This window comes from Quercus lobata, chromosome 2 (assembly GCF_001633185.2).
Source record: "Quercus lobata isolate SW786 chromosome 2, ValleyOak3.0 Primary Assembly, whole genome shotgun sequence".
NCBI classification, from domain to species: domain Eukaryota; kingdom Viridiplantae; phylum Streptophyta; class Magnoliopsida; order Fagales; family Fagaceae; genus Quercus; species Quercus lobata.
In genome coordinates this window covers 54780959-54853047 of record NC_044905.1, presented here as the reverse complement: position 1 = coordinate 54853047, position 72089 = coordinate 54780959, and the positions used below count along the sequence as shown (strand labels likewise).

Here is a 72089-nt window from a genome sequence, read left to right as displayed (position 1 = left end):
TTTAGTAAACTATCTTAATTATATTTTTTTAAAATTAAAATAAGACTATCCTAACCATTAATAAATCTTTAGCAATATAGTTTAATCTTAAAAAACTATCTTAATAATTAACTAGCCCCATACCATAAATATAGAAATTATAAAACATAAGACCAAGCAAATTAACGCAGAAACATAATAAAAAAAAAAAACTATCTAAAAAATATTTCAAATAAATCGACTAAATTATCCACAAGCAAGAAACTTAATGACATTTGTCTATCTAAGAAAATAAAAGATGTACTGCAGAGTGCAGATTTCCTAATGAAATGGAGAGAGAAATTAATACTGCTAGCTAGCTAATGATCTACTAATCTACACTAGTTGGTGCTACCAATCATCGAAATGAATGGTCATCATTTGAAAGCTTTTGACGCTTATTTGGGTCATTATTGAAAAAAGGCATCGATGGTGACACTTGATGAGAAGGCATCGATGGTGACACTTGATTATTCAGAATCAGAGGCATATTTGGGTCATAACTGGGAGAAGGAATCAATGTTGACACTTGATTATTCAGCGATGCCTGCTGATAAACACAGTAATTGTGGTAATCAGATTGCATTGCTGAGATGTTCTTGAAAGGATTTGTAGTGTATGACCAATCTTGGTATCTACTTGGCAAAGTTAGGGTCTCTACAGAATTCACTAAAGGAGGAAAACAGAAACTTTGTTGATTGCTCTGGACAGGAGTCTCAAAAATATTACCGCCCATTGCTTGAAATGGATCATGGAACCCAAGCATGTCAATGAGAGTAGTAGCGTTACTGTTTTGAGGAACTTCCAATAATGCACTAGGTACATTTTGATCAGATTAAAGCAGGTAGTCATGGTCATATATCATTTGTGCCATAGGATCCTTGAATTCGAAATACTCCATCAGCTCATTTTGAGGCAAAGATGTGGAATTTGGAACCTCCTCATCTTGGGTATGGGCTTGGGTTGATTTCTCATTCGATTTTGATTCCTTTTCAGTTTTCTTATAAATTCTGCACATTTTTTTTTTTTTTTTTGAGAAAGAAAATGATGGATTTTATTAATGAAATTCAACCACGTCCAATTGTAAAATCAAAATAATATGTGATGAGACATTTTCCATCCATACTTGAAAATCTAGTATGCATAACGCATTTTTAGCCAGACTATAAGCAACCCCATTGTCGTTTCTTTTAATGTGAGAATACAACAATCTTACAAAACTGTTAGCAAACATTTTTGCATCTTTAGTCAGCAAATCCGTTGGTGATAAGCTACGCTCTTCTGACTTCAAAGCTTAAGTCAGTCCAAGAGAATCACCTTTAAGGATAGTACTACGAAATCCCAACTCAAACGCAAATGACAATGCATTGAGGGCTGCCAGTGTCTCAATCTCTTCAGCCTTGTATGCTGGAGGGATTTTTTGTGAGAAAGAAGCCAAAACAGCTCCATTACTCTCCCGTATTCCCACTCCAATATCGGACATCTTTGCTTTATCTATGAGGTGTCCAATGTCTGCCAGGGATACGTCCTCGCATAACAGAGAATCAATAGTGCACTTTGAGTCACCTTCGAGAACAATGGCTGATAGACCATGCTCTTAAGCGAACTTAAGTGCTTCCTTGGCTGCAAAAGCCTCCACTGCATCAACAGAAAAGGGCAGAGAAATACTATCTGCCATGGATGCAATAACCCTGCCATGCTCATCCCTTATAATTACCCCAACACCTGCCTTCTGCTCCTCTCTAAAAATAGCTCTATTGAAGTTTACCTTGAACATATGATTTACTGGAGGAGTCCACCTCATGTGTTGATGAGTAAAGCTGCCAAGGTCTGGTGGTTTTGGAGGAATTGAACGTACATAAGATGCTTGTGCAGACCGAGCATCTTGCAGAACCCATAGGATAGGTTTCAATGTAGCTGCTGCTAGGAATTGATTGGACCTTACTAACTGATCTGAGGCATTAATTGGAATCAACTCGCCTGTATCCGTTAAAGGAAAAACGCAGCAAGCTCCAGGGTTCTCGGGCATAATTGTGTCATCAACTGCTGCATTAATTGGCTCCGGATTGCATGGATTAGGTGGCAAAAAAATCTTTACCTTAGCTGGACTATTGATTGCATTACACTTCAGATTCTGTGCTAGCTGGTTGTTAGACTTCATATCAGGTACAATAGTCCGAGCCAATAATAACTCATCATTATTATTTATTTCTGCCACAAACGTGGACTTATGCAGCACTAATTCCTCAATAATTGTAGGCGTTGAAACCGTAACCAACTGCATGGCTGTGGGCAGCAGTAAAGAGGACGTCGTTACTTCATGAGTTGTAACTGAAGAAACTTTCCTGTGCACCACGTCAGCACTGCCCTTCTCCATCAAGCTTGCTGCGTTCCTTCCTCTTTTCCCAGTCTCCGCCGTACTCCTCCCTGTTGGGCAAGACTAATTTCGCTCATAATGCCCAAGCACATACATTTCACCTTTCCCGGCTGAGAGTAGGTCCAAATTGTTGCTCTGACACTTTTCGCCAAGTATCAGTGATTTCCTCCATATTTGTCAACATAGAATGAGTAGTAGAGTCATCACAAAAAGAAAAGTGTTTCCCCAACCCCACAACAAAAAAACCCCACAAGCTTCACGAATATTCTTGATATCCCTAGAGAGACAAAAGAACAATCCCAAAACAAAACACTCCTTCGTGTAGAAGGGATAGACAACTTCTATTGCTGAAGATAAGGAGGAAAATCCCCCTTTGCTTAACAACAGAGAGACAAGGAGGAACAATTCCTCCAATATCTACGCTCACTTAGACAAAATTTTGGTGAGCGGAGCAGTTATTGAAAAGCAAATCTAAATTCTAAACAAAACTGAGTCATCCAACTGGATAACATATGATGATGCCGAAAAACCACCAGTAAGCTACACGGTCCTCACGTACTCGAAACAACACCTGCACAACACAAAAAGAGAAGACCTCATAGAGAGCACTGGTGTGGTGCCGGCCAAATACCCTCCGAAGGTCAAGTTAGAATTTCTCACAACTTTAGAGTGCCAAAACGGGTGAATTATGCGTACCTTGGTTAGTGAGAGTATTGGGACTTTTATAGTAGAAAAAGGTTGACCTCTCTTTTCTTGACTTAGAAGTCTTTTCCATATAGGAATTCTCATGAATATATTTTTCGGAATCCTTTCCTTGTAGGAATCTATATTATTCATCATTAGGCATGAGGCACAAGAAATTTCCTTATACATATATGTGGAGACCAAGTTTGGGTTACGTTAGAATTGTCAGCCTAGCTCCTCCTTTCATCATGGTGGTGTCAGCTTTCAACCCCCATCAAAAGTTAATCTTGTCAACTTTGTAGACCTCTAGTTCGTCAGGTGTTGATAGAGACAAGGCCGACAGGCTTATTCAGGGTGTTACTCTACGCCTTGCCATGCGTAAGCCCCAATATTACAAAATTACCCTTATCAGTTACCCCCTACTCCATAACCTCGTCAGCTAAAGTTGACGGGTTGTGGAGCTTAGTTTTTGACCTTTATTTATTTAATTGTATTTATTCAAGGATAAGAAAGAGGCATTTATGGATGTTCCCTCGAGCACCGTGCATTAATTGCTTGAACACGTGTCGCATTCCAATTGGATTCGCTTCTGGACGAGGGTGTCACTTCGTCTTCCATGCACCCTTTGATTCTATATACCTCAGTTTTTTCATTCTCCCCATTTTATTACTGATCCAGAGAGAGAGAGAGCTTACTGTTCAGAGAACCTTGTTCCCATCATCTTCTTCCGTTTGTTGAGTCGCCACCTTTTCCAGAAACCATTTACTTGGTAAGTCTTCTCTTCTCTTCTCCTATCTATCATTTTATTATTGCGCTTTAGTTGGTAGTGTAGCTTTTTAGCAAGGCCGTCAACTTAGGTGCATAGAATAACTCCGTCGCTTGTAGGTAAAAAATGTCCAGGGAAGCGATTAGTGAGCAGTCGTCAGTCTGTGAAGGAATGGGCTATGACGAAGTCTTCCAAACAGGATAGGAGCCCGAGGAGGGCCACTCCTAGTCATCAGAAAGAGAGACATCAGCCCGTTCTCCTAACAAGGACGGGGATTATATAGGAAAGGAAGATAAGGAAGAGATAGACGAGGGAGAAGTTGATGGTGAGGGAGAAGTTGACGGTGAGTAAGAGATCGAAGATGACGGGGTAATGAAGGGTGACGGGGACGAAGATGATGTGGATGCTAGGACCTCAGATGTTGGAAGTTCGGTAAACCCTGAAAGTGAGCACGTTCGTCCATTCATACTTCCTCAAATGTAGACCGTCAATGATTTCCTTCCGAAGATGACGTCCAAGATTTTCAAGAATTTAAGGGACCGTTTCCAAATCCAAGATCACATACCAATCCGTCTTCCTGGGAAGTTTGAGAAGTGTTATTCTGGGGAGATGGAGGATACTGGTATGTATGATGCCACGCTGGCAACGGGGTTGAGGCTACCACTAACGGCATTACATCGTCGGCCGGCTAACTTTCTTGGTCTAGTTGTCAGCCAGATCGCCCTTAATGCCTGAAGGATCTTCATAGGATCGGAGATCTTGTGGAGTCGTCTAAGCGGAGGGAACCGTCAACTTACGCTAGACGAGTTTTTCTGGTGCTACTATCCCCAACATATCATCTCTTCTCAAGGGATTTATCAATTTTCTGCTCGAAAAAAAGTACTAAGACTTGTATCAGACATGCCCACCTCCAACAGGAATTGGAAGGGCAGATACTTTTTTGTTAAAGGGATGGATTGGGTATGCCGTCTAGAGGAGTGGGACACAATGCCCTATGGCTTTGATAGCACTTGGGGCATAGTTAAGGAGTCAGGTTTTATGCCGTCATATTTTCTTGCTAAATTTTCAATTTTCTTGCAAGTTTTCTAATGTCGTTGTCTTTTCTTGTTTCAGCTAGTGTCCGCCCATCCATTACCGATGAGCAAAAGGCCTTCATCCAACGGGTTCTTGAAATTCCTTTTGAAAAGCACAAGTGCAGGGATTTGGTTACCCTTGATACACTACACGCGTATTGTGGTGGTCCGGTGCCAACCCTGGCAGCTCGTAAACTTAACTCTAATTCTCATCGTGGTGAATATCTCTTATTTACCCCCGTCGCTTTATTCCTTTTTCTTTTTTTCACTTTTTAGGCATCTCCTAACTTATATCCATCACTTAATTTATGTAGAAATAGAGGCCGCTAGGTTAAGGGCACAGGTGCGCACATCCGTTGCCCAGCAGAAGAAAAAAGAAGAAAATAAGGTAAAGGGGGATGGAGCATCTTCGTCAGCTCCAAAAGCCGTCGGGAAGGGCATGCTCAAGAGAAAACCCGACGGAAAGGATGATCGTCCACCTAAGAAACTTGTTGTTACCGTTGGGGACAAATCCTCAAAAAAGCTTCGCCCCCCACGACTGGCCATGGTGTGGGTAAGGGTCTGATGACATCATTGGGCCCTGTTGCTTAGGGACCAGACCGTCGTCTTCTTATGCACAAAGACTATGCCATCGAGATGGTGGGATCCATCATTAGAGATAAGGATGTAGACCCTTGTGCTAAGGAGGGGACTGACGAGTTAGGGGCGTCAGGCCTCTTTGATCTTACTCGGGTACGTTTTCCTTTGAGTTTATCTATCTTACACACTTGTCTAGTAGCTGATGGCTATTGTGCCTTGTAGGCGTTGGTGTGTATAAAAGCTTTGCAAGTCCAAGATAGAGGCGTTGCTAAAGAAGGAGTGATTGCCTGCTTGTATAAGCGCATACAGCTCCTGACAGAAGAGGAGGAACAATACAAGGATGCCATTCACTCTCTTAACGAAGAGGTAAAAAATCTGAAGGGTAAGCTGCAGGAGGAGGGTCGTCAGAGAAAGAGTGAGCAAGAAGCAAAGGAGAAAGTAGAGAAAGAGCTGACGACCTTCCTTGAATAGGTGGAGACGGCCAAAGTTGACGCTGTAAATGAATACAAGGCCTCTTAGCCATTCATAGATTTCTGTGGTCGTTACTATGGTGAAGGGTTTGAGGACTGGATTTTTCTAGGGTTACTATAGACAAGCCTCTGCCGTCTACTCCTATTGACGACACTGTCCACGAGGAAACTGACGACTCCACTCAAAAGATGGTAATGTCGTCCTCGCCCAGCCAGCCACAGATGCCCCCGTCTCCCGTCCACTGAGCTCGTGAACGTCGAGGACAATGTTGCCAGGGAGAAGGTTGAAATTGCTGGGGAGAAGGTTGACAGAAACTCCCCAATCCCTCCAGCCTCTTAGCTTTATGTAAATATTTTTTATCTATTCTATTTTTAAGTCACTGTAAAACGCCCTGTTGTTTTTTGGGCTTGATTTTGTAAAGACTAACTTATGTTGATTTATATCCGTTCCTTTCAGTACGTTTCATTGTTGTATGTTCGTCTTCTTTCTTTTGTCCATACGTGAGACAATCTGTGTTCTATGGGCTTAAACCCGTCAACTTTGTGGACTCATCCACTTAGTGGACGACCCATCCATTTTTTGGACTCGTCCACTCTTTGGTAATAGGCTCATCTACTTTATGGACATAGAAATAGGCTCGTCCATCTGGTGGACTTGTTGATAAATCCGTCCACTTTTTGTGGACTTAGTAATAAACTTTGTCCATTTTGTGGACTTAATAATAAGCCCGTCCACTTTGTGGACTTGATGATAGATACGTCCACTTTTTTATGGACTCAGTAATAAACTCGTCCACTTTGTGGACTTAATAATAAGCTTATCCACTTTGTGGACTTGATGATAAATACGTGCACTTTGGAGACTTGGTAGCGAACTCGTCCACTTATGGACTTCGTAGCAAACTCATCCACTTATGGACTAGGTAGCAAGCTCGTCCACTTTATGGACTCGTCCTCTTTTTGGACTTAGTTGCAAATTCGTCCACTTTATGGACTTGGTAATATATTGTAGAAAAAACACATTAAGTCATATCTGAATATAACTCCTCATATTATGTTGAACCATGCATTCGTAGAAAAAGTAGTTCTTAAAAAGAAAAAAAAAGCCTGCCCTTTGGGCTTAAAAAAGAGTTATTGTAGCAAAATCTAAAGTAAAATAGAAAAACTAAGGAGTGTAGCTAAATTTAACTAAGATATACTAAAAATAAGGGGGTGCTACTCTTCACGCTATCCTCTTTACTGGTAGTACCTCCGCAGGTGCTCGGCATTCCATGGGTGGTGTAGCTTCTGTCCGTCCATTATCTTCAGGTGGTAGGTGCATTTCCTCTACCATGACGTAACTTGGTAGGGTCCTTCTTAATTAGGGCCAAGCTTTCCTTGGGTAGGATCTCTAGCAGCGCCCATGACGTTTCTTAAAACGAGATCTCCAACCTAAAAGTCTCTGTGTCGGACCCAACAGTTATAGTGCTTAGCCATGCAGTCCTGGTACCGTGCGAGCCTTTGTTCTGCTGTCGCCCTGACTTCGTCAACTAGATCAAGCTGTAGACGCATAGGCTCTTCGTTTTTTCTTTCATCATGGTTGTCTACCTTGTAGCTTGTGAGTTTGACCTCATCTAGAATGACTGCTTCGCTTCCATACGTTAGCCGAAATGGTGTTTCTCCTATGGGTGTCCTCGCCATTGTCCTATACGCATATAGTATGCTTGGTAACTCTTTAGGCCATATTCCCTTTGCCCCCTCGAGTCGAGCCTTGATAATTTTGAACAAGGATCGATTCGTGACTTCAACCTGTCCGTTAACTTGAGGGTGGGTGGGGGAGGAATTGTGATTTCTGATCCCTAACTGCGAGCAAAAATCCCTAAAAGAGTCGTTGTCAAATTGTTTCCCGTTTTCTGAGATTAAGACTCTAGGGATCCCAAACCTGCATATGATGGACCTCTAGACGAAGTTTCGCACGTTCTTTTCTGTAATGGTGGCTAAGGCATCAGCTTCCACCCATTTTGTGAAGTAGTCGATGCCTACTATCAGGAACTTCAGCTATCGCACCGCTATTGGGAATGGCCCCATGATGTCTAACCCCTACTGAGCGAACGACCATGGGGCTGTCATAGGGGTCAACTCTTCGGACGGCTGTCGGATGATGTTGCTGAATCTTTAGCATTTGTTGTAGGCTTTGACATAAGTCTGAGCATCTTTTTGCATGGTGGGCCAGTAGTACCCAACTCGAATTAGCTTATGTACCAACGATTGTGACCCTGAGTGGTTTTCGCAGATCCCTTCGTGGACTTCTCTCATGACGTAGTCTGCTTCTTCGGGACCCAAACACCTTAGGTATGGGCAGGAGAAGCCTCTCTTATATAAGACGTTCTTCATCAAGATGAACCGTGCTGCTTGGACCTTCAGCTTTCATATGGCCTCCCTTCCGTCTGGTAAGACGCCATCTTTCAAGTAAGAGATCAATGACGTTGTCCAATTGCTTTCGGAACCTATGTCTTGCATATCGATGGTATCTATTAGTGGAGAAAGCTGAACAAAAGAGAGTACGTTATCAAGGGTAGTCATATGTTCGGCTGAAGCTACTTTGGCAAGGTGGTCGGCTTGCTCGTTCTCTCCTCTGGGGATCTGGATAATTTTGGCATTCAGCTCATCTACCCTTCTCCTTACTTGATCCAGATATTTCTTCATTCTTTCGTCTCTACACTCGTAATCCCTGTTTACTCGGTTAGTGACAACCTGAGAGTCGTAGTAAAGAACCACTCTTGCAGCTCCTGCTACTTTGGTGAGATTTAACCCTGTCACTAAAGCTTTGTACTTCGCTTTGTTATTGGTAGTAGGGAAGTCGAGGCGAACCATGAATTTGATAAGGTCTCCTTCAGGAGAGAGAAGTATGATACCTACACCTCTAGCTTGCCTGTTGGACGACTCGTCTGTATGTATACTCCACTACGGATATTCATCTGCCCCCTTTTCTTCCTCGTTGGTAAACTCTGCTATGAAGTTAGCGTCAACCTGCCCTTTAATGGCGGTGCGTGGACGGTACTGAATGTCAAACTCACTCAACTCTATCGCCCATAGCGCCAACTGACCAGCAGCTTCGGGATTGATCATGGCCCGTCGTAAGGGTTTGTTGATTAGGACGATTACCGTGTGGGCTTGGAAGTACGGCTTGAGTTTGCAAGCTGTTGTAACTAAGGCAAAGGCAAGCTTTTCCATGGGTGGATACCTCTCCTCTGCACCACGAAATGCCCGGCTGGCGTAGTATATGGGCTTCTGAACCTTGTCTTCCTCTCTGACCAAGGCCGCGCTGACAGCTGCCGACTGCCGAGGAGACTGCCAAATACAGGAAGAGCTCTTCCCCCAGTTGTGAAGGACTTAATAGCAGTGGGGAAGAAAGGTAGGCCTTTAACTCCTCGAATGCTCGCTAACACTCGGCAATCCATTCAAAAGATTTCTTCAGCGTGTGAAAAAAGGGTAAACATTTATCCGTCACTCTTGATACGAACCTGTTCAGGGCGGCTACTTTACTATTTAAACTCTGCATTTCTTTTATGTTCTTCGGGGGGGCCATCTCTACTATGGCTCTGATCTTGTCTGGGTTAGCCTCGATGCCTCTTTGAGACACCATAAAGCCTAAGAATTTCCCTACTGTTACTCCGAATGCACACTTGCTCAGATTAAGCTTCATGTTGTAGGAGCGAAGGGTGTTGAAGGTTTCCTCGAGATCCTTCAAATGGTCTTCTTCTCTTCGGCTTTTTACCAACATATCATCGACATAAACCTAAACATTCGTCCCAATTTGGTTCGCAAGCATCTTGTTCATGAGCCTTTAATACGTTGCGCCTGCGTTCTTAAGGCCAAATGACATTACCTTGTAACAAAAAGACCTTGGCTGGTAAAAAATGAAGTCTTCTCCTGATTCGTTTCATCCATCTGGATCTGGTTGTACCTGAGAAGGCGTTCATGAAGCTCAGTAGTTGGTGCTGAGCTGTAGAGTCTACCAGTATGTCAACTCATGGAAGGGGGTAGCTATCCTTGGGGCATGCTTTGTTCAGATCTGTAAAGTCTACGCACATCCTCTATTTCCCATTGGTCTTCCTAACCATCACCACGTTCGCTAGCTAGTCGGGATAGTAAACTTCCTTGATAAAGCCCGCCTCTTGTAACTTGCCGACTTCTTCTGCTATTGCTTGGTCTCGCTCTTGGGTGAATACTCGCTTCTTCTGTCAGACGGGTGGAAAGGAAGGTGACACATTCAGCCTGTGTACTATGACTGACGGGTCAATTCCTAGCATGTCTTCATGACTCTAGGCAAACACATCATGATTCTCCTTAAGGAAGGCTACGAGCTCTTGGCGAACCGTTGGGCTGGCGAGAGTGCCAATCCTTGTGGTTTTGTTCGATCTGGAGCTATCGAGAGGTATCTCCTCGAGCCTCTCTACGAGTTCTGCCCCCATCCGCTGTTCTTCTATTCTCAAGGTCTGCAGATGGTTGTCCATCTCTAGCATCGCAATGTAGCATTCGCATGCATCTACCTGTTCTCCTCGTAATTTCCCTACTCTGTACTCCGTGGGAGAATTTAATCATCAAGTGGTAGGTTGAAGTTATGGCCTTCCATGAGTTAAGGGTTAGTCGTCCTATAATGGCATTGTAGGTGGAGGAGCAATCGACAACAAGGAATGTAACATCCCTAGTGATTTGCTGAGGATAGTCCCCAATTGTTATAGACAATGTGACCACGCCAAGGGGGTATACCTTTGTTCCTCCAAACCCAACAAATGGAGCATTGGTTGGAACTAGACGTGCTCTATCGATCCGCATCTGTTGGAATGTTGGATAGTAGAGAATATTTATGAAACTACCATTGTCGACCAAGACCCAATACGTGTTATAATCTCCTACTCGGATGTTAACGACGAGCGTGTCATCATGTGGGTGGTGAAGACGTCGAGCATCTTCTTCTGTGAAACCAATAATTGGGTTATCGACTTGTGGCATTTTCAAGACGACGCCCGTCATCTGAACATTCTGAACCATTTAAAGTAAGTCTTTCAGGCCTTCTTGGACGAGTCGGTGGTCGCCGTGCCTCCCACAATCGTCCTCATATCTCCTAGAGGTGGTTTGGGATGCTCGTTGTCTAGTTGGGGGGCTTGCTCTTGAGGAGGCAAATCTGTTCTCTCCCTGCTGACGAATCTTTGTAACTTCCCTTGCCTGATAAGGGCTTTGATCTGCTGCTTTAAGTCATAGCAGTCGGCCGTGTCATGACCGTGATCACGATGGAAGCGGTAGTACCTGTCTTTAGGCCGTTTGTTAGGATCTCCCTTCAGTTTTTCGGGGAAGGTTAAGGCTCCTTCGTCCTTGATTTGCATTAGGACTTGGTCAATCGGGTCGGTCAACGAGGTGAAGCTTGTGAACCTCCCTGCCAGGGGTTTAGAGCGTCTGTCATCCCTTCAGTCTCCGGTTCTTGCCATCTTTCGCCCTTTGTCTTATTGCGTGTCTTCCTGCCTTTCTCTCTTCCTAGGCTTTTCGTCTCAAGCTAATAGTGCATCTTCGGCCTTGTAAAGTACATCCGACATGGTTTTCGGGTCATTCTTGTATAAAGAAAACAAAAACTTACCCTTCCGCAACCCATTTGTGAAGGCTGTTACAAGTATCTTGTCGTCAGCTTCGTCAATCGAGAGTGCTTCCTTATTAAAGTGGGCTATGTAGGATCTCAGCGTCTTATCCTCTCGTTGCTTGATATTCATCAAGTACGCAGTAGACTTCTTATACCTATGCCCCCCCAATAAAGTGTTAAGTGAATTGGGTGCTTAGCTCCTTGAAAGTACTGATGGAGTTAGGCGTCAGTCAGCTGAACCAAATTATCGCAGGACCGTTCAGCCTCGTAGGGAGGGCCCTACACATGATCTCGTCTGCTACTCCTTGAAGGTGCATCAAGGTCTTGAAAGTCTCTTGGTGATCGAAAGGGTCCTTGACTCCGTTGTAACTTTCTATCTAGGGTATACGAAACTTCTACGATTAGGGAAAGGAGTTGACGGATGTGGTGAAAGGCAAGTCAGTTCGGTGGACCAAATCATCGAGGTCGCTAGACACTCGTCCTTTGAAGGCGTTCATTATAAGGTCCATCTATTCCTTCATCATCTACATCTCTGCGACAATGTAAGGAGGAGTCGTATCTGTAGTGGAAGGACGACTCAGGTCTTGTCACTCTGGTCTGCTCGGGGCGTTACTACCTTCCGACCCCTTTTGATCTCTCCTCTTAGCACTGGTACCTTCTTAGTCTTCCTCTTGGGTACCCATAGCGACGTTCTTCTACCGTAGCTGTTCTTCAAGGTCCTGATTCTGTTTAGTGAGATGTTCCACTACTGCCATGAGGGTTTGGACCTGCCTCTCTAGGGAAGTGGGTCGCGGCTCGTCTCCTTGAACGTTGTTGGTAGTTGCCATCGAGCGAGTAATTACCATGCAACTCTTTGTTCGGGAAGCGATAGGCTAAAGTGCGCGTTTCCCACAGATGGCCCCAACTGAAGATGCCAAAAAACCACCAATAAGCTACACAGTCCTCACGTACTCAAAACAACACCTGCACAACACAAAAAGAGAAGACATCACAGAAAGCACCAGTGTGGTGCCGGCCAAATACCCTTCGAATGTCAAGTTAGAATTTCTCACAACTCGAGAGTGCTAGAGTAAGTGAATTATGTGTACCTTGGTTAGTGAGGGTATTGGGGCTTTTATAGTAGAAAGAGATTGACATCTCTTTTCTTGGTTTAGAAGTCTTTTCCATATAGGAATCCTCATGAACATATTTTTCGGAATCCTTTCCATGTAGGAATCTTTATTATTCATCATTGGGCGTGGGACACAAGAAATTTCCTTATACGTATACGTGGAGACCAAGTTTGAGTTACGTCAAAACTGTTAGCCTAGCTCCTCCCTCCATCATGGTGGCGTCAGCTTTCAAACCCCGTCAGAAGTTAATCTCGTCAGCTTTTTAGACCTCTGGTTCGTTAGGTGTTGATAGACACAAGGCCGACGGGCTTATTCGGGGTGTCACTCTACGCCTTGCCATGCGTAAGTTCCAATATTACAAAATTACCCTTATCAACATAAAATTTAATGATAGTCAGTTTGAGAATGAGAGAATTTAAGAATAAATAAATTACAACAATTATAGTTGAAATGTATGCACAAAAACTCTAAAGAAGATTCAAATAACATTTCAATGAGTCATATAAAAGTTAAAATGAAAGGATATATAAAATTTTCATACCTTCATGTCACCTGGACTCCTTTTATCTCGAGGAGTGTCAACTCTAAATTCGTGCATAATCCAATAAGTCTTCGTACCATTTGGAGCTTTTCCTCGGTAGAAAACTAGTGCCTTCCTATACCCAATTAGGGCTTCGTCGAATATAACATGCTTGTCAGCTCCAGTAGCTTTCCAATATCCATCACCAGCTGCTCTGTTTGGACGGTTTCCATTTAAATACTTTCGATCTCTCGGAGTAAAAAAGTACCATTCATTTTCTCCACATTTCTTGTTGTTCGCTATTGATCATTGGATACATTAAAATATATATAAAATAATATGAAATGAAAGTATTTGATGTCATATTTGTTTCATTAGGATACAGTTCGAACATGTAGGTGTGATTGTGTTATTAGTGCTCAGTGCTCAGTGCTCAGACGTCATGTTGACTCATTTATCTATATAATAATTTGAAGTCTATAAACTGTTTGGTCACGTTAATTACATATTCTAACTTTGGAAAGGAGTTAAAGAATTAACTTAATAGATAGGCTATATATATACCGGCCCTTTCAAAGTTATAAATATCAATACGTAGTGATACAAAGATTACACTATATAATTAAAGGCTTAAAGCAAATATCAAAGAAATTAAATTTGATAACGATGTGATGAAACTTGAGTTTTACACTCTTCAATCTCAACATGTCAAATCATTGCATTACATATTAAAGATAGGCACAACCACACTCAATTAATTGTAATACCCATTTGAAAATCCAACTCAATTAGGTGTTTATTGGGATATTATTAGATGTGGCAAGATGTATAGAACCATAAGTATAAAGCTGATGATGGCAATCTCTTATTGGATGGTGTAAAACATGAGTTTTACACCCTATTCTTACCAATTTCAAACTCAATATCAAAACCATGAAAATCACTCACCCTTAATATACTGCCAATTACAGCTAAAAATTACCAACCAAAAAAAAAAAAAAAAGTTGTAGACTTTCATATTAAACATTGTTTAGCATATTAGTTCCATGCAAAATTATGAATATGGCCTTCAATGCATTGGAAAACAACAAGTTCCATTCAACTCAAAACCCGAACAATTAATTTTTTATAATAAAAAAAAAGAAAAAAAAAGGGGGATATTTAAAGATTAACCTGCAAGAAACTCGGGATTGTGGTGGTATAAGTTAGTCTCCACAATCTGGTTGGGAGGGAGAGGCTCGTTGGAAACCTTTTTATTCAAGTAAAACCTGACAAGCTCATCGTCAATGGGACAGAACCTATATCCAGGTGGGAATGTATCAAAAGGTAATGTATCAAAAAATAAATCAAGAAGAGCATCTTCCAGTTCCATCCCCTTCCTAATGTTTATCCAGGTTGATTTTCTATTAGATTTTGTTTTGGGATCAGTTTTCTTATAAATCCTACATAAGACGGAGTCATCCAACTGGATAACATAAATGCAATAGTCAGTTTGAGAATGAGAGAATTTGTGAACAAACAATTACTACAATGATATTTGAAAAGTAAGCACAAAAACTTAAAAGAAGATTCAAATAGCATTTTTAATGAGTCATATAAAAGCTAAAATGAAAGGATAAAAATATGCGTACCCTCATGTCACTTGGATTCCTTTTATCTCAAGGAGGAGTGTCAACTCTAAATTCATGCATAATCCAATTAGTCTTCGTACCATTTGGAGGAGTGTCAGTAGGTGGTACACACTAGCAGCTTCACATCACCTTTTGAATCCAAAACTATACCAACAATCTCAATCCCACCACGTTGCTATTGCCCAACTCCTTCTTTCCAGACTTTCAAAGCAAAAGCTGGGGCAATATATTTCACTCTGCTATGCCTAATATTACAAACTGGCTAAGTTAGGGCAATATATTTCACTTTTTTTTTCCTTCTAGGGAATATTGAAACAAATTCAAATATGAATTATAATTTTATATTTTCTCTTCCCAGATTTCTCAGCAACCAAACACAGGGTAAGGAAGATTTTTAACTTTCATTCATTTGGGTAACATAAGTATTAACTATCAAAAGGAAAGCAAGTATAGTCATACCCACAAACCTGGTTTCCCTTGTATGTTCTCCAACCACTGAGAGAACCCCAAATCACTAGATTCACCAGCTCCACCATCACCATTTTCCAATTCTAAATGAAATGACAACACAATAAATTAAATTAAATTAAAAAGCTTTACATGGAAAGACAATATCTTTACATTGAAAAACCCAGAAAAAGTAGCAAATAAGTGAATCCCATTATTAAGCAATAGTGTGTATTTAAATAGAAGTAAACCTGAGACAAGTGGGTTAGTTTGAGATCCAGCCAAGCCAGCCTTCAAGAGGGCATAGAAGATGCAAAGCCTTCCAGCCCACAAAACAGGAGCTTCAAGCAGAGCAGCATGAGTAGTGGTGGTAGTGAAAGCTCTCTTACTGTGTGATCTTCTTTTACTACTCAAACAAAGTAACCTTTTAAGGGCATTTGTGGGTACTTGAGTTTGAAAGTCTGGAAAGAAGGAGTTGGGCAACAGCAAAGTGGTGGGATTGAGATTGCTGGTATAGTTTTTGGATTCAAAAGGTGATGTGAAGCTACTGGTGTGTACCACCTGCTACTGCCCATCATCCCACCCATCTCTGCCCACCATGGCCCATCTCTGCCATGGTCTTGGGGCATCATGTGGAGTAAGGTGCCTCCACATGCTGCCCCTCATCACTACTCATCAATCCAACTTGAGTAGGGAGATTGGGCTGGTACCCCTCAAAAAGCCCTTAGGAGCATCACTAGTCAGGCATAAGGAGCTATGAGTGTGTTGAGAAAACATAAATCCAAGTGATTGACTCAATGCTGCCCAAGCACCCTCATTCCTCATGCCATCATCAACAACACATAATGCTCCTAACACACGGCATGGTTGTGGGTTTGCAAAATCGGATTTTCTAGGTGAGATTGACGTGGTCAAGAGAAAAAAGTCACATGACTGAATTTTAAGTGGGGAACTTAAGGAATAGCGCACCTAAGTACTGTACTTAAGTTTTGTCATTTTGTGTTATACCCGACTATCATGTTGGTTTCGGTTATGGTCTAAGCTCGCTAGGATTTGATATCCCGTACCATCCTTACGGCTTGATGGGTCAATACAATTATATGATTAAATTTATTAGAAAATCTAAGATACATTCCTAAAGAATTTTCCTTAACGTTTACCATTGAATAAAAGTTACTTTCGAAAGGCCTCTACCTCAAAGGAAAAATACTAGTACTAGAAATTACATATGGTAAAAAGAAATACATCATTGAATGCGTGATGGGAGAGCCTAAAAATAAAATAAAAAGTCACAGAATGATGGGTGTTTTTCTCCAAGGCCTTAATTAGCTCCAACTTTAGTCAAACTTCAAAGTTGTTCTTTCATCAGATTTTATGTTGTTTCTGTGAGGTAAAATTCATTTGTTTTAGGATAAAAAATTTTATGACCCTTCTGTTATACACATTTTTTGAATTAGAATCATGATTTGAATTTTGAAACGTGTCTTCAACTAATGATTTCAATTCAAAAAATAGATGTGTAACAATGTGTGTAATATACTAATAGGGTACGGGTGTGATTAACAAATACTACTCCTTGTTTTATAGTATCTACAAGGTCAGTCAAGGTAGTTTCATTCTTCTTCTTTTTTTTTTTTTTTTGGCAAGTAGTCAAGTTACTAAGAAGTAAAATAAATGACAATGTTTATTATATACACACTGCCCTATTACACTCAAATTACACACATTTAAGCTTTTGAACTGTCCTTCCAAAAAAAGCTTTTGAACTGAAATTTGTGACTTCAAGTCAAGATTTTAGTTCAGAAAATAATTTATGTATACTGTGTGCAACAAGGTGTGGGTAAGAAAAATTTCCTAAAAATAAAATAGCATATTAGATTTGAAAAAACAAAAAAGGCATAAGAGAAAGAGGGCAAAATTTGCTTAATAGTACTTTTTTAGAAAAAAATTGGGTGAATAGCATATGTTTGAAATTTTTTAGTTAGTTAGATTGTTTTTTAAAGTCGAGTTTGACAAAGTCGACTTTGGGCTGGAAGTCGAGTTTGACAAACTCGACTTCCAAGCAATATTGATGCATCCTGCTTGGTCCTACTTGGAAGTCGAGTGATAAACTCGACTTCCAGCCCAAAGTCGAGTTTGCCGAACTCGATTTCCAAAAATACAGAGATGTGTGCAGAGATAAGACATACATCATGACCAACGCTCGAAGACGAGCGAGCTCGACTTTATTGCATACTTCGATATACATGAATGGTACATGTTAAGGTATTACTATAAATTAAGTTCTTTTACACTTATTTCAATTTTCATCTTTAACTACATAATTTATTTTATCTTTTTATTTTCCACTTTCAACAGCCAATCGAATGGTTTAAGACGTGGATTGTGATCCAGAATTACATTGATGCATGTTAGATTTCTACAATAAATTCGGTGTTGCAAATTACTGGTCATTGGAAAATTTCATTTTTTTCTGACCGGTTATCAAAAAAAAAAGAAAAAGAAAAGAAAACTACATTTTTAGAGAAAAGGATATGCTGACTACTGAGATTTAAACATTCCTCGAGGAATATTGAGATATTCTGAAAATGTGGAAATAAATTAAGATTTATGCCATTAATAAAACCCTCTCCTTTTCGTGAATTAATATGCTTTTTCTTTCCTTAATCATAAGCTGAATGATGTCATTTTTATTTTTAATTCTTGATAGCAATGATATGCCAAATTTGGCCAAGCCTGTCTGGCATATCTTATCTCTTTTTGCTGTGTGTCCTTCGAAGGAACTTAAGGTCAGCTCAGTCAGGATTCACTACAAGTAGCCTGGTCAAGAAGCCATGTGACAAGTACCATATTCGAACAGCAGGTGCATAGTTTTCTTCTAGTGGAAATTCTTTCTTCACGGTTGAGATACATGAAAATAATACATTGATTTGGGTCTCCTCAACTGGGGGGAATATATTCTGTTATGGGCAGCCAAATAATGCACTTGATTAGAGGAAAGATTATGCAGAGATAAAAGAAACCTTCTACATGGGGCAAATTGGTGAGGAACTTGCTAACTGAAGCAATTGGAATCTAGTCTTCTATTCTTTCATTGCCTATAAACTGAAACTCCAGGACTTGTCATTGGAGCAAGAATATTTGAGAGGAAGTGAGGTCTAACATGAAGATAAGAGTCTTGTTTGATAGCCAAAGATGACTTGCCTGCTACTTTCAAGAGGTACAAGCTAGCGTTCAGCATTGCCTAGCTAGCTATAATCTCGTTTGGTTCCAACGCAAGTCACCATGGCTAAACTGAAAGTCTTTTCTCTCTCATGCTAGGCTTTTTCTTCTTCCCCAGTTAAGCTTAATTTTGATAGTATTATATGCCCCGTGCATTGAAGATTGCTTCGAGCTTAAGAGGAAGGGAGATTTTACATGAAGATAAGAGTCTCGTTTGGTAGCCAAGGATGACTTGCCTAATTCCTTGGAGAGATTTCAAGTGTTTGACATAGTCTAGAATCCTTCTTTGGTTCCCAGGCAAGTCAACCTTGGCTTAACTGACAGACTCTTTTTTCTCATGTTAGGCTTCCTCTTCTTCCGTACTTACAACCTCTTGATATTTGACATAAACATTGGACTACTGCGAATCAAGAATACACAATGGTTTGCGCAAGTATGCAAGGTATGTATTAGGTGAATGGGGGGTCATGCATTCAAGCCAAGGGAATTAGTTGAAATATATATAAACGAGAAAATCACATCACTAGAATCTTATAGTTCATGTATTACTATTACCCCTAGCATGTAGTTATTACCTACAAACTATTATATACATTTTTACACCCTTCAATTTTTAACTGAAACAGTGATTTAAATTAAGTCATGAATGAAATTATGACTTCAAATCATGGTTTTAGTTAAAAAAATAAGGTGTATGTAAAATTGTATATAATAGCTTAGAGAAGTGCCACATTCACAACATTTTTACAAAATTTTCATAACAAACTATAAGTGGTTAGTTATTATTGGTTCTATTTAAACTTACCATGGAATTTTATTTTTTTACCCTACCAATAATAACCAATAACAATTTGACACTTATAATTTGTTGTGAAAATGTTGTGAACATAACATTTCTCATTTTCAATAGCTTATGTGCAACAAATATTAGTACTAACCTTAGCTTATTATTCTTGAACAATGTTGTGATTTTGTGATTTTTTTTTTTTTGGGTACAAAAGAGAGAAACTTGCACAAGCCAGGACCGAAATAAATTTTTATATAGGACTTGGAGGCAATTATTGCCTGATTCGATATATAATTTTTGCAGAATTTTCTTTGCACTTGACAGAACAACAACCTTAGCCTTGATCCATTGATGTAAGAATGTCCTACATAAAATTGATAACCCAAGCCTTGGAATTTTCTTCTTTCTGCTGCAAATTTGTTGCATTTCCTTTTGTGTTCAATAGCAAAATTATTTTGTATTAACCATGCATAATACCCTTAAGAAGAGCCTCTCTGAAGCAAAATATTACAAAATTATTGGAAAATTCTCCAATCATGAATTACAATATATAAATGATGAGCTTAATTTGTTAGGGATACCAAAAACTTGTACAAAATATTCCACACCACTCTCACAATTCATTTCACTTAAGTCCACAACAATAAAAAAAAAATATAAAAATATAAAATAAAATAAAAAAGTTGTGAGAAATTGTGAAAATTTCTGTGTGAAAATCGGTGGTTCTAGACTTTTCAATAGATAATAAGCATATCAATGATGAAAAACTTCACTTTTACTTTATTGGGAAATCATTCTCTCTTTTTTCCTTGGCTGGTCAAGATATCGTCCAAACTATGAAAATCAATATTGACCCGATATATGCATTTAGTCATGCAGGGAATTACTTCTAATTCTCAATCAATGTAATAAAACGATAAAAAATAAATAAATAAAATGGTAATTCATAAGGAACTGGAAATATCAATAGATAACGTCTTTAAAAGAAAAACTACTATGGAGTAACATGCCCCAAAGCAATTGACTCTAGAAGAATGAGTTTACACCTACTCATAACACTTGTTTTTAAAGATGAAAACCACATACTTGCAACACTTTTGACTAGACTCTAAGATACCCACTAAAAAAAATTTATCTATATTGGTGTTTTGAAACTGCCACAATAGGTCTAGTTAGATTATGTCTACACTTTTTAGTATCGGTCAAGAAGTGACACAATAGACCCGGATGGGCTATACTAGTGCTTTTCAAACCGCCTGTATAGGTTTCGACAGTTGGGGAACCTATACCATCAATTTTGACAAACTGTCGAAATAGCCTAAGCAAGCTATCTCAGCAGTTTGAAACTGCCGCTATAGGTTTTTTTTTTGGTTTAATATAGGCTTTAGCAGCGGTTTGAAAAAGCCACAATAGATCTTTTTATTTTTTTTTTTTAATTTAGACTTTAGCGGTGGTTTGAAACCATCACTTGAGGTTTTTTTTTCCTAGGCATAAATATTTTCCCCGCATTTTGTTTTGTCAAACTATTTATAACTAAACAAAAATCAATACTAAATAAAGGAATGGACATTTCAAACTATCAAATTAATACAATACAATAACAAAATAACATGTTATAATAATTTTTATGCCCAAAAGAAGACATCCCAAAGGTAGTATAAAAGTTGCAAACTATTTTAATACAAAACATTAAAATTTTGATCCGCGTGTTTTGTAGTGCAAGATAACTAAATAGTCCAAAAAAAAAAAAAAAAAAGCCACAAGCGACATATTTCCTAATGAGATTCCCATGATGAATGATGATTGATTTTGTGTAGCAATAGAATGGCCATTTGCATCATCACCATCCTAAATATAATAAAGTCAAGGTTATAAGTTAATTTAACAACAATGTTACTAATGAAATAACACAATAAGACTAATCTATTACCAATTGAATACGTTAAATACATTTGCAAAACATTAAAATTTTGACTTGAGTAAATAGTGATGATTGTTGGCCAATTTGAGATTTTTTTTTTAATTGCCACATTTCAGACCTTATTTCTTCATAATTGCATAGTTTCTCCTTCAGAGATGCTATCTCAATCTCCATCTCCTTAAATTTTGATGCATTTCATTGGATGGGGTGGAGAAGTACTAGACTCTTCAAGGTTCCTTCTAATTTTACAAGATGGGGTTTTTCCAAAACCCACTCCCACGTACATTTTCAGAGCACTTTGGGCCCATCACTCGACTAAATGTGTTAGGTTCTAAAGACTTAGGTTTTTATGTATTTAGAACTCTAATGTGTATTGTTGGCAAACCATGATCAAAACAAGATGTTTAGTCGTATTTAGACTTGCTCAAAGTTGTCTCATTTATGTAAAGTTGGAATAAGTTGATGCAGAAGGCTTTTATGCTTCTCGGCCTGTTTCGATCGATCGAAGCTTAGGCTTATTTAACTGAAAATCGGGTCAGAGGCATTTTTCTGCAGAATTCCAACTCAGCCTTAGTTTGTTTAAAACATTTTGGGTTTTCTAATTTGTCCTAGGTATAAAAGGCAAACCCTAACCACGTTTTAGTGTTGCTCATATTGCTGTTTGTGTAAATCTCTTGTGAAATCTAGAGGAGCTTTCCTTTACACAAACTTAGGGTTTTCAAGGATTAGATATTATCCACACCTTGATGATCAATTCAGTTGCTGCCATTGAAGTTTAAAGAAACACAAGCAGGTGTGCTTGTATCTAGTGGTGAATCCAAGAAAGAAGGAGTCTGTGGATTCAGAACTTGCACGTGGTCGTGTCAGTAAGTTCTACTGGTGGGTAGCAATAAGAAGTCGAGCGTGGGGGCTTATAAGTCTTATTGTATGAACTTCAATTCTTTCAAGATAGTGTATTCAGGTTTACCTTGAGGATAGCTAGGTTAAATCCTCCCCAGGTTTTTACCAGTTTGGTTTCCTGGGTGATCATATCTTTGTATTATTTATTTTTCCGTTGTTTTACTTGAGATGATTGTTGTGATTGTGATAACCTAGATTCGTTAAATTGGACTAAGTAACAACTTGGCTAATTACCTAGGTTAATCCAATTGTGTTTTTAAGGGGTCTAAAAACCATCAAAATGCATCATCACTTGTCCATAGGATTCCTCCACCATTGGTCTCTCCATACAATTGTGTTCCAGGAACATTCAAAAGTTCTTCCATCCTTTCCTAATATTCACAAGCAAAATAATATATTAGAAATCTAGATGATACTTACAATCCATTTATTTATAATCTACAATGATACTTTTGTTTGTCAGGATAAGTAAATCAACAAGGATACATGTAAACTATATAATACTTACAATATTTTGTCGCTTTTTGGGTGACAGGAGTCCTATCTTTGTGGGTATATACTACTTTATAAAACTATGCACACTCTATCGGCGCCCTTTTCTCTTTTTCCTACAACATGGTCATTAAATTTATAAAAATAGTTATATGGTGAAGATGCGTTTAAGTTTAGTTGCCATCATCTTTGTAGTATAGCTACCCATAAAGTTCATGCGGATGAAAGCAATATCTATGGATGAAAGCAATATCTATGACATCATGTAACTACAAGCTATATAGCTAAAACTATAGAACAAATTTAAATCATTTAACATTTAAGAAGTAGAGTTTTTACGACGTTATCAGCATTTTGAACATGACTTCTGGATCCAACAGTACGTATTTCTTCTTGGTTTGAAAAACGTTTATTCGCCTCACATAGTTTCTACGAATACATTCACGAAAATGACATCAAGAACCTAACATACCTCTGTTGTAGAACTGCCGTTATAGACCTAGGTGTATGGTGGCTATACACCTAGCTATACCGGAAGTTTTGGAAACCGTTGGGGGCAAAACGCCGGTATAGAACGTGTTTTCTATGGTGAACGTAGACTTCTCAAAACCCCATCATAGACTGCAATAGTATTATTAGTTTTGAGAAACTGCAGACCAAAAATTGGAAATCAATACCTAATACTAGAAAATAATACTAAATAGTATGTCTTATTCTGAAATCATGAACAAACCCATTAAGGGTGAGTTTGCTTCAGTTTTTTGTAAAAATGTATAATGAAAAAGTGGAGTTTTCAAAAGGTACATTTTCAAAAAGCTGAGTGTTTGGTAAAAGCTGTTAAAAAGTGTTTTTTGAAAAAGCTAAGTATTTGACTAGCACTTATAAAAGTGGCAGTTTGAGGGATAAATTACCAAAAAGGACAATGTATATATAAGGGAGTTTATTTCATACTTTTTTTTTTTTTGGGGATGTGAGTTTGTTTCATACTTAAATCAACTACTTCTTCATACTTAAATCAATTTTTCTCTTTCTAAAAAAATTATTTTTTTCTCACCAATATTAGCTAATAATAACCTATCACTTAAGATTTATTGTGAAAATATTGTGATAAAAATTGATACTGATTTTAATTTTAACATACTATTAAAATTATTTTTTTCTCTTTCTAAAAAAATTATTTTTTTCTCACCAATATTAGCTAATAATAACCTACCCCTTAAAATTTATTGTGAAAGAATTGTAAAAATATTGTGATAACATTTCCTTCTTCTTTTTTCCTTCTTTTTTCCCTCTTTTGTTATCCTCCACACACGGCATTTCTTTCTTCTTTTTTTCCCTCTTTTTTCTCCTCCACACACATACCCTTACTCTTTTCTTTTTTATCCTTCTTTCCTCCTTTTTTTTCCCTGCCATTCCTCCAAACTCCAGAACGTTCCAGAGCTCTCCTTCTTCCTCCTTTTTTTTTTTTTTTTCCTTTTCTCTTAGCACTTCATCTATTGGTTCTTGGCGGAATCGATAGCATCCTTGGTTCAAGCGACATAGAATCCATCAAAGTGCGCAACGAAGATGAGGTGGTGGAGTTCGAAGACGGCAAGTGGCTGAGGGGGAAGGGCTTGGAGATCGAAAATGGGGTCGGAGTCGGAGTCGGAGGGTTTGATTGGGAGGGGTTCGCCGATTTGATCGAAGTAGAAGTCGATGTTGTTGACGCATTCACCTTCAATTTCGTATTGTAATTCTATCATTTTGCTATATTCTGATATTTTTTTGCTTTGCATTTCGAGGAATCCTAATTTGCAAGGGATTGATTTTTTTTTTTTTTTTTCCCTTAGCTGATTTGGGAATTTGTTATAGATTTTTTTGTGTTTGGATTTGAAAATTTGTTGGGGGAGCAGAGAGTTGAGATGAGAGGAATGAGGGACAAGCGTGAGAACTAAGGACTTTTTATCAAGGGTAATTTTGTAATTGAAGGAAGAGCCCAACGGATAGTTCAGAAACACGCATGCACTTTTTGTTTATGGACCTCCAGAGCTCCATAACGCAAAAGTGCGTTCTCAGCCTTGGCCCAAAACGTAACTTTTTTCAAAAAGTTGCATTTTAGCTGAACCAAACGCGTTTCCAGCTCCAGCTTTCTTCAAAACGTGCGTTTCAGCTTCTAAAAACTGAAACAAACGGGCACTAAATGCATGTAGAAATAGAATAAAAAAAGCAATAACAACAAGTTACATAAAGCTTTAACTCACAACATAAGATATACGATAAACGTAAGCTCATGTAAAAAAATATCTAGTAGAAAAAATTTGATTTCAACTAAACACGTTCAATATACACAAGTTGATACTTTCCTCAAAAAAAAAATTGATATCAATATATAGAACATTTTTTTTTTGGGTAAATAATATATAGAACATTTACTACGTACATATATCCTCTTCCCCTATCAAAATAAAAGGCTCCCCTCAGGATGCACTAATACGAAACTATATACTATCGATATTTTTTTCTTAATTCAAAAGAAGGGATTATTAGTTGACAATCAGCTATAAATGAAACAATGTGATAAATAACCTTGGCACTTGGATGTCACATAATGTTAGGTCTACACCAAAAACTGATTGGTGTCTTGATCTGATGATAAAGAGTTATTATCAGAAGCAGACGTCATAAGTTGAAAACTCTTTCTAAAAAAAAAAAAACAACCACGTAATCATAAATTATATAAACTTTGTAGTGGCCTTTTTTGTATATGGTATATTGGGCTGCCTCCTGCGGTAATGGGCTGGGCTGCCTCATGCGGTGATGGGCCTTAGTGTTTCTGAGTAAGGGAGCTGGGGCTGGTCCAATTGTAACTCAACTTGGGCCAGTTTGTGCACAAACTTATGCCTTGTCTGCCAAGAGAAAATTTACGGCAAGCAGAACTGTGGCAGACGAGTTACAGCAGGCAAATATAATAATAACTAAAACAGAGTACTTTGACTTATTTAAATAAATGGCTACGCATTCCCTGCTAATAAAGCATGATTACAGTCATAATGATATTAATCACAGAAAAATGAAGAAAATAATATTGGCTATTCAAATGGGCATAAATTAAGTTTTAAGCTTAGTCTGCCGCAGCAAAGCCAAAGAGGAGAGAACGCCTCTTCTCAATGCAAATAATCCCCTAGGAAAAAGATCCTGCTGTGGGGATTAATGACTTTGAGGGAGTCAGACCTGAATGGTTATTTCCCAAAAAAGAAAGAGTTCTTGTTTGCATTTTGGAAGAAAGTAAGATTTGAAGGGGGAGAGAGGGAAACCGATCTATTGGTGCATTCACATTGAACTAACTCTCATTTTTCTTAGTTTTCCTTTCTTTTCTTCTCTGTTTTCTTTCTTATCTTTTTTCTTTTCTTCTTACTCTGTTTTTTCTTTTCACTCCCAAAAATATACTCTGTTTTCCTCTCCCCTCTACAGGGCATGGCAAGAGCCTTTTTATAGCGCCTGCCGTGGTTAGTGTTTTACCATCTTGCCCCTTAACCGCCTTTGTCTGGTCTGGGCGTACTTGCCGACCACCAGGACTGTGCGACATCCACCCTTGCCAGACAGAGGCAGGTTTGTTTAATTCCTCTATATACCGTAACATTTCTTCCTACTACGGTATTAATGCTTTCTCTCTCTACTCTCAGAGCATGCACCCAATGGTTCCCCCTCAAACTTGCCTCTTTTGGATGGTCTATCATCCCAGCAGGTCGTACCTCCCAAAAGAGGCTTGGGTAGGAGCCGCAAATAGATCTTTTCCCCTCTCCCCACCACCAAACCATACCCCATTTACCTCTTACCTCTGGCCCATGGCCCCACCATGTCCTATGTTGGCTGGGTACAGGCTGGTGGTGTCTGGGCCTTGTGCGTGCTTCCCTTTCAAATTTGACCAAGAGTCTGCCTGCTGCTCATGCGTCTGCCGCGACCTGGAGACTCTCCGTCTGCGTTTCCTGGCCTTTCATGTGGGCTTTCCTTTGGTTTTTTGCTCCATTCAGGAGCTGGGTTTCGTATGATGATGGGCTTTACATTTCTTTGGCCCACTTTTGATTTTCTTTATTGCTTGCCACGTTGATTTGTTATTCCTGCCGTAATAACTTAATCCTTCTAGACCTCTTTTTGGGCCAGTCGTTTATCCTTTTTCTCAGTGGCCTGTCATGGGCACTGTTTTGCTTTTACTCATGGGCTCCTATGTCCCTTTGGGCTTTTCCTTTGGGCATCCATGGCCCGATTGCTTTCTTTGGGCTTCCTCGACCTGTTTGCTAATTCTACACTCCTATGGGCTTTTTACTAACTTCATTGGACTTCCCCAGCCCAATAACCTTATCCTTATCTTTGGGGTTCATGAGCCTACCATAAACCCCTTACTCTCTTAGTTTGCATTGTCTTGGGCCTACGGCAGCCCTTTCTCACTTTTCTACCTCATACTCTGCGCATGGGATGCTATTTCTTTCTTTCCTAACTTCTTTGAGCTTGCTTGCCTCTTCAAGACCCATTTAATTATTTGTTGGGCCTGTGATCTATTATTCCTGCCGCTTGGGCCTAATGGGTTTTTTGCTATTTATCTTGTCAATTCTTTGTGGCCCTCATTATTGGGCTTGTTTTTGTCTGCCTGTGCTTCCACAAATGGCCCTCAACATTTAGCCCTCTAAACATATGAAACGTTCCTGCGATTCATATGTGAATAAAAAGGCGTTTCTGCACTTCTCTCATCTTTTTTCTTCTTCTCTTTTTTTCGCGGGTCTTTTTTAAGTTGTGGACCCCTTCTTATTCATACATATATTCTCCTTCCTACCGCGAACAGGGTTGTCTCTTCGAATTTCCCAGTTTGGCAGTTATTTTCAAAACAGAGCCGCCGCTTCATTAATTCCATTCCCTTCTGATGGTTGACCCGTCGCCTCCTTTCGTGCTGATATTAATGACCTGGGTATTTAAGGAAGAATCCTTCTGCACTTTAATCACAAACTCTTTCTTTTCCCAAAACATACACTCTCCGTCTCTTACTCTCATTCTTCCTTTCAAGCACCCATACCCATTTTCTCCAACTAAGCCTCCTCACCATGTCGCCGGTGAAAAGTCAAGGCTCTTCCCACCACAAAGGAAAGGCGGTTGCTTCCGATTCTCCTGCCGTTCCTGAGGAGATGGAACGTTCCGATTCGGAGCAGTCCACTGAGGAGGAGACGGAGTGCGACCCCGACAGCAAATGCGCTCCTTTAATCGACCCTTGGTATGAAATCAATCCTCACTTCCCAAAAATCCCTGGTGACTATGTACCGCCGCCGCCGAGTCGTGTATTGATTACCCTTGTCCGGCGAGACCTCAACATTTCTTGGGCTCCTTTGGCATCTTCAATCCCCGATCTGTCTATTCGCCAAGGTGTTTCGCTTCCTGTACCCCTTCATTTTGAATTTGGGTCCGGCACATCCTCGGGTTGGAAGGAATGGGTTGACAGCGAGCTTTCCGACACGGGTTTTATGGGTTTGTTGTAGCGAGCCGACGTTTTGAAGGCTATAGTCTTGTCTCGCTGCTTGTCGAATTTTCGGGACCTCTATAACCTCCGTCACTTGGTCTGGCGATGGTGCACCACCACCCACACCTTCTTTTTCTCGTGCGGCGAACTCACCGTGACTCTCGAAGATATGGCTAACCAGTTGCTTTTGCCCATTCTCAGCGATGCCGATCCTGCCGCCTTAGAGCTTTCTCCAGAGGAAGAGGCCATTGAGGTTGAACTGAGGAAAAGGATGACCGGAAACACCAAGTTGTCCTACTGGGTGAGTTCTTCCTCTAAGTTTTCTGCTGCTGCCCACTGTGTGGCTTTTATTGCATTTTGGCTTTGCAAGTTTGTTTTTGGGTCCCACCCCCACTATGCCATAAAACCTTTGTACTTTCATTTGGCTATAAAAATATCTGCTGGGGTGAGCCTGCCGCTGGCTCCTATGTTCCTGGGGCACTTGTATGTTCAATTAGATATCCTCCATAATGATGAGAGCCAGGCTGGGTCCTGCCACATTGTCACTTCTTCCATTCACTGCACTATTCTTCAGCAATGGTTGTTTAAGCGTTGTGCTCAATACTTGACAAAATGTAGACCCGCTCGGTTTGCCAGAGAGAAGTACCAGAGTTGTCCAAAAGTGATTACCGATTTTTGTGGCAGGTTTGAATCCGATTTTCCGCTTGCTTTTCGTTGGTCTGGTTTGAAACCGATTGGCTATTCTGTGGTTGAATCTTTTGATGAGGGTGTGGGTTTCTCTTGGAGAGCCTATAGAAATTTGGGTGCCGATTATACTTGTGCGGATTCTGTTATGGGTTCATTTGTTGACACCGTTGGGACTACTACCCCATTGGTCAGCTTTGATGAAACTGGGATTAACTATCTTGCCTCTACCAATGCCGGATGGCTGCCTTACCTAGCCGATGAAGGCATTAGATTTGTTCACTACCCTGCCAACTAGGTGAGAAGGCAGTTTGGACTGGATCAAGACATCCCCGATGACATTTCTTCCCTCATGGGAGCTCCTACTTCAGTCCGTCCTTTCCTGCGGCACACTGCCTTTGACTTTTGGAAGAAGCATTTCGGTGCCGTTACAGTTCCTGGTTCACTAAGGGAAGGTGTCTGCACTTTTCCCATGCACGGTTACTGGCATGCAATGATGGATTCATTCATGGCTGAGTTAGCGAGGAGTCGTGGCTTCTCCCTTATTCCTCCTGAAGGGTTAGGCATGGTTGTCTTGGTTAACCCTCGCCTGCTACTTCCCTCTAAATTCGTTTTGGCATATGCTAGAAAACAGAGCCGGTCAGCCATTTTTGAATGGGACGCAGAGAAGAAGGGATGGTTCTGGCACGCTGGAGACTATCCCCTTGGCTGGGAGAAAAAAGTTAAGGTAATCAATCTCTCTGTACCGAGCAAAAAAGCGTCTGCCAAACCCAAGTCTGCCGGCAAAACCAAGCCTGCCACACCACTGCCTCCTACAGGTGCTCCGCTAGCTAGCAGGACTCCTGGTAGCAAAAGGAAAACCACTCCTCACCCCGTATCTGCCACTGAACGGAGGGTAAGTTATTTCCCCCTTTTTTCCTTTTTCCACAAAATTTCTTAATTTTCTTGCGGCTAACTCGCCAATTTCTTCTGCCTCTTTCCTTTTAGTTTAAGCATAAGGAAGACTCATCAGTTACCCACCCCATTTTACTTGATGAACCTGAGTTTGAGATGAGTCCTTTTTCTCCACTTCTCTCTTCTTTCTTTCTCGCACGCCTCTGCCACGAGTCTTTTACCTCTTTTTTTTTTTTTTTTTACTTAACACAAAATTTTCTTTTTAGGAGGAGCCTAAGCCTCTATCCATATATCGCCCCACTACCGAGGAGATTTCCGCCTCCATGGATGTACCTATGGAAGGCTTTTTTGATGGGGCCGAGGCGGTATTAGTAATGCATGTTCCTCCTGCTGCACACAAGACTCTTGCCAAAACTCTCATCCCTTCTGCCGAGCCGGTACCTAGAGAGGGTACTCATGTCAAGGGGGTTGGTGAGACTACACCCTTGCCTGCTGAGAGACCCACTCCTTCAGAGGGAGCCATTCCTCCTGCCACTGTTCAAGCCAAAACCACTTCTCCCGTTCTGCCGCTAATGATTTTGACTAGTGACCCTTTTGCAACTATTTCCCAGGCTGCAAAGGGTAGTGCTTCACCTGTTGTTACTCCTTCCTCCATTCCCGACTCCGCTACCCGTGGTCCTAATCCGGACTTATCTTCAGAGGGATCTAATGACATTTTTGAGGATCCCGATGATGCACCCGTGCTGAAAAAGAGAATTTCCGACTCCGATGAAGAGGGGAGTGCTTCGCTCGATCCTGACTTCATGGGTATGTATGTTCCTTTCCCCTTATCTCCTTTCTGCATTTGCGTTTCATTTGCATACTTATCTCCCCACTTGCAGAAACTTCTAAGGGGCCAGAAATTGTAGCAAGCATGGGAATGACTGCTCCTGCCGCACCCGTAGCGCCTATTCCTGCCGCACCTTTAGTACCTGTTTCAGCCGTACTTACTACCCCTGTTTCTTCTATGCCTACAGTACCTGCTTCTGCTACACCCGTAGCCCCCATTCCTGGTAATTTTGGCAATTTTTCTTTCTCTTCCTATTTCATCCTTTTTTTTTTTTTTTTGCAAGTTTTTTCTTCCCGTGCCATTTTTTTTATTTTGTCTTGCGTTCTCCTCCCTATTTTTTTTTTTTTGTTATAGGCCCACTCCCTACTATCCCTTCTCAATTTGAGGCGGGTAGTAGTTCTGCCGCCGTCCCGGATGATGCTGCATCTTTCTTTGTCTGCTTTGACCAACCGGAGGTTAATGACCTTGGTTCGGCAGACTTCTAGGCTTCCGATCCTCCTTATGTAGACTTTTATGGCTTCCGAGTCCCTAAGGACTGCATCTTACACTTAGTGATGATCTACAGTCGTCACGGAAATTTTATGCGGGAGTTTCACCTTAGTCGCTCTTCTAGGGAGCATTTCTTACAAATGCTGGGGTGTGTGCTGAATGACATCGAGCATAACTTCATCGACTCTGTTTCTGCCGAGAGGATCTTGCAGTGGAGGGCCGTGATACAGGAGCTCATCAGTGTGGGTTTTGCTATGGAGTTTATTCTTAAGCATCTACGTGAGATTGCCCGGGCCTTTTTCATGAGGAGAGTCCAGCCAGCTGTTGAGGCCATAGACGCTTATATTGAGCTTTTGAAGAAAGAGGTGGCTGATTTGGAGGGTCGCCGTGAGCGTCTTCTTTCCGGCGTTGGTGGACCCAGTCGCTTTGGAGATCAGAGTCTTATTTCTGGACTTCATTAATGATAGCACCATTTCCTTTCCTTTTCTTTATTTCTCTGTTTTCGTTATGTCTCATAGAACACTTTTATGTTTCCTGCCGTAGTTACTTGGCTTGTGTTTGCCACAGTTTGGGTTTGTAATAATACTACACTTTGCTACTTTTTCTTTACTATTGCTATGATATGATGCTAATACTTCGTACTTTTTCATTGCATATTTATGAAAGCATGTTACAATTTCTTTTGTGACATAATCACTTGGAGGAATAAAAAGAAAAGGTAAAGGAAACATAAACAATCAACTAAGGAAATGGGGTCAACCACATAACTTTCTTCTCTAAGCAAAATAAAGCTTCAGCCATTTTCCATTGATGGGGTCCATCAAGTCCCTACCATCCATTTGAGTTAGGCGATAATACCCACTTTGATGCGCTTCCCTTATCACAAGGGGTCCCTCCCATTTTGGTGCAAACTTGGATGGTCCTGCCAGACCTCTCTTGACGTAGTCTGCCACTTTTAACACTAGTTGTCCTTCCACAAACACTCTTTCCTTGGTCATCCTGCCGTAGGCTTCAGTCATCTTCTACCTGTATCTTCGGCTGCGTTCCTAGGCTTCTTCCCTCTTTTCATCAAGTTCTTCCAAGTCCTCAAACCTTTCTGCCGCAAAGACTTCTCCCTCCTTTTCTTTTTCTTGCATCTGCATAACCCTTAGGGATGGTGTCATTATTTCTGCCGGACTCACTACTTCAGTTCCGTAGACTAAGGAAAAGGGTGAAAAGCCTGTGGCTGACTTTGGTGATTTTTTGTATACCCAGAGAGCATCTGGCAAGTGCATTTCCCATCCTCCCGCATACTCTTGGCTCATCTTGCTGATGATCTTTATGAGAATTTTGTTTGTTGCCTCTGCTTGCCCGTTCCCTTGAGGGTAATAAGGTGATGACCTGTGGTGCTTGACTTGGTAAAACTCTAGCATTCTCCTTACATCACTGTTGACAAACGGTGTGCCATTGTCACTGATGATCTTGTGGGGCACCCCAAACCTTACAATTATATTTTCTTTGATGAAGTTTGCCACTGCTCCCCCTGTGGCCTTGCAGAGTGGTACTGCTTCCGCCCACTTAGTAAAATATTTTGTAGCTACCAATATCCATATGTACCCATGTGATAGTGGGTTGACTGGCCCTACCAAATCTAGCCCCCAAGTGTGGAAGGGCCATGGGGTGGCCATGTTGTGCAAGCCTTGTGGATGGGTATAAATTAAGTTGGCTTGTACCTGACAACTGTGACACTTCTTTACAAATTCTGCCGCATCTTTCTTCATGGTTGGCCAGTAGTAGCCCATCTGCAGCAGGCACCTGTAAAGCTTTTTCTTCCCTTGATGTTCACCACATTCCCTGGAATGTACTTCTTTTATCATTTCTTTAGCCTCTTCAAGACCCAAACACCTCAAAGGGTCTCCATCATATCCTTTTTTGAAAAGGAACGTGTTATGCAAGAAGTAACGTGTTGCCAAGCTCTTAAACTTGTACCTTTCACTGTGCCTTTGTGGCAGGATGCCTTCTGCTAGGTACTGCATGAAAGGGCTTCTCCAATCCTCGCTGATGAACATAGCATAACTCTCTTCCCTGTTTGCCACAAGCTGGCAGGTCCCACACTGGGTTTGGACTTGATCTGTGTCTTTACCCATGCTTGGCCAATAGAAACCTGCTCTCTAGAGTCTGCGGTAAAGACTGATTTCCCCGCAGGACCCGCAAGTCTTGTCGTGTATTTCCTTCAATTTTCTCTGGGCTTCCTCCTGGCCCACACATCTGGATAAAATCCCACCTGGCATCCTGCGGTACAACTCTTCTTTTACCAAGGCATAGTCTTTTAATATCTTCAATTCTGCCGCATCGTCTCCCTTCACCAAGGTTTCCTTTATGGGGATTCGCCAATCCCCTTCGCCCTGTTCCTCCCGGAACTTTTCCTTCAACACCTCAATAATGGATTCTTCCCTCTTACTGACTTCTATATTAGTGCTACTCCCTTTAAAGATTATTTGCGAACCCAATGCGGCTAACGCGTCCGCAAACTGATTTTCTTTTCTCGGAGCATGTTCTATCTCAAAGGTTGAGAATTTCTCTTCCATTCTCTAGGCCATTGCTCTGTACGGAGCTAGGTTGGGCTCTTTTAAGGAAAAATTCCTTTGGCCTAGCAAATGACCAAGTTCGAATCTCCCAGTACTTTCAAATGTTTGACTCCCATTTCAAGCGCTGTGGCAAGCTCAGTTAGATAGGCCTCATACTCCGCCGTGTTATTTGAACAGAGGAATTCCAACTTAAATGACAGTGCCACTACCTTGTCTTCTTCATGATACAGAACTACTCCCACCCCTCCGGAATGGGTAGTAGAAGACTCATCAAATTTCATTACCCAATGTTCCCTGACTTCCTCTGCCATAGCTACTTCCCCTGGAACTTCATCATCCAGTGGGAATTCTTCCTCTCCTGGAAACTGCGCCAATAAATTTGCTATAGCCTGACTTTTCACTACCCTAGGTGTCCCTATTCTCAAGTCGTATTGTGATAACTGTAGCAACCACTGAGATATCCTGCTGGAGAGAATTGGCTGTTATAACAGAGCTTTAATGGCATGTGACTTAGTCATCAGCCATACTTTGTATGCCAAGAAATAGTGACGCAACCTCTGCGAATCGTATACAATGGCTAGGCACACTCTCTCTACCATTGGGTAACGAGTTTCTGCATCTTTTAAGGCGAGGCTGATATAGTATATTGGCTGCTCGATACCTCCTCTGTCTTCCTGAGCAATTAGTGGCGCCAATGGCGTACGAGTTGGTGGCCAGATAAAGTAGTAGTGGTCTTTTATGAATAGGGGCCTGCACTGTGGGGAGGTTCATCATTATCTGCAGCAGCCTTTTGAAGGCCATCTACTGCGCTTCACCCCATTCAAAACTTTGCCCCTTCTTAAGCAACTTGGTGAAGGCAGATGTGATTGATGCCAACCCAGGGATGAATCTTCGAATATATGAGACTTTTCCTAAGAAGCTCTTCAGTTCTTTTACTGTGGTAGGAAGTCTCATAGTTGTTATGGCCGTGGCTTTGGCCGGATCCATGTCTATGCCTCTGTTGTGAACCATGAAACCCAAAAATTTCCCAAAGGACACTCCAAATATGCACTTGAGGGGATTCATTCTTAGCTTAAAAGTTCTGCATCTTTCAAATACTCTTTTTAACACCCGAAAGTGTTCTTCTCTTCTCCTTGACTTAACTATTATGTCATCCACATAGTCTTCTAGCTCCTGGTGCATCATGTCGTGAAATATGGTCGTCATTGCTCGTTGATAAGTTGCGCCCGCATTTTTTAGCCCGAAGGGCATCACAGTATAATAGAAATTGCCCATGGGTATTCTGAAGGCAGTTTTCTCTGTATCCTTTGGCGCCATCTTGATCTGATTGTACACACTGAAACTGTCCATGAATGAGAACATGGTGTTTCCTGCCGCAAAATCTATCAGTAAATCCATGTTTAGTAGTGGGAATTCGTCTTTTGGACAAGTTTTGTTGAGATTCCTGAAATCTACACAGCATCTTATCTGCCCGTTCTTCTTCTTTACCGGTACTATGTTGGATAGCCAGCGGGGATGCTGGATAGGCTTGATGAATCCTGCGGCTAGCAACTTCTGTACTTCTTTGACTATTTGCCCTTCTATTTCTATGTGAAATATCCTGGCAGGCTGGGCCATCGGCTTGGCCTCTGGGTCCACATTCAAAGTATGCGCAACAAGCCCGGGATCGAGCCCTGGCATTTCATTGTAATCCCAAGCAAAAATGTCTTTGAATTCTTTTAGCAACAGTATGAGTTCTGACTTCTCCTTTTCTGTCAGGCTTGCACTAATTGAGATGGGCCTTGGTTCTTGCGGGTCAGACCCTAAGTCAACCGCTTCCAACTCTTCCTCTGCCATAACCTGGATGTCCTTTTCTGCCTCAATTGCCTCATCCTTCTCTTCTTCTTTTCCCAAACTTCCTTCAGCAACGCAACACGCCCAACTCTTGTGTTACCCTTTTTGGGTGGGACCTACTTGCATCTCACTCGTGGGCCCCACGCACCTTCATAATTTATAAACAATCCTGCCATCAAGGCCTTGGACCCTGATGCACTGAGGTATTTCGTCTAACTTTGCAGCAGGCGCTTCTTTCCTTTTCTTTTTTCGTGCCAGTAACTCTCTCAAATCAGGTTCTGGGTCATCTTGAACATCCTCCCACCTAGGCATAAAGGTGCCTCATGGCTTTGCAACTGAATTTTCTCCAGATGGAGCCCATTGGTCATAAAACATGGTTTCCACCAAGTGGGCTTCTGCCTGCTCAAACGGCGAGGGGTTCGTAGCTATGCGTATCATTCTGCCATTCAATCTTCCTTTCACACATTGGTGATAGGTGGACGGGACTAGTCGGTTTTTGTGTAACCAAGGTCTTCCCAAAAGCACATGGTAAGATACTTCCATTCTGACCACGTGGAAATGAGCTAGAGAGGCTATAGGGCCTACTTTCAACCATAACTGAATGTGGCCTGCAGTGTACTTACCTCTTCCACCGAATCCCATTACTTCCATCGGGTATCCTTGGATCTTTTTCTCTGAAATTCCTGCAGCTTGCAAGGTGCTCAACGAAATAAGGTTTACAGAAGCACCTGTATCCACCAGGGCCCTCTTGATGGGGATTTGATTTATAAATGCTGCTAAATAGAGAGGCCTTCTATGATCTGGGTGCCCTACTTCCATATCTTCACTGCTAAATGTGATTTCTGTTGATTCCTACAGGAGGGCCCTGTCTTCTGGCATCTCTGCTGACAGGCATTCCACCCCTGCTCCAGAGGCGATGCTTACCAAAGCCTCCGTGGCTATTTTTCTTTCTTTTGCTATAAGTCCCAACTGGTCAAATAGATTTTTGAACTTGATACTCTACTGAAGAATGTTAATCGTCGCGGCAGGCAGGGCCAATTTTTCTTCCTCGTCTTCTCCCGGGTCTGCACATATCACTACTGCTGCTACACCCTTTCCCTTGTGGTTTGGGAGTGGGTTTCTTTGGACTTCCTACTGGGTCAGCTCTAATGTGCCTTCTTTGATCCTACGGTGCACTAGCTTGCGAAGCGCCCAGCATTCTGCAATGGGATGTTATACATAGTTGTGCAAGCGGCAGAAGCGAAGATCTCTCCTTTCTTCCTCCGTAGGCTCTCTAGAAACCTGGTTGGGTTTAAAGATCTCGTCCACTATCCATTTGTCAAGTAGCACATCCAGCTCCTTAAGAGTGCATGGTAGGGGTGGGGGTGTATCATACTCCCTCCCCTCTGTTTTCCTTCTCTGGTTTCCAGTGGACACCGCCTTAGCCTGCGGTGCGTTTCTCTTGTCTGAATTGGGTTTCACAGACTGAGCCGTCTTTCTAGCTTTCTGTAATAGCTGTGCAAACTAGGAAATCTCCAGATTCTCCAGGACAGCTCTGAACTCCCGAATCATATTGGTCATGCACATTTCTACCAACGTCCTCTCCTCACAGTGATCATAGCAATCAAGTGCTATATCCCTGAACCGTTTGATGTAATCCATCAGATTCTCTCCATTCCTTTGCTTGGTTGCTTGCAGAGTTACAAGTGTCACCGTTTCTTCCCCGTGAAAGTATTTAGTGCAAAATACGTCCACCATGTCATCCTAGGTTGGGATTGATCCTAGTTTTAAACCGATGTTCCAGGTGTATGCCCGGTTGCACAGTGACTTTGAAAACTCCCGCAGACATTAGTCTTCGTCTACTGCATAAGGGCCAAGGGCGTCAATAAATTTGCTCACGTGCTCTACCGCACTTCCCTTCCTACCATCGTACTGGGTAAAGGCCCTTGGTTCATACCTCTCGGGGTACGGCATGCTGAGTACTTTTAGAGGATAAGGAGGTCTCCTTGCGTAAAACCTCTCCTTTGGCGTTCTGGTCTCTCTTGCTCCAAGAAAGTCGCTACCTCAGCCATGGTGATGAAACGCTGTCCTGCATTCCGAGGGACACCTCCTGCCAGTGTCTCTTCTCTGTCTGCCACATGATCCGGGTCATGCTGGCTGCCTTTCTCTTTTGTTTTGTCTGCCTTCAGTTGATGGATCTTTTCCATCATTTGTTGCTGCGAGTGCTGCAATGATTGCAATACTTCGACAAAGGTGTTGACATTGTCCACAAGGACTCTTGTCTGAGGCTGATTATTAGCCCCCGTTCTGTTGGCACCTTCTGTTTGGTTAAGTTGCTCTTGGTGAGGCGTCGTCGGCATAGATTCTGATTGTGAGGGTATGGCACTCATATTCCGAGTCGTCCTAGACTTGGGTGGCATTGTTTGCGAGGGGCTCTGTTTTCTTTTCCTTTGCCCCTGTCTGTTTCCCAACTCCCCAGTGAAGTCGCCAAATTAATGTAGGGGCCTTTACTGTATATGGTATATTGGGCTGCCTCCTACGGTAATGGGCCCTTGTGTTTTTGAGTAAGGGAGCTGGGGCCAGTCCAATTGTAACTCAACTTGGGCCGGTTTGTGTACAAACTTATGCCTTGTCTACCAGGAGCAAATTTATGGCAAGAGAACTGTGGCAGACGAGTTACAGCAGGCAGATATAATAATAACTAAAACAGAGTACTTTGACTTATTTAAATAAATGGCTACGCATTCCCTACTAATAAAGCATGATTACAGTCATAATGGTATTAATCACAGAAAAATGAAGAAAATAATATTGGCTATTCAAATGGGCATAAATTAAGTTTTAAGCTTAGTCTGCCATAGTAAAGCCAAAGAGGAGAGAACGCCTCTTCTCAATGCAAATAATCCCTCAGGAAAAGGATCCTGCTGTGGGGATTAAAGACTTTGAGGGAGTCGAACCTGAATGGTTATTGCCCAAAAAAGAAAGAGTTCTTGTTTTCATTTTGGAAGAAAGTAAGATTTGAAGGGGGAGAGAGGGAAACCGATCTATTGGTGCATACCCATTGAACTAACTTTCCTTTTTCTTAGTTTTCCTTTCTTTTCTTTTCTGTTTTCTTTCTTATCTTTTTTCTTTTCTTCTTACTCTGTTTTTTCTTTTCACTCCCAAAAATATACTCTGTTTTCCTCTCCCCTCTACAGGGCATGGCAAGAGCCTTTTTATAGCGCCTGTCGTGACTAGTGTTTTACCGTCTTGCCCCTTAACCGCCTTTGTCTGGTTTGGGCGTACTTGCGGACCACCAGGACTATGCGACATCCACCTTTGCCAGACAGAGGCTGGTTTGTTTTGTTCCTCTGTATACCGTAACATTTCTTCCTGCCACGGTATTAAGGCTTTCTCTCTCTACTCTCAGAGCATGCACCCAACGGTTCCCTCTCAAACTTGCCTCTTTTGGATGGTCTATCATCCCAGCAGGTCGTACCTCCCAAAAGAGACTTGGGTAGGAGCCGCAAATAGATCTTTTCCCCTCTCCCCACCACCAAACGATACCCCATTTACCTCTTACCTCTGGCCCATGGCCCCACCATGTCCTATATTGGCTGGGTACAGGCTGGTGGTGCCTGGGCCTTGCGCGTGCTTCCCTTTCAAATTTGTCCAAGAGTCGGCCTGCTGCTCATGCATCTGCCGTGACCTGGAGACTCTCCGTCAGCGTTTCCTAGCCTTTCATGTGGGCTTTCCCTTGGTTTTTTGCTCCATTCAGGAGCTGGGCTTCGTATGATGATGGGCTTTACATTTCTTTGGCCCACTTTTGATTTTCTTTATTGCCTGCCACGTTGATTTGTTATTCCTGCCGTTATAACTTAATCCTGCTGGACCTCTTTTTGGGTCAGCCGTTTATCCCTTTTCTCAGTGGCCTGTCATGGGCACTGTTTTGCTTTTACTCATGGACTCCTATATCCCTTTGGGCTTTTCCTTTGGGCATCCATGGCCCGATTGCTTTCTTTGGGCTTACTTGGCTCGTTTGCTAATTCCACACTCCCATGGGCTTTTTACTAACTTCATTTAGCTTCCCCGGCCCAATAACCTTATCCTTATCTTTGGGGTTCATAAGCCTGCTATAAACCCCTTACTCTCTTAGTTTGCATTGTCTTGGGCCTGCAGCGGCCCTTTCTCACTTTTCTACCTCATACTCTGCCCATGGATGCTATTTCTTTCTTTCCTGGCTTCTTTGAGCCCGCTTACCTTTTCAAGACCCATTTATTTATTTGTTGGGCTTATGATCCATTATTCCTGCCGCTTCGGCCTAATGGGTTTTTTGCTATTTATCTTGTCAATTCTTTGTGGCCCTCATTATTGAGCTTGTTTTTGTCTACCTAGGCTTCCACAAATGGCCCTCAACAAACTTTATATATGTAATTACATATTTCATAGGTTTTAAACTAGACTTGTATAAACGTACATGGTAACCATTTATTATATTTTCGGATAACATTCTTAAAATATTAATACGCATTGCTTCAAATATGTGTCCAGTTTTATACAAGAAAAATACTTGAGCAATAAATTATTTTACAACATTTTTTATAAAATGATACGTCTTCTCATTTCTTTACAGTTTGGATGGAGAGTTCTCAAAACTTCCGTTTTTATACATTTCATAATTTGTTGATAGTTTCATAAATTTTGTTTTAAAAAAATGTTGAAGGTTTCTTATTTATATATAGTTGTTTATATCATTTTTTTTTTTATTTTTTGCTAATCAATAAATTGTTTAAATTGCATGTTTTTATATCTGATTAACACAAATTTTGACATGTGTATTAAGAGTGTAAAGGACATATAACTCAACGGTTAGATTTTTAAAATATGTAGTAATATTTATTTTATTGCGTAAGATTCTAGTTTAAGGTTACAACCAATTTTATAGTTAAATTTTTTCCTTAAATCCTCCCTCCCCACTTATTGTGAGAAAAAAAAAAAAAAAAAGCTTAATAATTAGAGCACCACTTCCTAAAATTCATGATAATTATTAAATATTTATCAATTAAGCTTGGTTAAAAACTACTACACGAAATTTGTAATTCAAATTCTAAAGTAGTTGCTAAGAAGATCTTGTAGTACAGTATTATTTTTAAGATTCTTTTAAAGAAGAAATTGGGCAATTGTATTATTCAAAGGCCTACTCTCAATACAAGGAGAGAGGTTGTACATATGTATATTTATATACCAATGTTTAGTGTTTGTACAGAGAAGAATTTCAAAATAATCCAAAGTGTATAATTCATAATTAATATGTTTTGCTTTTTTTTACGATAATATTTTCTAGAAAATAAGTCATTTTTCAAAAAAGTGTTTTCTATAAAACTATTTTATTTTTCAATATTTGGTAGCAACCTTAAATGAGTTAAAAAACAATCTTCTAACTTCCTTTATTTAGTTTACTGTGAGATAGAGTTATTTTCCAAATAAATTTAGTGAAAAACAATCTCTAAAAGTAAGTTATACTATTTCTATTGACCAAAAATAATTTTCGTTTGACTCATTTTTTTTTTTTTTGATACTACAAAACACTAAAAAACATAGAAAACTATCATTATACAAATTTTTCCATCGAAATAATTTCTAAAAAGAGTGGACTGATTTTCTCTTAGAGCCAAATCATTTGCTAATCTTCAGAAACTGTAGGAGAGAGCCAAATATGGTGCTGATGATGAGTAATGGCAAAGAATTTTGTGAGATTTATCTAGGAATGAATGATTTCCAGAGTTTTTTTGCTATGTTATTCTTGCCTTTTGTGTACTGCTCACTTTTTTCTTCTTTATCCTTTACAAGGAGAGTAAAGGTTCAAATTTCCCTCTCCAATTGTAGTAACAATTAAATTGCACCAAAAAAAAAAAAAAAAATGCAAATTCGCATGTAAGAATGTTATGCGTGTGTGTGTGTATATATATATGTATATACACTCATGCAATTGTAAACAGGTTGATGTTTTGCAGACTAACTATGTCTTTGAAAATTGTAGTCTTCTAGTTTCGAGAGGGCATGCTGCTTCAATTATTTGTGCCTAGGTTTAGTGCAAACACATAATAGCGTTCATCATATGTTCCATTGTTTGGTGTTAGTCCATAATTGAAAAACTAATTTAGTATGCTTATCATTACGTAAGTGTTTGACAAAAGGCCTCCAATAGGTACTTTGATTTCTTATTTTTGATATGATTTGTCTTCTTTTGTATTTATACAAATAAATCTCCAATGGAAGAGCTTAATGCTCTAAAACATTGAAAGATAATTTCAAGTGGTATATGCAGTAGGTGATTGATGGAAGAGGTGATTTGCAAATTGTCCACCATCTACATTTGTGAATAGATTAGAGTATAGACCATAAACAATCAATTAGCCATTAAAACACAAGACCAAGCAAATTAACGCAGAAACGTAAAAATAATAATAATAATAATAATAATAAATAAATAACTATCTAAAAAATATTTCAAATAAATCGACTAAATTATCCACAAGCAAGAAACTTAATGACATTTGTCTATCTAAGAAAATAAAAGATGTACTACAGAGTGCAGATTTCCTAATGAAATGGAGAGAGAAACTAATACTGCTAGCTAGCTAAAGATCTACCAATCTACACTAGTTGGTGCTACCAATCATCGAAATGAATGGCCATCATTTGAAAGCTTTTGACGCTTATTTGGGTCATTACTGAAAAAAGGCATCGATGGTGACACTTGAGAAGGCATCGATGTCGACACTTGATTATTCAGAATCAAAAGCATATTTGGGTCATAACCGGGAGAAGGAATCGATGTTGACACTTGATTATTCAGCGATGCCTGCTGATAAACACAGTAATTGTAGTAATCAGATTGCATTGCTGAGATGTTCTTGAAAGGATTTGTAGTGTACGACCAGTCTTGGTATCTACTTGGCAAATTTAGGGTCTCTACAGAATTCACTAAAGGAGGAAAACAGAAACTTTGTTGATTGCTCTGGACAGGAGTCTCAAAAATATTACCGCCCATTGCTTGAAATGGATCATGGAACCCAGGCATGTCAATGAGAGTAGCAGCGTTACTGTTTTGAGGAACTTCCAATAATGCACTAGGTGCATTTTGATCAGATTGAAGCATGTAGTCATGGTCATATATCATTTGTGCCATAGAATCCTTGAATTCGAAATACTCCATTGGCTCATTTTGAGGCAAAGATGTGGAATTTGGAACCTCCCGATCATCTTGGGCATGGTCTTGGGTTGATTTCTCATTCGATTTTGATTCCTTTTCAGTTATCTTATAAATTCTGCACAAAACTGAATCATCCAACTGGATAACATAAAATTCAATGATAGTCAGTTTGAGAATGAGAGAATTTAAGAATAAATAAATTACAACAATTATAGTTGAAACGTATGCACAAAACTCTAAAGAAGATTCAAATAGCATTTTAATGAGTCATATAAAAGCTAAAATGAAAGGATATATAAAATTTGCATACCTTCATGTCACCTGGACTCCTTTTATCTTGAGGAGGAGTGTCAACTCTAAATTCGTGCATAATCCAATTAGTCTTCGTACCATTTGGAGCTTTTCCTTGATAGAAAACTAGTGCCTTCCTATACCCAATTAGGGCTTCGTCAAATATAATACGCTTGTCAGCTCCAGTAGCTTTCCAATATCCATCACCAGCTGCTCGGTTTGGACGGTTTCCATTTAAATACTTTCGATCTCTCGGAGTAAAAAAGTACCATTCATTTTCTCCACATTTCTTGTTGTTTGCTGTTGATCATTGGATACGTTAAAATATATATAAATAATATGAAATGAAAGTATTTGATGTCATATCTGTTTCACAAGGATACACTTTGTACATGTAGGTGTGATTGTGTTATTATTACTCAGTGCTCACACGTCATGTTGACTCATTTATCTATATAATAATTTGAAGTCTATAAACTATTTGGTCACGTTAATTACATATTCTAACTTTGAAAGAGAGTTCAAGAATTAACTAAATAGATACGCTATATATATACCCTTTCAAAGTTATAAATATCAATATATAGCGATACAAAGATTACACTATATAATTAAAGGCTGAAAGCAAATATCAAAGAAATTAAATTCTATAACGATGTGGTGAAACTTGAGTTTTTACACTCTTCAATTTCAACATGTCAAATCATCATATTATATATTAAAGATAGGTACAACCACATTCAATCAATTGTAATACCCATTTGAAAATCCAACTCAATTGAGTGTTTATTGAGATATTATTAGATATAGTAAGATGTATAGAGTTTTAAGTAAAAAGTAATGATGTGGCAATCTCTTATTAAATGATGTAAAACATGAGTCTTACACCCTATTCTTACCAATTTCAAACTCAATATCAAAACCATGAAAATCACTCACCCTTAATATACTACCAATTACAGCTAAAAATTACAAACCAAAAAAAAAAAAATAGTTGTAGACTTTCATATTAAACATTATTTAGCATATTAGTTTTATGCAAAATTATGAATATGACCTTCAATGCATTGGAAAACAACAAGTTCCATTCGACTCAAAACATGAACGATTAATTTTTTATTAAAAACAAACAAAAAAACAAAGGGATATTTAAAGATTAACCTGCAAGAAACTCGGGATTGTGGTGGTATAAGTTAGTCTCCACAATCTGGTTGGGAGGGAGGGGCTCTTTGGAAACCTTCTTATTCAAGTAAAACCTGACAAGCTCATCGTCAGTGGGACAAAACCTATATCCAGGTGGGAATGTATCAAAAGGGAATGTATCAAAAAATAAATCAAGAAGAGCTTCTTCTAGTTCCATCCCCTTCCTGATGTTTATCCAGGTTGATTTCCTATTAGATTTTGTTTTGGGATCAGTTTTCTTATAAATCCTGCACAAGATTGAGTCATCCAACTGGATAACATAAATGCAATAGTCAGTTTGAGAATGAGAGAATTTGTGAACAAAAAATTACTACAATGATATTTGAAAAGTAAGCACAAAAAAGAAGATTCAAATAGAATTTTAATGAGTCATATAAAAGCTAAAATGAAAGGATAAAAATATGCATACCCTCATGTCACTTGGATTCCTTTTATCTCGAGGAGGAGTGTCAACTCTAAATTCATGCATAATCCAATTAGTCTTCGTACCATTTGGAGGTTTTCCTTGACAGAAAACTAGTGTCTTCTTATACCCAATTAGGGTTTCGTCGAATATGATAGGCTTGTCAACCCCAGTAGCTTTCCAATATCCATCACCAGCAGCTCGATTTGGACGGACTCCATTTAAATACTTTCGATCCCTTGGAGTAAAAAAGTACAATTCATTTTCTCCACATTTCTTGTAGTTTGCTGCTAGTCATTGGAAATGTTAAAACGTATATAAAATAATATAAAATGAAAGTATTTGGTGTTTCTTGGCTGACTTCTTCTAACATTGTGCCATTAACTTTTATAAATATATAGGTAACATAGTCACATAAATTTTTGAAAGTTATTCTATATAAATTTTATGGTTTGACTTTGAAATAGTGCTAAATCATTTTTAAAGTTTAAACCAATTAAAACTCATAAATTCTAGTTAACGTATAAATGTTTTTTTTTTTTCTTTCACAAGCTCTCTAATTTAACTTTTTCAAGCAATAAGGAAATACGTTAACAAAAACTTTATTTTAAAAAAAAAAAAAATACTCACAGAAAACTACAACATGAAATAACAAAGATCCCTACCATCATTAACAAGGACGGACCTACAGTAGGGCAGAGGGGGGCCATAGCCCCCCCCCCCCCCCCCCCCCAAAAAAAAAAAAAGAATTAGTATATATAAGAAAATGTGTTTGTGCTTGAGACCAATGATTGTTTGAGTGCACTAGATTTGGCAGCACTATTAATGCTGAATTTTGAGTATGCATCATTCTTTTCATAGAAGCAGATAGATGAAATATACATGAGAGGCATTATTTGATCGAAATAGATGTTAGACAATGATCGTAAAAGTCTTTGTACTGGATCATTAAATTTTGTCTTTGTCACTTTGTGTTGTGTGGGTCGTGTGGCCAATATATTATATATATATAAAATTGTGTTTTTCTCTTGTGATTTAATTTATTTCTTTGTGTGGTTGTGATTTAAGTCTTTGATTTTGTACATTGAAAATGAGATTGCTGCAAAATTTGGTACAGAATTAATCATAAACGACTTTAGAGATTTAAAATAGCATCGAATTCCATTTTGATAATGTGTTGAAATGTTTAAGAAATACTTATTTTGTATGTTATACTTTGTTGATGTTTTTATAATATGAAATGTTTAAGAAATACTAATTTTGTATGTAGTATTTTGTTGAATATGAAATAGATATTAATTTTTTTTTTCATAATTTTTTTTTTTTTTTTGGTTTTAAGCTTTGGCCCCCCTCATGTTCGAATCCTTCCATCCCTGATCATTGACTTTGATACATGAATTTACATAAAATAATTCTTACTATCTTTACGCAAGACTTTAAAAGTTAGAAAGGATCAACAAAAGAAAAACAAATTTTTATTTTAACCTAAAAAAATTTAGGTGACTGTTGCACTTGCACCACATCTATATATGTAGTACTTGATGTCATATCTGTTTTCACAATGATACACTGCGTACATGCATGTAGGTGATTGTGTTATAAGTGCTCAGAGTCAGTTATCACACCTCATATTCATCTATATAATTTTTGAAAAGATATTCAAAAAATATAATAATTTGAAGTTTATAAACTGTTCTGTCTCGCTAATTACATATCCTAACTTGGAAAGAAAGCTCAAGAAGAATTAGTTAAACGTGATTAACTTAAAAGATAGGATATATATGTACACCCTTTCAAAGTTTTATATAAGAGAGGCCACCATAATTATTGGGATTGATTTCGATGCAGAGATTACACTATACAGGCTTAAAGCAAATATCAAAACTATAAAAATAACTCACCCTTAACATACTACAAATTAAAGCAAAAAATTACAACAACAAAAAAAAGTTGTAGACTTTCACATTAATTAAACATTGTTTTGCATATTAGTTCCATGAAAAACTCTGTATATGACCTTTAAAGCATTGGAAAACAAGAAGTTCCATTTAATTTATAAAGAAAAACAAGAACAAAAACAAGACCAAGAACAAGAACAAAGGGATATTTAAAGATTAACCTGCAAGAAACTCAGGATTGTAGCCGTATAGGTTAGTCTCGATGATCTGGTTGGGAGGGAGGGGCTCATTGGAAACCTTCTTATTCAAGTAAAACCTGATGAGCTCGACGTCAGTGGGGCAGAACCTATATCCAGGAGGCAAATCATCAAAAGAGAATTCATCATTTGCGAAGTCTTCGTATTCCTTAAGAAGATCATCAATATCTGAATCATGATCATCTTGTGAAACCACTGGTGGTGTTCTCAATGGAGTCTTGTTGTTGGTGTTGTTGCAGTGTTCTATTATGTTCAGGGCTTGGGTTTGTGCTGGGGGTTGTGTATGGGCTTGGGGCTGTGGTGTAGGGTTAGTGGGAGTGGTAACAGAAACCATCAAACTCGGCTTGCACTTCTTATCGGAACGTAAGTTTAAAACTCTCTCTATTTGTTTTTGCTAAATCTTTCTCTCTCTCTCTCTATGATATATATATAAAAAAAAGTTCAGAGTCTACTTCTAGTTCTACTTCTGCAAGGATAGGACTCTATTTCAAAAGAAACTAGGACTAATTGACGGCTATAAAGATAACATCTAATCTAATCTAATCTATATATATATATATATATATAGATATATATATATATATATATAACCGGCTTATCAAAAAAAAAAAATATATATATATATATATATATTATACTATTATTTATATATACATATAAAACTGAAGCTTTTGAAACTTCCACAATATTTTTGTACATCAACACAATATTAATAAAAAAAAAAAAACCATAATAAAACTTCTCTAAAACCCGACCCCGATGCTCGCATCGCTCTGCCTTCTCTTTCTCCAAAATTCACGCCCTGCCTTCTCTCTCTCCAAAATTCACGCCCTGCCTTCTCTCCTTCTACCAGCTCCCCAAACTCAACACTCCTCTATGCTCCTCCCTACCAGCTCTCCCAACGATTAGACCCACAGTAAACCAACAGAAAAGCATCTAAAGACACCATACCTATAGATTCCTCAATCAAAACCCACCATACCCACAAACCAACAGACATCTTCTTCCTCAGAACAGAGGTCGATGTCTTGAAGAAATAGAGGAAGAAGAATGCTTCCTCAGAACAGAGGTCGATGTGTCCAGGCGGTGTCTTTTCTTTCTTTCTTTTTTTCGCTTCTCCGACACGGCATGGACTAATGTTTTGAATATAGTTACGTTCCGGCTGGGCCGAAATGTGAATACTGAAAATTTTTCATACCTTGAAAGTGAAATCTTGGGGAAGAAGGTAGATGGGAGAAAAAAAATAAAAGAAAAAATTGATAAAAAGGAAACTATGAACCTGGATCTTCAATAGGAAACGCAAGCTTGAGAATTAAGAAGAACGAATCAAAGGTGATAACAACTGGTGGGAGTTACGGTGCTGCAGAAGGAAGAAGGAAACAAACAAAAGGAAGAAGTAAAAATAAAGAGTGAATGAATGTGCGGTGGGAGTTTGGAGAGAGAGAAGAAAATGTAAATAAAATAAAGATTGTTTGGCTTTGATGAGAAGTTGACGTGACAATTGGCAAGTATGGGGGATGGAATACAGGATGAAATTGGCAGGAAAAATTTTGTTTTGGATTTGGGCTTAAGCTTAACTTTTAGTTGGGTTTGGGTTTAAGCGTGGCTTTTGGTCTATTAAATCAACTCAAAATCTTGAACCTTTTTCTTTACCAGGTCTGAACACCAAACCACATTTTATTTCAATTTTGAGATCCTCCATTCTACCATATAATATGTATGTCATGTTTCTCTCTTCTTCTTTTTGTCAACCTATTCTTCTTCTTTTTCATTTTTTTTTTTTCATTTTTTTTAAGTTCATATTATAATTGTAATATTCTAGAAAATGTAGTTGTTATTATTATTATTGGGTAAAGATTTGGGTTTGGTATTGATATATTAGTTAAAACATCTTAAAAAAATTATTTGAATTTTGACCAATAATATATAAAGAAATATATGTCTCTATATTAAATTGGCCTATTTTAATTAATTTTTCTATTTGTACTAATTTAACATATTATCTATATTTTGAATTGGACTATTATTATTTTGAAACCTTTTAAATTGGACTATCTTAGTTAATTTTTTTTATTTTTACTAATCTAATATATTTTTTCACGTAAGGCTTTCTTTCTTTGTGAACAAATTTCAAATCCATTCCATGGGTTTGTCTCAGATTTTTAAGGTTGTTTAGCACTATCAACAACATTGCATAAGTGATAACTTAAATTCTTCATTAATTGTTAGTTTTTTTTCATAGTCAATAATTTTTCCGTGAATCGCATGGGTTAGCAACTAGTATATATATATAATCGAAACTTTTGTTAATTCCACAATTTTTCACGTCATCTTTTTTTAAAAAAAATTTTAACGTTTTATTATTATTATTTTTTTTTTTTTTTTTGGAGGTAAGAGATAGATATTTTATTTAATTAAACGTATAAGAGGTACGACCCTTGGGCTAAATACCAGCACCAGGGAAAGAAAGCCCATATACAAAAGACAGCCTACCCAAATAGAGCATAGAACCACAGGCTTTATAACATGGAGAAGACCACGCTAGAGCACTGATGGAGAAAAACTAAAACAAAATACCCAAACGAAACCCAAGTCCTACTCACCCAATACAAAGTTTTTTTTTTTTTTTTTAGAATTCTTCCATCCAGACTTGTGGTTGAGAGAGTCTTTGTGCCCGTCTTGCTAAAGAGTGAGCAAGAGCATTACAATGCCTCCTTACATGAGTAAAATTAAACGATGTTAAATAAGAGACTAAGAACTGAATATCCTTAACTAAATGACCAAAACTTGCCAAGGAATAAGAGTCTCCCTGAAGTGCTGTGATAAGGATCTGAGAGTCGCTTTCCAACACTATGTTCCTAAACCCGGTTTCCACTGCTAACTCTAAGCCTCGTCAAGCAGCAAATGCTTCCACCTCTATCACTGAAGAAGGCAGTGGAAGACGCTCCGAAAGAGAGACCATTACCTGACCTTGTTCGTTTCTGATGACTACACCCAAACCCGCTGTATTGTCTGCATCAAAAAGGGCCCCATCAACGTTCACTTTGTACAGACCGAGTTCTGGAGGTTGCCACCGTGCTGGTTGGCGTCCCACTGGCGCTACCGGTACGGTGTTGTGCCGTGAAAAAACTTCCACCCTCTCCCTAGCTCGCTGCAACAAGTGAAATAGTGGGTCTACATTTTTACCCGTTCTCAAGTTGTTTCTTCAAGTCCACAAGGCCCACACTACAGTGGCAAACAATGCTGGCTCCCTGTTTTCTGCGAAGACATTTCCGATCAGGTCCACAAAATTCCCAGCGCTACTTACATTCATGTGAGTCCATTGAGACATTTTTTTCCACAGTTCAGCAAGCTTTGGACAGCTATATAATGCATGCTTCACATCTTCCGTGTGTTCTCGGCAAACATCACAGCGGCCGTTTTGGATAATCTTTCTTCGAACCAGGTTGTCTTTGGTTGGCAAGGAGTTCTTGGTTGCTCTCCAAACCAAGTTCTTCACTTTGCTCGGCACGGGGAGGTTCCAAATAGCTTGCCACAACGGTTTCAACCTCGATACATCAGATTGACCAGGCTGTGCATTCTGGTGCTCTCGTTGCAGGAACTGATACCCAGATTTAACCGTATACTCTCCTCTAGGAGACTAGGATTATAGGGCCATGTGAGGACATCTGGCTGTTCGGTGCGACAGAGGGGGATTGTTCAAATGATCTCCGCTTCAAAACCGAGCAACATATTCTCCAAAACCTCTATTTTCCACTGCTTTTGGTCCACATCTATCAAGGAGCAAACCTTTGAATCTGTCAGTTCATCAAGCCGAGAGGATAATACTCTAGGAGAGTATTTTCGAGGCAACCACCTATCTGCCCATACGTCAACAAATTTGCCATCCCCAATCCTCCATATTGCTCCTTTTTTAATGACTTCTCTACCACGAATTATGCTACGCCATGCATATGAAGCGGAACTTGGATTGGCTGCATCCATGATTGTACCGTTTGGAAAGTAATAGACTTAAAACACCCTATAAAACAAAGATGTTTTGTCATGTAGGAGCCTCCATGTCTGTTTCGCCAATAAAGCATCATTGAACATAGATAGATCCTTAAAACCCATACCCCTTGGGACTTCGGTTTGCAAAGCTCTTCCCATTTAAGCCAATGGACTTTTCGGCCCTCTCCCCTTTGACCCCAAAAGAATTTTTTGATAAGGGCCTCAATCTCATGACATAATCCAATTGGCAATTTGAAACATGATATTATGTAGGTTGGAAGTGCTTGAGCCACCGCCTTGATTAAAACCTCCCTTCCCGCTTGTGAGAGCAACTTTCCTTCCCATCCTTGTAGCTTTTTCCACACCCTTTGCTTTATATTATCAAAGCTCTCCTTTTTCTTCTGTCCAATAAAAGATGGCAACCCCAAGTACTTCTCATATTGTTGGACCACCGGAACTCCTAAAGCTTGCTTTATTGATTCTTGCATAGTTGAGGAAGTGGATTTGCTGAAGAAGAAAGTGGTCTTATCTCGATTAATCTGCTGCCCAGAAGCTCTCTCATATGTATCCAAAATCTCCAACAACTTTTGACAATCACTATCTTTTGCCCTGCAAAAAATAAGACTGTCATCTGTAAAAAGGAAATGGGTTAGTTTTGGACCATTACGGGAAATAGAGACTCCTTTAATGTCTCCCAAATTTTCGGCTTTTTTCAGTAGCCAATGAAAACCCTCCGTACATAGCAGGAAAAGATATGGCGAGAGGGGGTCTCCTTGGCGAAGCCCTCTAGTTGGTATAATGTTCCCTAGTTAAGAATTATTCAATTTAACTCCTCATCAGCAGCTCCACAATTTTAAACGTCATCATTTTTTTTTAATTCTTTTTAACATTTTATTATATTAGAATTTATTAATTTAACTCCCCCATCAGTATACAATAATACAACTCCCCCATTTGTTCCACAAAAAAAAAAAAAAAAATACAACTCCCCCATCAGCCTTCACGTCACCTTTTTTTTTTTTTTTTTTAATTATGTTTAAAGTTTTATTATTATATTAGAATTATCAATTTAGAACCCTAATACAATACTACAACTCCCTCTTTAGCCTTCACATCTAAACCCCACAACCTCTCTGTTTTCTAATATACGCTAGATTTAAGGTTTTTTTTTTTCTTTGCAGATTTCCACGTTTTCTTCTTCTTCCTTTGTTGTCAAATCTATGGCAAAGAAGAATCATGAAATTTTTGTAATTAGATTTTCCTTTTCCCTTTTTTTTTATGCAATTTTTATTGGATTTTTGGTTTCTTGGGATTCTTCTATTTGGTTTTAATTATGGGTTTGTTTTAGTTGATATATAGTGTTTTTCTCATCTTCACTTTACATTGGTTTGGATTTTCTTTTTCCCTTTTTTTGGTTATGAAATTTTTATGGATTTTTGGTTTCCAGGGATTCTTCTATTTGATTTCAATTCTAGGTTTGTTTTGGTTTGATATATAGGAATTTTTTTTCTAAATAACAATAAATATTAAAAAAATTTAGTTAATTGTCACGTTTCAAAACAATGTTGAAAACTAGCATCTCGAGTGTCTAAAACTCGAGTTTCAAGATAAAAATCGAGTTTTTAAGTCTCGATTTGTAAGTGGATTACTTTAAAGTGGAAAAAAATTAAGCTGAAAATCGAGTTTTAAAGACTCGATTTCTACAAATTGAATAAAAACGCCGCTATAGGTCTATAAAATGTCACTATAGGGCTTAAAAAACGCCACTATAGGACTCCATAAATCTGTACTTAAGAAAAAAAAAATTTCCAAGAAAACGCCGCTATAGGGCTTTAAAACGTCACTGAAAGGCTTAAAAACACCACTATAAGTGAAATTTTTTCGCATGAAACTCGAGTTTTAAAGACTCGAGATCTATGTGGCATACACACTCGCAAAGCGAGTCTTTGCGAGTCTTTTGGACTCCAGTTCTAATATGGATCTCGAGTTTCTAAAACTCGAGATGCTACTTTCCTTTATTGTTTCAAACGTTACCTAAATAACTATATACAATTCTTTTGCCTTACTGTTTTGCACATTACCTCGATATATAGTGTTACTGTCGTCTTCATTTACTTTGGCTTTCCCTTTTTATAAATTATTATAATCTCTGAGTCTTCTTATATGATAGCCTATGGAATGTTATGTTGGGGCTGCTGCTATTTTGGACTCCATGGGAATATTTTTTTGAAGGTTGGGGTTGGTTAGTATAGTTGTTTGAGATTGCTGAACATGTGTTTGATAGAATGCTCAGGTGTTTGTTCTCTAATTCTTCTTTGCCAATTCATTTGTGGTATTTCTTGAACAAGTTTGGAATGCTCAAGTGTTTGTTCTCAGATTCATTTGTAATATGCCCTTTGTTCTCTGTTTAAAAGAATTCAGGTACAAGAAATTACAAAAGGCTATGGTTTGATATATAGTGTTATTGTCGTCTTCATTTACATTGGTTTTCCCTTTTTATAAATTATTATAATCTCTGGTTTGTCTTATATGATAGCCTACAGAATGTTATGTTGGGGCTGCCAATATTTTGGATTCTGTGGGAATTTTTTTTGAAGGTTGAGGTTGGTTAGTATAGTTGTTTGAGAGTTATATAACTCAATTTTATATGATTATGCAAGATGGGCATGGTATTAGATATTATAAATTTGAGGCAGAGATTCAGAGAGATGGTTGAGAGAGACTTAACAAATAGCAAACTTTAATGAATACCTCTATCATTATGCAAAATCAAAAGGTATATTACAAATTTTTAATCTTTTGACTTCATAACCAAACTTGTCTGTTTATGTGGTGTCATAGTACCTTTTAATTGGAGTATGTACGTGAAATCTTTTAACTTCATAACCAAACTTGTCTGTTTATGTGGTATCAAAAATACATAGGTACCTACAAAAATCTCATTTTATGTTTTCAATTTTTAGGCACCAAGGAGCTTGCACAGGCCTTGAGAGAAAAAACAACCCTTGATTATATTGATGCTGGTGTTGCTGCTACATGGTACTCTCTTTTCTTTTTAAAATTCTCTTTTTTCATTAAGTGTTGTTTTTCTTACACGTACACAAGTTGTTTGATAAAATTTGTAAGTACTTTTTTGTTGTTGTTCTAGAAGTCATAATACATGGAGAGTGGTAAGGAGGAAGATAAGTAGGGAATGTGATGCTGTGTTGTTGATTTAATCCGGGTGAGATGTATTTGTTGGCCTTATTTTCTCAATGTCATTTTTTGTGTGATGTAAAAACATGACTGTCATTTTTTTTTTTATGCTTTTTCAATTGAACCAGAATGGAGTTTTTTTTTCTCCAACTTAAATGAATGACTGGCTTTTATGTACTGCACCTATTTTTTGAACTTGCTTTCAAGTTTCATATGATTATATTCTTTAAAAAAACATGTACATAAGATTATATTCTTTAAAAAAACATGTACATACTCCAAATTAAAAGGTAGACTCTAACTATTTGTATTAAAAATTTGTTTTTATTTTTCCTCTTGGAATATACTTTTAAATCCTTTATGAGATTTTGTGTTACCAAGATTTGCTATAGTTCAGTTTGTTGTATAGTTTATAGTGGTGGAACTACTGAGTGTGTATTTTGGTTTCTACAATGAAAATGGTGGGTTTGAGATCTCTAAATGTGACAAGATTTATCTGCAAAGTTGTGAAGTTTTGTTTAATGGTGGGGAGAAGAATTTTGTGTTAGGCAAGAAGCATAGGCAACCACAAAATTTCAGAAGGTGGTTAGAGATGATCACCTGGAATGGAAGCGGTGGCTGGATGGTATGGATGATATAATATATTAAGTAAAGGTTTTGAGTTGTTGTGAGTGTGAATTTTATTTTTTTCACTTTAACATTAGAGAAATCGTTGCATCAATAATAAAATTTATATATTAGTTTTTATTAATATATTTCATTCTATTTTTCTCCTCAAAATTTTGATAGAGATGGTAGTAGCTTCAAAGCATACACAAGTAATTTATTCATATTATTTTTTTCCTATAAAGTTTTATTCTCTCATCGTCACGATCATCTACTCATCAATATATTTTCTTTCCTCAAAGTCATAATACAAGTAGTGTTAATTTTTTTATTCTTCTTGGGTTGTCCTACCAATTGATTGATTTAAGTTGAATCTTCGAATTGAACAGTGGGAGCTGTCCTCAATTTATAAGCTTATTATTGTACATTATATTTGTATTTTAGATTGAGCCAATCATTTAAGAAGTGCATTGAAAATGGATTTTTTTTTCGCTAAAAAAAAGGAGCCCAAAATTTTGGGAGGTGATGCTTGTTATTGACACAAGTTTGAATTTTTTTGGAGTTTATTTTTTCTGCCCTTAAACTGGCCTTCCTCCCTCTAATTTTTATTTATGGTTCTTGGTTGGATATAGCACTTTGAAATTTAAATTAGTCAAGCTACACAAATTTGAATGGTGAACATTGAATATTCTCTATTTTAAGGAGGGATATATTATGACAAAATTAATTCATAGAAAAGGGACAATATGTTTCGTAAAATTATTGTGTGTAGTTTTTGAGTTTGAAAATTTTGTTCTTAAAAATAATCCTTGGTAGGCTTATAAGGAGCACATAGCTCAAGTGCGGGGGTTTTACACAATATTGCATTGATGCTGCCAAAGCCTTGAAACCCAATTTTCCATGTAAATGCAAACGATATGGAGGCAGTTGTTTCATGTTTGTGAGCTTGCAACTGAGTGACATTGAACTTTCCACTTAGATGTGGTTGATTTTGTTTGTTATTGTCGTTATAATATCTATATCCAATGTTGTAGTGTAGATATTTACACAATTGTTATTTGATAATAATTGTTTGTTACGAGATTCTTCTCTCTTTATTGGTCATTGTATTCTCTTGATATCTATTCCCTTTTGCTCTTATATTTTAACTTTATTGTTGTTGTGTAGAGTTTACATATTAGCATTTGTATGATAGAGGAAGCTTTCAATAAATATTTTTCATTCTTTTACCATTTTTGCAATAATTGTTACAGAGTAGATTAATTTTCCTTTAATGTTTGATTTCATTTTAAAATAATTTTAGTTGACTTTTGTTAAACTATTCCTTGCATTGCAAGGGCTAGCGACATCAACATAAATAAATAAATAAAAACAAAAATTATGAATTTATATTTCTAAAACCTGATAATTAAAAAAAATAAAAATAAATAAATAAATAAAACACAAAATCTGATTTGATATTTGTAAAACCCAAAACATAAAAGCAGACAGACCCCTTCTCCTTACTCCAAAACAAAGACCCACGGCCCATTCAGACTTCAAAGTCTTCCGTTCTGATTCTCCTTCTCAAGGTCACTCAGCATCCAAATACAAAGAATCTGCAACTGAAGGCAGGATTCTCTAATGAGTAAAATCTGAACCCAAGGTAAGAATTCAGATTCGCTTTCAATTGAAGACCTACTTACTCTATTATTATTTTCTATATATTGCTCTTTCTCTCCACTTCAATTGTTCATGTGGGTGATCTACTTTTGGTGTTTTGGGTTGCTATGGCTAAATGTTTTGCCTTAATGGGAGGAAGTTTCGGTATTTAATCATCTTGATTTAACTTTGATCTTATATTTCAGATGGGTTATTTGTTTTTTTGTTATTAATATGAGCCTTTTAGCATACCAATTACTTGCATTGGTACCAATTAATGAATTTCCAATAGGTTTAATTCTTTTTCTTGGTGATAGGTTTCAAATTTGCTACATAGAACATTTGGTCTTTGTTTTCCTTTTTGTTCTTGAAAAGATATAATAATTTCATTGTTAGATGATAGTTGGAAATATTTACAAATTTTCAATTAGTCCAGAAATTTGATTTTCCAAGTTCCAAGGATGAAGGAGATCAAGATTTCAAAGGCCAATTTGATGTAATTAAGCCGTGGCTTTTGTAATGGGTGGAATTCAAGAAGCCTACAATGATATTTAAATCTTTCAATGGTATAATATACATAATACCAAGTTTTGTATTTTTATATTCCCAGTATTTGATATATTGTTTTAACCAATCCAGTTGATTGTATTAGTTGCGGTGGAGGTTGGCTATTATGGTCAAATCGGAACCAAAGGCATGTGGATGAAACTTTGAAGTTAGTAGTGGATTTGGTGCAAACAACCTGTACACTTGCAATGGAATATATGGAAGCTTAGAGAAATAATTGGTCTAAATAGCCTGTTGAAGGGTGTACGTGGCCTCTGTGGATTTTGGGCTTCAAGCAGTTGAGGTAGAGTGTGAATTTAAAAGTCCAGTAGATGAAGTAAAGTCAGCTGGACCTACCAATTTGAGCATTCGCCACATCCTTCCTTAATGATGTTAGACTACTTCGTAGTTTTTTTTTTTTTTTTTTTAGAAACAGACTACTTCATAGTTGGTTCTTTTATTAGGAATATATTTTTCTCTTATGGATTTCCTTGAACAAACGAACCAACAAAGAAGATAGCATGAGAAGCAAAGAACTGGCTGGGTTTGCTAAACAATGATGTATTGGATGGAGGAGCGTCCCCCATGTATTAAGACTCTACTAAACAATGATGTACCTGCTCAATGCAAAAAAAAAAAAAGACACCCAAATGTATTTGTAGCATTTTTCAATGGAATTTCTTGCTTCCTTTCGGCATTTTTACTACAATGTTACTCCAAAAAATTTTAAATCAGATTTTTTTTTTTTTCCTATTAAAAGTTGTGCTATTACCCCAGTCCATTAAAAATCACTACTCATGTTTTAGTTTTAAAGTTGTAATATCTATTGGACAATATGGTATTTTGTGTTTCAATGCATTAATATTGTTCTTTTTTTAAAACCAAAAAAAAAAAAAATTGTCATATTTGAATGATATCTTGAATAATCACTAACTATATATAGTATATTATTAATGTCATCTCTTATTTGTAAGCATTTCATTTAATTATATGAGATTAAATTCTATAAGGATGGGGTGTAAAACCCATGTTTTACACCATCCAATAAGTGATTGCCACATTAGCATTTTACTTAAAATTCAATACATCCTACCACACCTTATAATATCTCGATAGATTTCCAATTTGGTTGGATTTATATATGAGTATTAGAATTGATTGAGTGTGATTGTGTTTATTCTTAAATATGTGATAAGATGATGTGATATGTTGGGATTGGAGGGGTAAAACATGGGTTTTACACCACGTCCTTATAGAATTTAATCTCTAATTATATAAGTTAATCCAACTAAAATAAAATGAAATGAAGATTTGAAATAATATTTTAAACTACCATAAATAAATATTCAATATAAACTAAAATTAATAAAATTTTCTTTTTAAAATCTTATTTTCAATAGTTTTCCTGTGCATCGCACGGGTTAGCAACTAGTACTATATATAAAAGCAGAAGCCTTTAAGGAAATGCTACCACATTCGGAAAAAATGCCACTTAAAAACTGACACGTATACAACTTATTCTTTAAAATACCGTAAGGTGCATTGGACAGACTCATTTTCATCAAACGTTTGGAGAGACACATTATAAAAAGACCAAACCGCTTATCCACACCAAAAAAAAAAAAAAAAAAAAAAAAAAAAAAAAAAAACACCAAAACAAAGACCCAAAAACCCAAACCGTATTTTCCGATCAAAATTCAAACTCACTCTTACTTGCGATTCTTCGCTGCAACTCCATATACACATAGATTGGAATAGCGTGTTCCAACCCATCAAATAGATGAAAAAAGAGAATCCAAAAAAAAAAAAAAAAAAAAAACCTCTATTCGTTCCCTGCAACAGTGAAAACTGAAAATCTTTGTTCATCCTCTTCAACAACAAGCGATTTAGAAGCTATACCGTCCCTTCTCTTCAACAACAGACAATTCAAAAGGTAGGCATTTTCCCCCTTTTTTTGTTTTCTATTCAATTACCATTTCTAGGGTTTTCAAAAAAAAAAAATGGTTTTAGTAGAAGGTAGGCATGTTTTTTTTTTCCCATTCAATTAGCGTTTCAAACAAATAGATAGATAAGAAAGATTTTGTTAAATACTGTTTTGCCGCACTACTTAATCAAGGTTTAAGGTTTGCCTACATTTTTCCCTAATTTCCCTTCTTTCTTTTTTTCTTTTTTTCTTTTTTTTACAATTTCTTGAGTTCTGTTTTGTTCAATTGTTGTATTGATAAAATTTAGTTTTTATTTGGCTGATTTTTGTTTTGGTTTGTACTTTTTTTGGTTTCCCCCTAAAATTTGAATTAATTTATGCTTTGTACAGATCTATGTTTTGTTAAATTGTTCTCAAAAGAAAGAAAAAAAAATATAATAAAAAAACATTGAACTGTTAATTACCTTCCAAATGGAAACAACCCTTGATTTTAATAGTCATATTTGTAGCATGGATGGTTTAAAATCTGAATGTTTGGAGAATACAATCGCCTTTGTTGTTTTCCTTTTTGATATTTAATTTCATTATTATTTCTCTATTGATACATGTCTCTATTGATATATATTTTCATCCTTTTCTTGGCTTTAATTTTTTTAACCTAAAAGCCTATTTAAAATTTAGCCAACAATAAATTACATTGTTTGGTAATGCTACAATTAAAAGACCCATCTAAAAATCTTCCACCTTCACAATTAAATAAGTTATATTCTTTTACAATCTTAACCCCGTTTGATGATCAAAACAAAAAAATAACCGGTTAAAACCCCTTAAAAACTTGCCACGTTTACATTAAAATTCCAAAAGTTCCTATCAAAAAAAAAAAAAAAAATTTCCAAAAGTTATAGTGTTTCGCTAGAACACATAAAAAGTAAAAATTGAAACCTAAAACTTAAAGCATCCTTATTTTTCTCTCTCTCTCCCAAAACAAAAAGGAAAAAAAAAAATCTCTCCCTCTCTCTTAGAGAACAATGGCAAGCAGCATTGTTGAAGAAGAGGAAGTTACGGCAGAAGTAGAAGCAGTGCAAGCAGTGTACGGAGATGATTGCGTGGTCTCTCTCTCTACTATTTTCTATATCTGTTTGGCTGCCCAGAAAACGATGGAAAGTAAAACCAAAACCTAGAAAAGATAAAAGAAAAACCTTCAAAACCGAATCAAAAGACCACACCTTTTGCTTTACTCAATAAGTTGTGCTAATTTCTTCCCTTTGCAATCACACCGCTTAAAAAAAACACCTACGTTCAAATTCCTTTCAATATCTTTCACTCTACTTTGTGATTAAGGAAAACAAAAACTTCGATTGATGTATATCCATATTTTTCAAACTTTTACAATTACAGTTGGGTTTGGTTCCAGAAATTAGGGTTAAGGAATTTGAAATTCTGATATGTGAATATTTTTTTAGATATTTTCAGTAATGGATTTGTTTAAATTCGACCCTTTTGGATTTAAAAAATTCAATTTCTTTCTCTGCAGAGATGAAGTGGAATCTTTCTTCAATCTAGAGTCTCTAATTTCGTCAAAGCAAAGGTACCAATTTCTTTTCCTAATATTCTCCTAATTTTTCCTCTCTATTTGTTGAAATCAGGGAAAACCTCATCAAAATGAAATCTTTCTAATCCTTTAAACTTAATCATTTCACTTTAATTTTCAAGTTTTGTTTTCTCTCTTACATGTTCCCTTATTTGTAAGGGGGATTGAAATTGTGGGGTTTTGAAATCTAAAAATATTTTGTTATTTTTTTTATACATCGTAGATTTTAGACTATATTTTTTTTAAAAGATAATTTTAAGTCATGATTTTTTTATTTTTGATGTTGGGTTTTTTTTGGGTTTTGCATGTTTTAAATTGTTAAATCTGAAAGTATAATGTTCTTTGAACAAAATTGATTACTTTGTATGTTACGGTAAAGAATAATTTTCTTAGAGATTTACTTATCAAAAAAAAAATCTCAGAGATTCCTAGGTGTTGGTATTGGTGTGTACTGTACGGCACCTAACATCCAAGTCCATTTGGGCCTTGGGCCATGGATTAATAATATGGGCCAGGGGTCCAACCTCCGCACCGCTAAGGATCCCGTCCCAAGCCCACAATAACTACAAGTCTAAGCTGGGTGTTGTCTGAATACTTGAAAAGCAAACTACGGGTGCCCCACTCACATACTGCCCGGAAAATCATCCCCGAATGATATACACATGCTCGATCATATCACCATTTGAATGCTCGGCAAAACCCTAGGAAACTCCACTGCCGAACACACTTGCTGTAGTGGGAACCATTTCCAAAGCCACTCATACCTAAACATCCACTTAAATTTATCAACATTGAACCTCTCTTTGCACTAGTTAAAAAGATAATGATGATCCCCCCATTAACAATGGACTATAAATAGGAGAAACTAATGAATGGAAATGGGATGCAATTTTGGAAGGAGAAAAGAGAGAGAAAGAGAGGACCTGGGAGGAAGAAAACGTAGAGAAAGAGAGAAAAGTGATCTCATTGAGTCTCTAAGCTTAGAACAACCCAAAATAGGATACCCAGACCCACCATACAAATAAGTTGTGAGCCCAAGTAGTGGTTTGGCCCAGCAACCCGTCTTTAGTGCGCACAATTGGCACCCACCGTAGGGCTCTCCTACGACGCTATGGTTTTAGAGGGACTCGAGCTCGAGAAAAATGTCTGAAAGGCATTCAGGGGGTCACACGGAAAGTGGATCCATAGGGTCTTCTCGGGGGTCTAGTTGGCGAGAGCGCAGACAGAAGGAACGAGAAGATAGGGAGCACGACCAACGAGAAGAAATGTCCGGCACGGGAGAAGGATCGTACCAAACCCAACGAATAGTCTCTGGTGCTACGGGAAATAGGCAGAGGGAGGAACGAGATGAAGAGCTTGAACGGCTGCACAGACTAGTCAGGGGTTTGGAGCTAGAGGTAAGGGGTAGGCGTCGAAGAAGAGATAGAGATGACCAACAACGGGAGGTCAGCATCGGGGGAAATAGATATGGGGAGGGATCTAATCAGTCCGGATCTTGGCTACAGCGAAGTCGTTCACATTCCTGAGAATCCCATCAGTATCAAGACCGTTCACATTCGCGGGGATCTCGACGATATAGGAACCGGTCTCCCTCCCGGAAGTCGGGGCAACGCCGAGACCACTCACATTCTTGGGAAAATCAAGTTAGGAACTCAGTCTCCCCAGAGGAAAGGTGGCCTCGAAATGCTACCATGGATGCTATGAGTCGCGCTTTGCGAAAAGCAGCTCGGTCCCCCTTTTCGAACAAAATCGAGCGGGCCGAAATGCCAAACAGGTTTACCCGCCCACCGTTCAATTGCTACGATGGGAAAATTGATCCAATAGAGCACGTCAATCATTATATTCAGATGATGTCTTTGCATACTCATAATGATGTGCTGATGTGCAAGCTATTTCCTTTGAGTCTGGGACTAACTGCTTTAAGGTGGTTTGACGGGTTACGGAAAGGATCCATATGTATTTTTTCCGAGCTAATTCAGGAGTTCAGCATTCTGTTTGATACCTGCAGTCGAGTGCCTCCACCGGTAGATGCGCTTCTGTCAATGAAAATAAGGGCAGGAGAGACCCTCCGTAGTTATGCCAGCCAGTATTGGGAACTATACAATGAGATAGGTGGGGATAACAAAAAGGTCGCAGTAAGCACTTTTAGGATGGGGTTGCCCGAGGATTCCGGGCTACGAGAGTCGTTGACCAAGAAGCCTCCCGAAGGCATGCGGCAGCTTATGAGATGCATTGAGGAATATAAGCGATTAGAGGATGACTGGCTGCAGAGTGAAGGTAAAGCACCAATGATGAATCATCCCCTGAAAACTGTTTTTCCGTTCAGATCTTGGGGGGGTCTGACGATTCAAGAGCCGACCACACAGATGGGAGAAGTGAATGTGACGTTTAAGGAACCGGTACACAGGATTCTTGACCGGATCAAACACGAGCCATATTTTCGATGGCCGAACAAGATAGAAGGGGACCCATCTAGGAGGAATCAGAATCTGTACTGCACTTATCACCGGGACAAAGGTCACACTGCCGAACAGTGCCGAGTGTTGAAGGATCACCTCGGGCAATTAGTCAAGGCCGGGCATTTAAAATATTTCGTGTTGGACTCAGGGGACAGAATCGTAGGGCAAGATACTTGGCAAAGGGGAAACCCTCTCTTACCCCCTGTAAGGCTGATTGAAGTTATCCATGTTGCCTCGGAAAAGCTCAGTGCAGGAAGAAGGAAATGAGTGCTGACGATAGTACCAGTAAAGGGTAACCCGAACCTACAGTCGCCGGGTAAGAAGATGAAGTTTGCGCGGGAGCCTATCTCATTCGACGATGACGATTTGGACGGGATGATCCAACCACATAATGACGCATTAGTGGTCATGGTCCAGATAAATGGCTTCTTAGTAAAAAGGGTAATGGTAGACCAAGGAAGCGGGGCTGACGTAATGTACCCGGATTTGTTCAGAGGACTCGGACTGAGGAAAAAGGACCTGATGAAGCACACTTCACCCTTGGTTGGGTTTGACGGTAAAGTAGTGATTCCTGAAGGGCAAATTTCACTTCCCGTGATTATGGGAGGGAAGGAGGTGGCAGTGACATTTACAATAGTAAGTTCATTTTCCCCGTATACGGCCATCCTGGGGAGACTATGGATCCATTCAATGGGGGCTATCCCGTCTACCCTACATATAAAGATCAAGTTCCCAACCAAGCAGGGTGTCACCGTGATAGGAGGAGACCAGCAAGCGGCCAGACAATGTCTTATTGCCGTAGTTAATTGGAAGCGGGGGAATCAAGTCAATCAAGGAGAAACAACCGGACCACTAGTAAGAGACAAAGGGACTGGGCGGTCTGAACAGGAGCAGGTTGAGCGGGAAGATGCATCCCGAAAGGTCCCTTTATAGCAATCACAAGGGCCCCAAGAAGGAATGGGGGCTGGCTGCGCCGAGGAGCTAGTAAAGGTAAAGATATTACCGGACACTAATAAATATTTTCAGGTTGGAGCGAGCATGAATAATGAGGAAAGGTCCAAGTGTTGCTGTTTCTGACTCAAAACATAGATGTCTTCGCTTGGAACCCCTATGAAGTCCTCAGGGTTGATCCCGGGTTTATCGTCCACAAGCTTAATGTAGACCCCTCGTATCCCCCGAAGAAGCAGAAGCTGAGAAGATCAGCCAAAGACCATGTTGAGGCGATAAGGTGGGAGGTAGAGAAGTTGAAGGAGGCCGGAGCAATAAAGGAGACTTTTTTCCCGAAGTGGCTGGCAAACACCGTGGTCGTCAGGAAGAAGAATGGCAAATGGAGGGTCTGTATGGATTTCACAGACTTGAACCGAGCATGCCCAAAGAACCCGTTTCCCATGCCAAAAATTGATCAATTGGTGGACGCCACTTACGGGCACCCGAGGATGAGTTTCCTGGATGCTTTTCAAGGATACCATCAGATTGCCCTGGCCGCCAAAGACCAGGAGAAAACAACATTCATATCCCCCGACGCTAATTATCATTACACTGTGATGCCCTTTGGGCTAAAGAATGCCGGGGCGACATACCAACAGATGATGACGAGGATGTTTCGGGATAAAATTAGGCATTCAATTGAAGTGTATATTGACGACATGGTGGTGAAGAGTAAGCAAGAGGCACGGCATGTGGAGGATCTTCAGGGGGTGTTTGAGGTATTACGGAAACATAGATTGCGACTTAACGCGGAAAAATGTGCCTTTGGAGTGGGGGCTGGCAAATTTTTGGGGTACTTGATCACCAGCCGCGGGATAGAGTTTAATCCCGACCAGATAGAGGCCGTGAAGCATCTCAGGTTGCCGAGCAATCCGAAAGAAGTACAAGCGTTGACTAAGATGTTAGCTGCTCTTAATCGGTTCATCTCAAAATTCTCAGATTGCTGCTGTCTATTTTATCAGCTTTTAAAGAAGTGGAAGGGATTTCGGTGGGATGATGAATGTGAAAAGGCTTTCCAGGATCTCAAGGAATACTTAACGCGGGCGCCGATGTTGACTGCACTAGAGCCTGGAGAGGAGCTGTTTATGTACCTCTCGGTATCCGACCATGCTGTAAGTGTCGTGCTTTTAAGAGACCGGGGAGTACAACAACCCGTGTATTATATTAGCAAGACCTTAGTCGACGCAGAGACCATATATTTGCCTTTAGAGAAATTGGTGTTGGCCCTAGTACATGCCACCAGGAAGTTGCCTCAGTACTTTCAGGCTCATACCATGTATGTGTTGACCGAATACCCCCTACAGTCATTATTGAAAAGATCAAATTTCACGGGACGAATAGCTAAGTAGGGGACACAGCTCGGGGCATTCGACGTAAGGTATAAGCCGAGAAGTTTAGTAAAAAGGCAGGTATTAGCTGATTTTGTGGAGGAATTCTCTCCTAAAGGGGAAATGGTTTGTCAGTCGGAACATCGCCTGTGGAAGGTGCATGTGGACGGTGCTTCCAACGCCAAAGGGGCCGGAGCCGGAATCGTCATAATTACCCTGGAGGGTATTCTCTTGGAGGATTCGTTCATATTGGGGTTTAACGCCTCCAACAACAAGGTAGAGTATGAAGCTTTGCTTGTTGGATTGAGGGCAGTCTTAAGGTTAAAAGCCCGGGATGTGGAAATTTATTTAGATTCACGGCTCGTAGTCAACCAGGTGCAGGGAAGTTTTGAGGCTCGAGATCCTCGGATGAAAGCGTACTTAGAATTGGTAAAGCAGACCATAAGTAACTTTTGTACGGTGAAGGTGATCCAAGTGGCCCGAGCACAAAACAGACATGCCGACTCTCTTGCCACACTGGCATCGTCAATTGCCAAGGAGATTCCCCGACTAATCAGAGTGGAACTTGTCCCCGAGCCTAGCATTAAGGTGGCAGGAGATGAGGGGGCTGCAAGGGTCGAAGTCACAACAATCACAACACTTGGACTGAGCTGGATGAATGCCATCATTGACTTCTTAGCCGACGATCGAATCCCGGACGATGAGAATGAGGCCAACAAGATTCGCAGGGTAGCCGCCCGATATTGGTTGTCCAAAGATCGGAAGCTCTATCGCAGGTCATTCGGGGGACCGTATCTTTTGCGCTTACACCCAGAGAAAGTAAGCCAACTCTTGGCCGAGCTACATAAAGGAGTATGCAGCAGCCATGTAGGAGGACGATCATTGGCGCACTGGGCAATGACTCAGGGATTCTGATGGCCCCAAATGCAAAAGGACGCCGCGGAATACATTCGAAAGTGTGAGCAATGTTAGAAGCATGCCCCTCTGATTCACCAGCCTGCCGACCATTTGAACCCAATTAGTAGTCCTTGGCCCTTCGCACAATGGGGGCTGGATATACTCGAACCATTTCCCCAAGCAACGGGCAACTGAAGATTCGTTTTGGTAGCTATGGATTACTTCACCAAATGGGCAGAGGCGAAGGCTCTAGCTAATATCCGGGACGTAGATGTGAAGAAATTCGTATGGAAGAATATAATCACCAGGTTTGGGGTTCCAGAATCCTTTATATCGAATAATGGACTGCAATTCGACAACCGAGCATTCCGTAAATTTTGCAGTAACCTCGGTATTAGGAACAGATATTCCTCTCCAGCGTATCCCCAAGGTAATGGCCAGGCTGAGGCTGTGAACAAGGTAATCATGAATGGCTTGGAAAGAAGACTGGAAGGTGCAAAGGGTAACTAGGCCGAGGAATTACCCAATGTTTTATGGGCATACTGGACAACTCCTCGAAAGTCTACGGAGGAGACCCCATTCTCTCTCACATACAGGGCAGAGGCCGAGATACCAGCCGAGGTTAATTTGTGTAGCGTGCGAGTTTCAGAATTCAACATGTCCCAGAATGATGGTCAGCTGATGGAGCGTCTCGATTTACTTGAAGAATACCGGGACACAGCGACTATACGACTAGCTGAGTATCAGCAAAAGCTTGCCCGGCGTTATAACCAAGATGTAAGGGTGAGGGAATTCAACGCCGAAGACCTGGTACTGAGGAAAGCAGTATGAAGCATGCAAGATACAAACCCCGGGAAGCTAGCCCAAACTTAGGAAGAACCATATAGAATTACAGCCATTGCAGGTGTAGGAGCGTATTATCTGGAAGACATGAATGACATACTATTGCCCCGGCCTTGGAATGCTTATAATCTTAAGAAGTTCTATCAATGACCATCCATGCATGGAAAAATGTACTTTGTACTAACTAATATGATAACAATGTAACTAGTTCGTGCAAGCCCAACCAATTCTATTTTTTTTAGTACGTTCGGTTGATAAACACGGAGGAAGCTGAAGAGATTCAAGCAGTTAGTAAATTTCTAAGGACAGAAGCCTGCTTCTCGGTTCGATCCCTATCACCGATCAAGTGGAAACCTTATTCAAAAATTTCTAAAGACAGAAGCCTGCTTCTTAGTTAGATCCTTATCACCGAGCAGATGGAAAACTTATTCAAAAATTTCTAAGGACAGAAGCTTGCTTCTCGGTTCGATTCCTATCACCGAGCAAGTGGAAACCTTATTCAAAAATTTCTAAGGACAGAAGCCTATTTCTCGGTTCGATCCCTATCACCGAGCAGGTGGAAACCTTATTCAAAAATTTCTAAGGACAGAAGCTTGCTTTTCGGTTTGATCCCAATCACCGAGTAGGTGGAAACCTTATTCAAAAATTTCTAAAGACAACAGCCTGCTTCTCAGTTCGATCCCTATCACCGAGCAAGTGGGAACCTTATTCAAAACGTTCTAAGGACAGAAGTATTACAAAAGAAAATACTATATTCCAGGGCAGAAACATGCCCTGTTCATTAATGAAACATGCATGCACGGAAACTCTGAAGTATTTACAAAAAGGTTAAAATATAGATGCATAGTCATAAAAACGATTAAGGTAACTGGCCAGCAAATAAACCTTAGTCAAAATCAAGCATGAAAAATCATTTACTTCATCACCAAAACCTGGTGACATTAAGTTTAAACCCAGAAATTAACTGTTTAGTCACCACAGCCTGGCGACATGGGCAAACCAACTCAAAATAAAAGTTACTAAATAGAAGCAAATAAAAGATAAAGTAAAACAGGTTCAACAATCAGGAAGTAAGATCCATGGGCTGCATCTCAAAGGCCGTCTCGGTAGAATGGTGCTTGGATACAGAAGGCTGGAGATGAACATTTTCACCAGAAGGGCCGTCAGTAGGGGGGTTGCTAGTGGCCTCTGTCCCGATCATTTCCACATGAGCGTCAATCTGCTCCACCAGCTCCCTCAAACTATCTGTCTCCTCCTCATCATTTGGTCCTGCAAGGTTTTGTGTGGCTGGGGCAGGGCCTGGAAAGGGGATCCGACCAGGGTCCCTAAGAGGGGAGTCCTCGAGCACCCCTAAGGCCTATAGGGCAGCCATCCAACCCTCCTGAAAAGACAGCTGCCGAGCTTGCATTACTACTGGCTCCACGCCCTTCTCTGCATCGGCAAAACCCTCATCATACCATTTACTCTCACAAGCTTCCAGGGCCGCCCATAGATCAGCAACTTCCTCGGACAAGGTAGCATTTAAACTTGCTACTTTGGCCAGCTTCACTTCTATTTCATTTTGCTGCATCACCAGCTCCGCCTACCTTTTCTCAGCCAACACCCAGGATTTCTCTGCGATAGTGGCCCTCTTCTCGACAGCCTCAACAGTTTTCATTTTCTCCTTAGCCGTTTTTACAGCCTCTTCCCTGCTGACCTTCTCCCGGTCAACCTCCTCAGTAAGGTCCTTCACCTTCTCGTTCAAGATATGGGCTAGCTGAGCGACCTGTTAGAGACAACATTACTCACGCACGGTAACTTGAAGAAGCAACGTATACGGCAATAATAAGCATATGTCTAAAAAGCAAATGTACAAAGGAAGAGAAGTTACCACGACAGTGTGCCATTGGAGTCTTCTCCCCATGGACTCATCGGTCCCATGCGCTCACATCCTCAGGTAAAAGGAGACCGTGCACCAAGCTTTGGGCAACACGACCCCCTTCTCCTTTCTCCCATGCCCGAACACTGGCACTAACTGGGAGGGGTGTGCCATCTAACTCAAATATGGGTTGCCATAACTGCACTGGTCTAGAGGATGAGGCCACGTTTGTCCCAACCTGGGTCAGGGGCTCCCGAATAGTGACACCCCTAGACGGTTGGTGGGGAGTTTGAACCTGAGCGTCTCCCGGGCTAGTGGAAGTTAGGTCAGTGACCCGTTGTCTCTTACGAGTCCGCCCGGAAGGAGGAGGAGGTGGAGGATGAGTGGAAGGAGCCGGGACACGCCCTTGGGGTGGCTGCTGCTGAACGACCTGACTTGCCCCAAGAATAAAACGGCTAACGGTCAAAAACTTACGGGTCACCATGTCTTCAGGAACAGAATGCGTCCTGGAAGAGTCACTGGATTCTGCGACTTCTTGTTCGGCTATTGGAACAGGAGCCTCAGGTTCTGCAGGTACAACTTCACGCTGAACGGCCTTGTGAGCACGTTCCTGGAGATATCTACAGGCTGCTTCGGCTAATTCGTCCCTTATAGCCGCGAGTTCGTCTGAACAGGTGTATCGCGAGCCGAGGTCTCGGGCTTCGCTTAAGGTAATATTGGGAGGAAGAAAGTTCGTATGCCGAACGTCTATGTAGGAGAGGAAAGGATTGTCAACAATAAGTGCTTGGCTGAAGGGTTGCCAAGTGGAGTACACCGGATCTACGCCGAGGATGAGGTGAGATGCACGGAGGTACCCGTCCCGGTGCACAAAAATTTCGGACCTGAGCACAAAGTTCAGGTCCCAAACGTGAACCGTTCTGATGTCCTGGGTAAACACCGAACCATCTGCAGCAAAAGATGGCGAGTCAGAGTTAAGGTAAATAAAATAGTTACAAACGAAAGGGATATAATAAATTAAAGATTAGAACGAACCAACTTCGCGCCGAGATAAGGGGGGAGGGATACCACCAGCAAACCAATTGCTGCGCACCCAGATGAATTCCCCGGCAGAGTTCCTATTAGAGTCCGGCAAACATAAAATTAGCTGTACCCTCGTGTCTCTAGTCTTTAAATAGTAATTGGATTTCTTCTTTCCACATAGGTTGTACATGTGGTTTATGTCATGATGGTTTAATTGCAAACCAAACGTTTGGTTTAACCTACTCACACAACTCACTACCCGGTAAAAGTTGGGGGGAAGTTGGTCGAGACTTAATCCATAGTATCTAAGGGTATTAAGTAAAAGTGGGTCTATAGGAAACCTAACCCCACCCTCTAGTATAGACATCAACGGGAAAAAGGTCGTGCCTTCCCCTCTGTGGAGAGCGATCTTGCTTTAATGGCAATACGCCATCTCCACATCATCAGCAGGGATGCTAAAGTTTTGCCTAAAAGTGACAAAGGGCGATCCGGCATTCAAAAGATAAGCAAAACCCATCCTAAAGCCTAAGAATCAGAAAGAACTCTAGGAAAGGAAATAAAAGCAAAGGAAAAGGGAAGAAGACTTACTTTTGGCTTTAAGGGAGAGGAGGATTCTAGGTTTGTGGACAGGTACGCAGGTGAATGCTCAGCAGAGAGAAATTTTAGAGGAACAAAGAATGAAAAGTGAGAAGATGGATTATGATGAACTATTTATAGGAACCAAGGGAAATAAGCATCGGTTAATGAGCAATAATTGGTATTAATTAGTAATGATGAAGTAAAAAGGAGTGGCCTTAGAAATACCCAAAGCAACCAACACGCGCGACTCGGTTTGTGAACCGACAAGTAATAATGACGGCAGAACCAGAAGGTCAGAAGCAACACGCCTTTTGAGAAATGCATTAATGGACCACTGTAACCGCTCAAAATGCACCTGTTGGATTTCTCGGGCAAACTGCTGCCTCTTTGGCTCCTTGATTCGTCCCCGAGAGCCGTGAACAAATCAAGGAGGGGCTATTGTACGGCACCCAACATCCAAGTCCATTTGGGCCCTGGGCCAGGGGTCCAACCTCCACACCGCTAAGGATCTCGTCCCAAGCCCACAATAACTACGAGTCTAAGCTGGGTGTTGTCCGAATACTTGAAAAGCAAACTGTGGGTGCCCTGCTCACATACTGCTCGAAAAATCATCCCCGGACAATATACACATGCTCGGTCATATCGCCATTTGAGCGCTCAGCGGAACCCTAGGAAACTCCGCTACCGAACACACTTGCTGCAATGGGAACCATTTCCAAAGCCACTCATCCCTAAACATCCACTTAAATTTATCAACATTGGACCTCTCTTTGCACTAGTTAAAAAGATAATGATGATCCCCCCATTAACAATGGACTATAAATAGGAGAAACTAATGAATGGAAAGGGGATGCAATTTTGGGAGGAGAAAAGAGAGAGAAAGAGAGGGTCTGAGAGGAAGAAAACGTGGAGAAAGAGAGAAAAGTGATCTCATTGAGTCTCTAAACTTAGAACAACCCAAAGTAGGATACCCAGACCCACCATACAAATAAGTTGTGAACCCAAGTAGCGGTTTGGCCCAGCAAACCCGTCTTTGGTGCGCACATGTACAATATTTGGTTTTTTGGGTTTTTCATGTTGTATGTCGTTCTTGAAAATTCATTGAGAATCTTTTTAGTACTAAAAAACAAAAGTGAAACAATAGTAAAAGGAATTGTAACCAATTTTGAAGGTTTTAAATTGTTCTGTTTAAATTACATTTGTTAGTTTACTTTGCTAATATGTGAATTGTGGCGATAAGTAGAGAATTGCAACCAGTTATGATATTTAAATACCATGAAATTTCAGCAAGTTGAGATGATTAGTAGAGAATCTGTCATGCAGTCACTTGAGAAAATTCAATAATTCAAGGCTTTATACAGTACTTAACTCAACTGAGATGATTTCTTTTCAATTTGAGAAATACTGCCTAATTCATAGTGTAATGTAACAAGTTTCTTCATTCAGTTTTCTTAATCCTCTTATACTTTTAAGATCTATTTTGGAAGAGAATTATGGGTGGAAAAAGCTTATATAAACAAAGGGGTTCACACATTGAAGAAGCCACAATATTGGTTTATGTTTTTAGTAAAGTATGGTATTTGGTCTTGCTACATTTTGAAAGTACTACAATTTGATAGTGGGCATGATATTCTGTTTTTGTTTCAGACTTTTAGTTGTGTTATATTGATCTTGGAGTTTCCAATGGGGAGGAGATGAAACCACCGAAGAGAATATATAGTGCACAATTATAAAGTATTGTGTTCTCTGTTAGTGCTTCTTAGAGGTATTATTTATCTATTTCATTATGTTATTTACCTCATTCGATCCCTTTTCTGTTGTACTGTATGAAAAAAAAAATATTTCAAGGTTATTACTTGAACACCAAATGAAAAAAATTACAGCTGTATGTTTGTTTTGTAATTTTGTTTAGCAAATCAATGTATTGAAGTTTTGTGATAGTTAATCTGCAAGATTAGCAATCTCACAATCCAATTACGTAATTCTCAACTTAAATTACAAAAGGTAT

General features: G+C 39.3%; 1 protein-coding gene across 1 annotated transcript; it reads left to right on the top strand.

Annotated features, from left to right (window-relative positions):
• The first annotated feature begins 61873 nt into the window (after nucleotides 1–61873).
• On the top strand, nucleotides 61874–62836 carry LOC115966515. The gene has a single exon (XM_031085736.1). It carries the CDS (start codon nucleotides 61874–61876, stop codon nucleotides 62834–62836), a length of 963 nt encoding a protein of 320 aa, XP_030941596.1.
• The last annotated feature ends 9253 nt before the right edge of the window (nucleotides 62837–72089 follow it).

Bases quoted from the DNA above. Each gene is read 5' to 3' on its own strand.
- LOC115966515 (XM_031085736.1), top strand. From the start codon at position 61,874: ATGCCAAACAGGTTTACCCGCCCACCGTTCAATTGCTACGATGGGAAA.